At 31.8% G+C, this 51609-nt stretch overlaps 3 protein-coding genes and 1 pseudogene across 6 annotated transcripts; all 4 read left to right on the forward strand.

Annotated features, from left to right (window-relative positions):
* Positions 1 to 2472: 2472 nt before the first annotated feature.
* Positions 2473 to 19749, forward strand: LOC145749526 (thioredoxin-like protein 4A; annotated as a pseudogene). Its single transcript, XR_014283640.1, has 3 exons — positions 2473 to 2601; positions 18897 to 19024; positions 19596 to 19749. The product of XR_014283640.1 is annotated as a thioredoxin-like protein 4A (transcript).
* A 285-nt stretch (positions 19750 to 20034) lies between these two features.
* Positions 20035 to 23643, forward strand: LOC145749663 (3 beta-hydroxysteroid dehydrogenase type 7-like). Its single transcript, XM_082565491.1, has 6 exons — positions 20035 to 20101; positions 20231 to 20334; positions 21964 to 22152; positions 22385 to 22597; positions 22869 to 23012; positions 23560 to 23643. Exons 1-6 carry the CDS (start codon positions 20035 to 20037, stop codon positions 23641 to 23643), a joined length of 801 nt encoding a protein of 266 aa, XP_082421617.1.
* On the forward strand, positions 23501 to 33069 carry LOC145750152 (uncharacterized). Of its 3 annotated transcripts, none has more exons than XM_082566112.1 (5): positions 23501 to 23676; positions 30419 to 30520; positions 31172 to 31693; positions 31925 to 32000; positions 32934 to 33069. In XM_082566112.1, the coding sequence occupies exons 3-5, from the start codon at positions 31262 to 31264 to the stop codon at positions 33014 to 33016; spliced, it is 591 nt and encodes a 196-aa protein (XP_082422238.1). In that variant the 5' UTR covers positions 23501 to 23676; positions 30419 to 30520; positions 31172 to 31261; the 3' UTR covers positions 33017 to 33069. The 3 variants fall into 3 exon arrangements, with proteins under 3 accessions (XP_082422238.1, XP_082422237.1, XP_082422236.1); XM_082566111.1 differs by having other exon boundaries at positions 31244 to 31693; XM_082566110.1 differs by having other exon boundaries at positions 31254 to 31693.
* Positions 33017 to 37714, forward strand: LOC145750150 (uncharacterized). Its single transcript, XM_082566109.1, has 12 exons — positions 33017 to 33315; positions 33402 to 33586; positions 33865 to 33936; positions 34009 to 34206; positions 34770 to 34952; positions 35185 to 35236; positions 35299 to 35444; positions 35635 to 35760; positions 35959 to 36056; positions 36269 to 36457; positions 36529 to 36758; positions 37262 to 37714. Exons 1-12 carry the CDS (start codon positions 33156 to 33158, stop codon positions 37390 to 37392), a joined length of 1770 nt encoding a protein of 589 aa, XP_082422235.1. The 5' UTR covers positions 33017 to 33155; the 3' UTR covers positions 37393 to 37714.
* Positions 37715 to 51609: the final 13895 nt, after the last annotated feature.

Consider the following 51609-nt stretch of genomic DNA (forward strand, 5'->3'; position numbering starts at 1 on the left):
AAATCTCTACAACACAATATTTTAAACCCCCAAAACACGTTATTTTAACCCTCCAAAACACAATATTTTAAACCTTTAAAACACGATATTTTAAACCCCCAAAACACAATATTTTAAACCCCCAAAACACAATATTTTAAACCCCCAAAACACAATATTTTAAACTCCCAAAACACAATATTTTTAACCTCTAAAACACAATATTTTAAACCCCCAAAACACAATATTTTAAACCCCCAAAACACAATATTTTAAACCTCCAAAACACAATATTTTAAACCCCCAAAACACAATATTTTAAACCCCTAAAACACAATATTTTAAACCCTCAAAACACAATATTTTAAACCCCCAAAACACAATATTTTAAACCCCCAAAACACAATATTTTAAATCCCTAAAACACAATATTTTAAACCCCCAAAACACAATATTTTAAACCTCTAAAACACAAAATTTCAAACCCCTAAAACACAATATTTTAAACCCCCAAAACACAATATTTTAAACCCCCAAAACACAATATTTTAAACCTCCAAAACACAATATTTTAAACCCCCAAAACATAATATTTTAAACCCCCAAAACACGATATTTTAAACCCCCAAAACACAATATTTTAAACCCCCAAAACCCAATATTTTAACCCCTAAAGAACGTTATTTTAAATTCCTAAAACACAATATTTTAAACCTATTTATATATATATTTTTTTCAACCTCTAAAACATGATATTAATTCTAGTTTACGATAAAAATATATTTTATTGTTAAATTTTCACTTTTCTTTAATCTGTTAATTGTTTTATTTAGTTTGATATAGTTAACCATTTTTCAGTTATAAAGTAACTGAAGCAACATAAATGTGAGTTTCACCTTACCATAAATAAGAGTGATTTAATATATTTTAAATATTTGTTAAAATTATATTTAAAAATGTTGATAATTTTACTCAATAATTAAATTAGATTTTATCAAAGTTACACTCACTTTTATTTAACTAGGTTGTGGTCCTGAAATCATGAATGCTTTGTTTATTTTGCCTGAAAAAAAAACTTTCTGTGCAAAAAAGTAAATTGTAAGAAAATAGAAAAGTTATTTTGATTATTTGGTCTTTAGTTATTTTTAAGTTATTTTTAAAGTTATTTTGATTATTTGGTCTTTAGTATTTCTGTGTTGTATACAACGTGCTCTTTATCGTATAAGTGCTAATTTTTGTTTTTATTAATTCATTTTACAGTTTTATTTTTAATTATTACTTTCCATTCATTATTTGGTCTTTAGTATTTTTATGTTGTAAACAATGTGCTCAGATAAGTGCTAATTTTAAGCATTTTTATAAATTATTTTGTGGTAAAATTATAATGATTTACTTTTTGTTAAACTGTTTAGCTTATTTAAGTTTAAAATTAATTCCATTGTTAAAAATGCATTTTAATAAGGAAGTGTGCATGTGCTTTACTAATATGTAGTTTTTAGTAAGGATCTTTAGGTTTTAATGTTGTTATTTTCTATATATGTTAAATGTTGGCAGGGAATTTATTATATTATAAAACTTTTGCATAAATGACAATATTAAACATTATTTTACTTGTATCTTATTAACCCATAAAAACATTTCAACTCTTTTATTGCTTTATATATGTTACAATAGCGGCATATAGGGCATGGCTTTAAACTTTTTCTTGTCATGTATTCAACCACTTAAAATAAATTTTAAAGATGTATGTCAATTAGTACAAATAATATTTTAATGAAATTTTGAATCTTTTCTATTACTTGGACCCAGGACATTATTTAACTTGTCACCACTGTTGTTATGTTAACCTAAGTCTTATGTAGTTATTGTAGATGTGCTTTTAAGTGCTTGTATGTTATGCAAATATTAATTCTTCATCGCTTGCCAAACACTTTGTAGAAGCGATTAAAACTCCTAGTTATTCAGCAATATTGTGTTTTATTTGTAACGATGCTTATAAGATCATGTTTAAATATCCAGCAATGTCAATTATTATTTAAAGTACTTTACTGGAACAAGTACAATCTTAACAATTCTTCCTTTTCCACAAAAAGACTTAAGCCCATACTTGGACAAATAACTTAAATTTAAGAAAAGTTGCCCATAAACAACTTGTCTTCCAGTAAGTGTATAGGGTCATCTTTAAAACAAAAATTTTACGGTTTTTTTGACAATCCTATAAATTACCTTTACAAGCCTACACCTACACACTTATTTTTTTTAAATATTTATTCCTTAAAATGTTTTAAGGATAAACGTTTACGCAGTAACAGATGTTTTAACAAATTCGATAAACACAAAACAGCGTAAACTTTTGCTCGTACAAATTTTGGGATTTTTAGGTTTGCGAAAAATTTTACGAAATTGCACAAAATGATAAAAACAGTTTAAAAAGTTGTATTTAAATGATATATTTGGTAGTGGTTGGTGTAGTTGAAAGGTAACATTGTAACCATGTCGTACATGCTTCCCCATCTTACAAACGGCTGGCAAGTCGATCAATCGATCTTAAACGAGCAAGAAAAAGTTGTCGTGATTCGGTTCGGTCACGATTGGGACCCGGCCTGCATGAAAATGGACGAGGTATTTAATGATTTTAAATATAAATAAGGGATCTCTATTAGTTTCGCACGCCCGAATTTATCAAGGCGTTATAACCTAAGTATGGCAATTGTTCAACCAGACATTAAAAATTAGTTGAAATATGTTTTAAGGGTCCTACTAATTACCACACAGGACCGCACAGAACCACACAGGACCCCACAGGACCGCACAGGACCCCACAGGACTGCACAGTAAGTGCCTAATTACCACACAGGACCGGACAGAACCACACAGGACCCCACAGGACCGCACAGGACCCCACAGGACTGCACAGTAAGTGCCTAATTACCACACAGGACCGCACAGAACCACACAGGACCCCACGGGACTGCACAGTAAATGCCTATTTACCCCACAGGACCCGATAGGACTACACAATAAGTGACTATTTACCACACAGGACCGCACAGGATCCCATAGGACTACACAATAAGTGACTATTTACCACACAGGACCGCACAGGATCCCATAGGACTACACAATAAGTGCCTATTTACCACACAGGACCCCCTGACTACACAATAAGTGACTGTTTACCACACAGGACCGCACAGGACCCCCCAGGTCTACACAATAAGTGACTATTTACCACACAGGACCGCACAGGACCCCATAGGACTACACAATAAGTGCCTATTTACCACACAGGACCCCCTGACTACACAATAAGTGCCTATTTACCACACAGGACCGCACAGGACCCCATAGTACTACACAATAAGTGACTATTTACCACACAGGACCGCACAGGACCCCCCAGGTCTACACAATAAGTGACTATTTACCACACAGGACCGCACAGGACCCCATAGTACTACACAATAAGTGACTATTTACCACACAGGACCGCACAGGACCCCATAGGACTACACAATAAGTGCCTATTTACCACACAGGACCGCACAGGACCCCATAGTACTACACAATAAGTGACTATTTACCACACAGGACCGCACAGGACCCCATAGGACTACACAATAAGTGCCTATTTACCACACAGGACCCCCCAGGACCCCCCAGGTCTACACAGTAAGTGCCTATTTACCACACAGGACCGCACAGGACCCCATAGGACTACACAATAAGTGACTATTTACCACACAGGACCGCACAGGACCCCATAGGACTACACAATAAGTGCCTATTTACCACACAGGACCGCACAGGACCCCATAGGACTACACAATAAGTGCCTATTTACCACACAGGACCCCCCAGGACCCCCCAGGTCTACACAGTAAGTGCCTATTTACCACACAGGACCGCACAGGACCCCATAGGACTACACAATAAGTGACTATTTACCACACAGGACCGCACAGGACCCCATAGGACTACACAATAAGTGCCTATTTACCACACAGGACCCCCCAGGACCCCCCAGGTCTACACAGTAAGTGCCTATTTACCACACAGGACCGCACAGGACCCCATAGGACTACACAATAAGTGACTATTTACCACACAGGACCGCACAGGACCCCATAGGACTACACAATAAGTGACTATTTACCACACAGGACCGCACAGGACCCCATAGTACTACACAATAAGTGACTATTTACCACACAGGACCGCACAGGACCCCCTGACTACACAATAAGTGACTATTTACCACACAGGACCGCACAGGACCCCATAGTACTACACAATAAGTGACTATTTACCACACAGGACCGCACAGGACCCCATAGGACTACACAATAAGTGCCTATTTACCACACAGGACCGCACAGGACCCCATAGGACTACACAATAAGTGACTATTTACCACCCAGGACCGCACAGGACCCCCTGACTACACAATAAGTGACTATTTACCACACAGGACCGCACAGGACCCCATAGGACTACACAATAAGTGCCTATTTACCACACAGGACCCCCCTGACTACACAATAAGTGCCTATTTACCACACAGGCCCGCACAGGACCCCATAGTACTACACAATAAGTGCCTATTTACCGCACAGGACCGCACAGGACCCCATAGGACTACACAATAAGTGCCTATTTACCACACAGGACCGCACAGGACCCCATAGGACTACACAATAAGTGACTATTTACCACACAGGACCCCCTGACTACACAATAAGTGCCTATTTATCACACAGGACCGCACAGGACCCCATAGGACTACACAATAAGTGCCTATTTACCACACAGGACCGCACAGGACCCCATAGTACTACACAATAAGTGACTATTTACCACACAGGACCGCACAGGATCTTATAGGACTACACAATAAGTGACTATTTACCACACAGGACCGCACAGGACCCCATAGGACTACACAATAAGTGACTATTTACCGCACAGGACCGCACAGGACCCCATAGTACTACACAATAAGTGACTATTTACCACACAGGACCCCCCTGACTACACAATAAGTGACTATTTACCACACAGGACCGCACAGGACCCCATAGTACTACACAATAAGTGCCTATTTACCACACAGGACCGCACAGGACCCCATAGTACTACACAATAAGTGACTATTTACCGCACAGGACCGCACAGGATCCCATAGTACTACACAATAAGTGCCTATTTACCACACAGGACCCCCCAGGTCTACACAATAAGTCACTTTTTACCACATAGGGCCGCGTAGGACCCCACAGGACCACAAGGTACCCCACAAGATCGCACAGGATAACACGGGAAGTGACTATTTACCACGCAGGACCCCCCAGGTCTACACAATAAGTGACTTTTTACCACATAGGGCCGCGTAGGACCCCACAGGACCACAAGGTACCCCACAAGATCGCACAGGATAACACGGGAAGTGACTATTTACCACGCAGGACGGCGCAACAAGTTTCGATAAAGATCTTGAATTTTTCTGTGACCAAGTCAATTTTGGATTATTTACCGAAAATGGAATATCATTATAGAACTCCTACGACAAATTTAAAATTACCGGGAGTTGTAGGATTATTTAATCGTTTAAAGTCATTGATGTTTATATCTTATTGTGCAAAATACAATATTTTTATGCAACAGTATTGCAAAAAAATTTACTTAAACTTTTGATCAATTTGTTTAAATATTAATTTTATTTTTGTACATTTTTATTTGAGAAGCTTAATTTACTGTTCGCAGATAATTAAAAACCGAAGACGTCCAACTAGGCAGAAAACAATGGTATCAAGCTGTGTAAGAAACCGCTTTTAACAAAATTAAAAAACTGAGTCTTTTTGTTCAAATAAACCTAACAGTTTAATGTATAAAGTGTTTAAATTATTACCAGTTTTATATAAATAAAAACCCTAGGATAGATTAAACAAACAATTTTAAAAAGAAGCACAAAGCTATATTTTAATTACACAATTATAAAAGCTTAGTTTTTTATCACTTTTTTATTGGTAAAATTCTTTTTAAGGGTAATAGTAACTAAAAAAAAGTAAAGTTATTTTGATTAAACGTTAGACAATTTTAAAATAATAAATTTTAGAAATAAATATGAATAAAAATATCAAATGGCCTTGTACAACATGCAAAAAAGAATGCGCAGTAGACAGCATTTTATGCGAAGTGTGTATTGGTTGGAGTCATTTTCAGTGTGAAAATTTAAGTAAAAATGAAGTAGCAGAATTACAAAAACTGAAGGATATACCATTTATTTGTCATCTCTGTATCCAATCGTCCGGTGATGGGGGTTTTGATTTTTGCTTATCTTTGTTACGTCTAAGCGAGGTAAGTAAAGTATATAAAAATTACAAAAAACTAATACAAAAGACATTAATTATACTCGCATATTAAACGAAATGTAACGAAAGCTATCAATAACCGTTAACGTTTAGTTTGATTTAAACAAACAACGTTTTCTATCTGGACGAACATTTGTTTTGTAGAATTTAAAATCTGCTGTTTAATGGCGGGTTAATAGCAAGAATTTATAACTTCTAAATTCAATAAAACAGCAATAATAGGACTTAAACATGTTTACTTTAGTTTAATTGAAAAAAGTTTAAACATTAAACTCCAATTAACGGAATCACGATGTCCGATCATGATATTCAAGGTTAACTTTAGAAATTAAATTTTAATGCAAAAGTTCACTTGGTTAATTAACGAATGAGGCATTAGCAGTATGGTACTTAACTTTTAATATTTGTGATATGGTATTTCTATTAAATACAATTTAAAATGCAAATAAACCAATTACATAAAAAAGCTAATTTTTTTTAAAACTTTTTTAGGCTTCTAAACATGGATTTGAGAACCTAAAAAGATGTGCATTTCGAGAATCTATACTCTTAAAGCATAACTTTTTAAAAGTTGATGAGACCGGAAAATTATTTTCGGAGCTGGAAATAGATTCTTATTCAAATAATCTTTTGAAAGATCATTTACCAGAAAAAGGTAGCACTGTATACTCCCTGGTGACGGAAATTGTCTTTTTAACGCGGCCTTGCTTGCCTTAAACTGTACAACAAATTTGGCTTTGGAATTGAGAGTCCGTACTTGCATAAAGATGCTGTTAAATGAAAATTATTATGTAACACATCCATGTGCAACAGATTTTGACATTGTTTCTCCTGATTACAGCGATGCATGCATTGACTGTTCAAAGAACTGGGCATACTCATCTGCATGGACAATGCTCGCATTAAGCAACGTTTTAAATAGACCAATTGTTAATGTATACCCACCCTGCAACGGTAATGACGACAATGTAATAGACATACTAAACACACGAATTGACGAATATAACTATATAGACGTTGAGCCAATTTGGATAATGTGGACAACAGTTGGTCTCTCTGGCAAATCGATATGGATTCCCAGTCATTTTGTCCCATTAAAAAGAAATGTGGGAACAATACACCACTCGTCACCATACAGTGGAATAATAAGTTTTGAACAATTTTTAAATATTGAAACAACTGAAGCTTCAGCAATAGAAAATCCCAATGTTTTTGTTAATACATCTATGTCTAAAATATTAAATCCAACGCTACAAAGTGCATTTTCGGAGGATCATCACCACTCTCAGTTTCCATCCCAGTTGAGTGCGAAAAACATTACACCAGTTTCTCCACAAAGGTCCAATTCTGAGAATATTCCTCCAAATATTTTAGATGAAAGTTTTAAAAAGCTTTCTGCAATACCAAAAAAGCACGAACTAGAATATCGATTTTTGAATGTTAACGATGTATATAATTTTGTTTTGTCCGGCGAATTGGAATTTCAACATATACCTCCTGGTAACAAATCAAATTGTTATTTTTTATTAAATAATGAAGATAATGCCTTACGGAAAACCAATAAGAAAAAAAATGTGTTTGCTGACGATTGTGGAGTTTGGTCAAGCAAGTTAGGCAAAACTACTAAAACAATCTACGTCGTCAAAGAAAGTGTAATCAAGCTAGTATATTTAAAAAAAAACAAATACTGTGTCGAAAAAACAGTTTCTGGGACTAAAATATACGATCCATTACAACCTCAACCCATAGGCGATGAAATAGTTGAACTACATCGATATTATTGTACCCTAAAAAGAAAACCTAGTTTTAAAAGAAGAATTTCGGTTTTTAATTCAAAAAATTGTGTTTTGAAAAATAAAGCTGTAGTAGAATATCTTGGGGAACACCCAAATACTGTAAGTAGCCATGGAAATCAAGTTAATTCGGGAACGGAATACATTAGAACAAAACCAGCCGTTCTTGAGAAAATCAAAAAAAACATTAAGCATAATATTCCAACCAGAACAATATATGCTACATTGAAAGAACTTGATTCCGTTGATGGGCCACGAGATTTTAAACAAATCCGAAATGTACGTTACAATTTAGATAAAAACACTCCTACTACAAAAACCGTTGCCGATGAAGTGGTACAGGTTTTTTCGATGATGAGTAAAAAAGCACCCTTTCATCAAAGAAATAATCCACAACAATTCAGATAAGCCTCCATCTGTTATTTTATATACAGACGAACAGATGGAATTGCTTAAAAATTTCCTTATTATAAATAATAACAAATATGTTATTGGGATCGACAGAACTTTTAATGTTGCAAAATGCTTCGCCACAGTAACCGTTTTTAAAAATCTAAAGGTACTTAGCAAGGAGACGAAAGAGCACCCAATTTGCGTCGGCCCTTGTTATTTACATTGGGATGGAAAATGCTCTACGTACTGTTCATTTTTTTCACACATCAATTTTAAATTGGAAAGTGCCAACCTTGGATTTGATATCAAGGTCGCAATTGGAAGTGATGACGAAAAAACTTTAACTAAAGCAGTAGACATTTGCTTCCAAAATTCAACACGATATCTCTGCGTGAAACATATTAAAGATAATGTAACATTTTATTTGCAAAACAAAATAGGCGTTGAAGCTAAATTACGAAAAAAAATTGTAAAAAGTATTTTTGGAGTTGAGGGCCTTATTGAATCAGACACTACTACTGAATTTAACAAAAGGGTTGCTAAAATAAAAGAAACAAATAAAAAAATTTCTATTTTTGAAGATTACTTCGAGAAAAATTTGAAAGAACGTTTTCTCAAGTATGTTATTCGTCCCCAGCGTTTTAACCGGGACCGTGGCTGGTGGACCAATAATAATTGCGAAAGCATAAATAACATTATAAAATTAGACATTGACTGGAAACCTCGAACACTACCAGTTTTAATTGATAAACTTCACAGCATTGTCAAAATGCAAATGATTGATTTGCGGGGATGTCTACACAGCATGGGAAATTATATAGTTTGCTAAAACTTTCAAAAATTTGTAAAAAGTACAAACGAGTGGGTAAAAATGACCACTGAACAGAGGAAAGATCATTTATTTAAATTTATTGCGTGCAAAAATTCGGAAAAAAAACAAAAAATAAAATTGGTTAAAGATAAACATTTTAATTTGGTTATTCCTGACATAAAGAAAACAGCCACCAAACCAGGTCAAAGAAAACGCCCAAAATCATGTAAAACCCGGTCATTAAAAAAATTAAAAAAATAACTTATGTTTCGTATTTTTAATACAAAAAAGAAATACAGCCTACTTAATTTGTAAATATGGATGTTTATATTAATTTTACTGTGTATATTGTAAACTTTTTATTTGTTTTGCGTTAATTATTGCCTAACCTTTTCTTTATTAACCTAATCGTTTTTTTATTTTAGTCGTTTTTATTAATTTTAATTTTTAGTAGCCTTATTATTGCCTTGTGTTTGTTAGTTTTTTTTCAACCAATAAATACATCAACAGATAAAAATGTATTGCTTGTTGGATATGGCGTGTATAATTTGGTAATTACGTTGTCCTGTTTAGCAAATAAGTGATTCTGTATGGCTTGTTTGGGAATTACCTTGTCCTATATGGTAAATAATATTGTCCCGTGTGTCCTGTGTGCATTACTTTGTCTTGTGCGTTCCCGCGTGGTAAACAGTCGCTTTTCGAGTGGTCCTGTTGGTATATATGTTATAATTACTTTGTCCTGTGTGGTAAATAGTCACTTATTGTGTAGTCAGGGGGGTCCTGTGTGGTAAATAGGCACTTATTGTGTAGTCCTATGGGGTCCTGTGCGGTCCTGTGTGGTAAATAGTCACTTATTGTGTAGTACTATGGGGTCCTGTGCGGTCCTGTGTGGTAAATAGTCACTTATTGTGTAGTACTATGGGGTCCTGTGCGGTCCTGTGTGGTAAATAGTCACTTATTGTGTAGTCCTATGGGGTCCTGTGCGGTCCTGTGTGGTAAATAGGCACTTACTGTGTAGACCTGGGGGGTCCTGGGGGGTCCTGTGTGGTAAATAGGCACTTATTGTGTAGTACTATGGGGTCCTGTGCGGTCCTGTGTGGTAAATAATCACTTATTGTGTAGTCAGGGGGTCCTGTGTGGTAAATAGTCACTTATTGTGTAGTACTATGGGGTCCTGTGCGGTCCTGTGTGGTAAATAGTCACTTATTGTGTAGTCCTATGGGGTCCTGTGCGGTCCTGTGTGGTAAATAGTCACTTATTGTGTAGTACTATGGGGTCCTGTGCGGTCCTGTGTGGTAAATAGTCACTTATTGTGTAGTCCTATGGGGTCCTGTGCGGTCCTGTGTGGTAAATAGTCACTTATTGTGTAGTACTATGGGGTCCTGTGCGGTCCTGTGTGGTAAATAATCACTTATTGTGTAGTCAGGGGGTCCTGTGCGGTAAATAGGCACTTATTGTGTAGTACTATGGGGTCCTGTGCGGTCCTGTGTGGTAAAAAGTCACTTATTGTGTAGTCCTATGGGGTCCTGTGCGGTCCTGTGTGGTAAATAGTCACTTATTGTGTAGTCCTATGGGGTCCTGTGCGGTCCTGTGTGGTAAATAGGCACTTATTGTGTAGTCAGGGGGTCCTGTGTGGTAAATAGTCACTTATTGTGTAGTCCTATGGGGTCCTGTGCGGTCCTGTGTGGTAAATAGTCACTTATTGTGTAGTACTATGGGGTCCTGTGCGGTCCTGTGTGGTAAATAGTCACTTATTGTGTAGTACTATGGGGTCCTGTGCGGTCCTGTGTGGTAAATAGTCACTTATTGTGTAGTCCTATGGGGTCCTGTGCGGTCCTGTGTGGTAAATAGGCACTTACTGTGTAGACCTGGGGGGTCCTGGGGGGTCCTGTGTGGTAAATAGGCACTTATTGTGTAGTACTATGGGGTCCTGTGCGGTCCTGTGTGGTAAATAGTCACTTATTGTGTAGTCAGGGGGTCCTGTGTGGTAAATAGTCACTTATTGTGTAGTACTATGGGGTCCTGTGCGGTCCTGTGTGGTAAATAGGCACTTATTGTGTAGTCCTATGGGGTCCTGTGCGGTCCTGTGTGGTAAATAGTCACTTATTGTGTAGTACTATGGGGTCCTGTGCGGTCCTGTGTGGTAAATAATCACTTATTGTGTAGTCAGGGGGTCCTGTGCGGTAAATAGGCACTTATTGTGTAGTACTATGGGGTCCTGTGCGGTCCTGTGTGGTAAAAAGTCACTTATTGTGTAGTCCTATGGGGTCCTGTGCGGTCCTGTGTGGTAAATAGTCACTTATTGTGTAGTCCTATGGGGTCCTGTGCGGTCCTGTGTGGTAAATAGGCACTTATTGTGTAGTCAGGGGGTCCTGTGTGGTAAATAGTCACTTATTGTGTAGTCCTATGGGGTCCTGTGCGGTCCTGTGTGGTAAATAGTCACTTATTGTGTAGTACTATGGGGTCCTGTGCGGTCCTGTGTGGTAAATAGTCACTTATTGTGTAGTCAGGGGGTCCTGTGCGGTCCTGTGCGGTAAATAGGCACTTATTGTGTAGTACTATGGGGTCCTGTGCGGTCCTGTGTGGTAAATAGTCACTTATTGTGTAGTCCTATGGGGTCCTGTGTGGTAAATAGTCACTTATTGTGTAGTCCTATGGGGTCCTGTGCGGTCCTGTGTGGTAAATAGGCACTTATTGTGTAGTCAGGGGGTCCTGTGTGGTAAATAGTCACTTATTGTGTAGTCCTATAGGATCCTGTGCGGTCCTGTGTGGTAAATAGTCACTTATTGTGTAGTACTATGGGGTCCTGTGCGGTCCTGTGTTGTAAATAGTCACTTATTGTGTAGTCCTATGGGGTCCTGTGTGGTAAATAGGCACTTATTGTGTAGTCAGGGGGGTCCTGTGCGGTCTTGTGTGGTAAATAGGCACTTATTGTGTAGTCAGGGGGTCCTGTGCGGTCCTGTGTGGTAAATAGGCACTTATTGTGTAGTCAGGGGGTCCTGTGCGGTCCTGTGTGGTAAATAGTCACTTATTGTGTAGTACTATGGGATCCTGTGCGGTCCTGTGTGGTAAATAGGCACTTATTGTGTAGTCAGGGGGTCCTGTGCGGTCCTGTGTGGTAAATAGGCACTTATTGTGTAGTCCTATGGGGTCCTGTGTGGTAAATAGTCACTTATTGTGTAGTCAGGGGGGTCCTGTGTGGTAAATAGGCACTTATTGTGTAGTCCTATGGGGTCCTGTGCGGTCCTGTGTGGTAAATAGTCACTTATTGTGTAGTCAGGGGGTCCTGTGCGGTCCTGTGTGGTAAATAGTCACTTATTGTGTAGTCCTATGGGGTCCTGTGCGGTAAATAGGCACTTATTGTGTAGTCCTATGGGGTCCTGTGCGGTCCTGTGTGGTAAATAGTCACTTATTGTGTAGTACTATGGGGTCCTGTGCGGTCCTGTGTGGTAAATAGTCACTTATTGTGTAGTCAGGGGGTCCTGTGCGGTCCTGTGTGGTAAATAGTCACTTATTGTGTAGTCCTATGGGGTCCTGTGTGGTAAATAGTCACTTATTGTGTAGTACTATGGGGTACTGTGCGGTCCTGTGTGGTAAATAGTCACTTATTGTGTAGTCCTATGGGATCCTGTGCGGTCCTGTGTGGTAAATAGTCACTTATTGTGTAGTCCTATGGGGTCCTGTGCGGTCCTGTGTGGTAAATAGTCACTTATTGTGTAGTCCTATGGGGTCCTGTGCGGTCCTGTGTGGTAAATAGTCACTTATTGTGTAGTCCTATGGGGTCCTGTGCGGTCCTGTGTGGTAAATAGTCACTTATTGTGTAGTACTATGGGGTCCTGTGCGGTCCTGTGTGGTAAATAGGCACTTATTGTGTAGTCCTATGGGGTCCTGTGCGGTCTTGTGTGGTAAATAGGCACTTATTGTGTAGTCCTATGGGGTCCTGTGCGGTCCTGTGTGGTAAATAGTCACTTATTGTGTAGTCCTATGGGGTCCTGTGCGGTCCTGTGTGGTAAATAGTCACTTATTGTGTAGTCCTATGGGGTCCTGTGCGGTCCTGTGTGGTAAATAGTCACTTATTGTGTAGTCCTATGGGGTCCTGTGCGGTCCTGTGTGGTAAATAGGCACTTATTGTGTAGTACTATGGGGTCCTGTGCGGTCCTATGTGGTAAATAGTCACTTATTGTGTAGTCCTATGGGGTCCTGTGCGGTCCTGTGTGGTAAATAGTCACTTATTGTGTAGTCCTATGGGGTCCTGTGCGGTCCTGTGTGGTAAATAGTCACTTATTGTGTAGTCCTATGGGGTCCTGTGCGGTCCTGTGTGGTAAATAGTCACTTATTGTGTAGTCCTATGGGGTCCTGTGCGGTCCTGTGTGGTAAATAGGCACTTATTGTGTAGTACTATGGGGTCCTGTGTGGTAAATAGTCACTTATTGTGTAGTCAGGGGGGTCCTGTGTGGTAAATAGGCACTTATTGTGTAGTCCTATGGGGTCCTGTGCGGTCCTGTGTGGTAAATAGTCACTTATTGTGTAGTCAGGGGGTCCAATGCGGTCCTGTGTGGTAAATAGTCACTTATTGTGTAGTCCTATGGGGTCCTGTGCGGTCCTGTGTGGTAAATAGGCACTTATTGTGTAGTCCTATGGGGTCCTGTGCGGTCCTGTGTGGTAAATAGTCACTTATTGTGTAGTCAGGGGGTCCTGTGCGGTCCTGTGTGGTAAATAGTCACTTATTGTGTAGTACTATGGGGTCCTGTGCGGTCCTGTGTGGTAAATAGGCACTTATTGTGTAGTACTATGGGGTCCTGTGCGGTCCTGTGTGGTAAATAGTCACTTATTGTGTAGTCAGGGGGTCCTGTGCGGTCCTGTGTGGTAAATAGTCACTTATTGTGTAGTACTATGGGGTCCTGTGCGGTCCTGTGTGGTAAATAGGCACTTATTGTGTAGTCAGGGGGTCCTGTGTGGTAAATAGTCACTTATTGTGTAGTCCTATGGGGTCCTGTGCGGTCCTGTGTGGTAAATAGTCACTTATTGTGTAGTCCTATGGGGTCCTGTGCGGTCCTGTGTGGTAAATAGTCACTTATTGTGTAGTACTATGGGGTCCTGTGCGGTCCTGTGTGGTAAATAGTCACTTATTGTGTAGTACTATGGGGTCCTGTGCGGTCCTGTGTGGTAAATAGTCACTTATTGTGTAGTCCTATGGGGTCCTGTGCGGTCCTGTGTGGTAAATAGTCACTTATTGTGTAGTCCTATGGGGTCCTGTGTGGTAAATAGGCACTTATTGTGTAGTCCTATGGGGTCCTGTGCGGTCCTGTGTGGTAAATAGGCACTTATTGTGTAGTCCTATGGGGTCCTGTGCGGTCCTGTGTGGTAAATAGGCACTTATTGTGTAGTCAGGGGGTCCTGTGTGGTAAATAGTCACTTATTGTGTAGTCCTATGGGGTCCTGTGCGGTCCTGTGTGGTAAATAGTCACTTATTGTGTAGTCCTATGGGGTCCTGTGCGGTCCTGTGTGGTAAATAGGCACTTATTGTGTCACTTATTGTGTAGTGCGGTCCAGTCCTATGGGGTCCTGTGTGGTAAATAGTCACTTATTGTGTAGTCCTATGGGGTCCTGTGTGGTAAATAGTCACTTATTGTGTAGTCCTATGGGGTCCTGTGCGGTCCTGTGTGGTAAATAGGCACTTATTGTGTAGTACTATGGGGTCCTGTGCGGTCCTGTGTGGTAAATAGTCACTTATTGTGTAGTCAGGGGGGTCCTGTGTGGTAAATAGGCACTTATTGTGTAGTCCTATGGGGTCCTGTGCGGTCCTGTGTGGTAAATAGTCACTTATTGTGTAGTCAGGGGGTCCTGTGCGGTCCTGTGTGGTAAATAGTCACTTATTGTGTAGTCCTATGGGGTCCTGTGCGGTCCTGTGTGGTAAATAGGCACTTATTGTGTAGTCCTATGGGGTCCTGTGCGGTCCTGTGTGGTAAATAGTCACTTATTGTGTAGTACTATGGGGTCCTGTGCGGTCCTGTGTGGTAAATAGTCACTTATTGTGTAGTCAGGGGGTCCTGTGCGGTCCTGTGTGGTAAATAGTCACTTATTGTGTAGTCCTATGGGGTCCTGTGCAGTCCTGTGTGGTAAATAGTCACTTATTGTGTAGTCCTATGGGGTCCTGTGCGGTCCTGTGTGGTAAATAGGCACTTATTGTGTCACTTATTGTGTAGTGCGGTCCAGTCCTATGGGGTCCTGTGTGGTAAATAGTCACTTATTGTGTAGTCCTATGGGGTCCTGTGCGGTCCTGTGTGGTAAATAGTCACTTATTGTGTAGTCCTATGGGGTCCTGTGCGGTCCTGTGTGGTAAATAGGCACTTATTGTGTAGTACTATGGGGTCCTGTGCGGTCCTGTGTGGTAAATAGTCACTTATTGTGTAGTCAGGGGGGTCCTGTGTGGTAAATAGGCACTTATTGTGTAGTCCTATGGGGTCCTGTGCGGTCCTGTGTGGTAAATAGTCACTTATTGTGTAGTCAGGGGGTCCTGTGCGGTCCTGTGTGGTAAATAGTCACTTATTGTGTAGTCCTATGGGGTCCTGTGCGGTCCTGTGTGGTAAATAGGCACTTATTGTGTAGTCCTATGGGGTCCTGTGCGGTCCTGTGTGGTAAATAGTCACTTATTGTGTAGTACTATGGGGTCCTGTGCGGTCCTGTGTGGTAAATAGTCACTTATTGTGTAGTCAGGGGGTCCTGTGCGGTCCCGTGTGGTAAATAGTCACTTATTGTGTAGTCCTATGGGGTCCTGTGCGGTCCTGTGTGGTAAATAGTCACTTATTGTGTAGTACTATGGGGTCCTGTGCGGTCCTGTGTGGTAAATAGTCACTTATTGTGTAGTACTATGGGGTCCTGTGCGGTCCTGTGTGGTAAATAGTCACTAATTGTGTAGTACTATGGGGTCCTGTGCGGTCCTGTGTGGTAAATAGGCACTTATTGTGTAATCCTATGGGGTCCTGTGCGGTCCTGTGTGGTAAATAGGCACTTATTGTGTAGTCAGGGGGTCCTGTGTGGTAAATAGTCACTTATTGTGTAGTACTATGGGGTCCTGTGCGGTCCTGTGTGGTAAATAGTCACTTATTGTGTAGTCAGGGGGTCCTGTGCGGTCCTGTGTGGTAAATAGGCACTTATTGTGTAGTACTATGGGGTCCTGTGCGGTCCTGTTTGGTAAATAGTCACTTATTGTGTAGTCCTATGGGGTCCTGTGCGGTCCTGTGTGGTAAATAGGCACTTATTGTGTAGTCCTATGGGGTCCTGTGCGGTCCTGTGTGGTAAATAGGCACTTATTGTGTAGTCCTATGGGGTCCTGTGCGGTCCTGTGTGGTAAATAGTCACTTATTGTGTAGTCCTATGGGGTCCTGTGCGGTCCTGTGTGGTAAATAGGCACTTATTGTGTAGTCCTATGGGGTCCTGTGCGGTCCTGTGTGGTAAATAGGCACTTATTGTGTAGTCCTATGGGGTCCTGTGCGGTCCTGTGTGGTAAATAGGCACTTATTGTGTAGTACTATGGGGTCCTGTGCGGTCTTGTGTGGTAAATAGTCACTTATTGTGTAGTCAGGGGGGTCCTGTGCGGTCCTGTGTGGTAAATAGTCACTTATTGTGTAGTCCTATGGGGTCCTGTGCGGTCCTGTGTGGTAAATAGGCACTTATTGTGTAGTCAGGGGGGTCCTGTGCGGTCCTGTGTGGTAAATAGTCACTTATTGTGTAGACCTGGGGGTCCTGTGCGGTCCTGTGTGGTAAATAGGCACTTATTGTGTAGTACTATGGGGTCCTGTGTGGTAAATAGTCACTTATTGTGTAGTCAGGGGGGTCCTGTGTGGTAAATAGGCACTTATTGTATAGTCCTATGGGGTCCTGTGCGGTCCTGTGTGGTAAATAGTCACTTATTGTGTAGTCAGGGGGTCCTGTGCGGTCCTGTGTGGTAAATAGTCACTTATTGTGTAGTACTATGGGGTCCTGGCGGTCCTGTGTGGTAAATAGTCACTTATTGTGTAGTACTATGGGGTCCTGTGCGGTCCTGTGTGGTAAATAGTCACTTATTGTGTAGTCCTATGGGATCCTGTGCGGTCCTGTGTGGTAAATAGGCACTTATTGTGTAGTCCTATGGGGTCCTGTGCGGTCCTGTGTGGTAAATAGTCACTTATTGTGTAGTCCTATGGGGTCCTGTGCGGTCCTGTGTGGTAAATAGGCACTTATTGTGTAGTACTATGGGGTCCTGTGCGGTCCTGTGTGGTAAATAGTCACTTATTGTGTAGTCAGGGGGGTCCTGTGCGGTCCTGTGTGGTAAATAGTCACTTATTGTGTAGTCCTATGGGGTCCTGTGCGGTCCTGTGTGGTAAATAGGCACTTATTGTGTAGTACTATGGGGTCCTGTGTGGTAAATAGGTACTTATTGTGTAGTACTATGGGGTCCTGTGCGGTCCTGTGTGGTAAATAGGCACTTATTGTGTAGTACTATGGGGTCCTGTGCGGTCCTGTGTGGTAAATAGGCACTTATTGTGTAGTACTATGGGGTCCTGTGCGGTCCTGTGTGGTAAATAGGCACTTATTGTGTAGTACTATGGGGTCCTGTGCGGTCCTGTGTGGTAAATAGGCACTTATTGTGTAGTCCTATGGGGTCCTGTGCGGTCCTGTGTGGTAAATAGGCACTTATTGTGTAGTCAGGGGGTCCTGTTTGGTAAATAGGCACTTATTGTGTAGTCAGGGGGGTCCTGTGTGGTAAATAGGCACTTATTGTGTAGTACTATGGGGTCCTGTGTGGTAAATAGGCACTTATTGTGTAGTACTATGGGGTCCTGTGCGGTCCTGTGTGGTAAATAGGCACTTATTGTGTAGTACTATGGGGTCCTGTGCGGTCCTGTGTGGTAAATAGGCACTTATTGTGTAGTCAGGGGGGTCCTGTGTGGTAATTAGTAGGACCGTATGTTTTAATGAGTATAACTTAGTCCGCTTTACGAGTCAGATGTGTTAATGGGTAAACTTAATATGTGAGGGTTAGAGTAAGGGTTTAATTTATGCAACCTTTTTGTTTAATTACATGTGCCGAATTTTGGTTACACACCCTGTTTATGTAGGGCGTGCGAAACTAATAGAGATCCTAAATAAGTTCAATAATGTTTAAGTTTTGTTACGGCGTCGAATTTTAATATTTTCACGAATTAAGAAAAGATATTTTAGACAAAATTTTAGGTAAACTAGGCATAAGTTTAATATTTTTTCCTGATAAAGTGGATTTGTGTTATTTTCTTAAACTTTTTAAAAATATATTTTTTACATTTAAAGAAAGTTTAATTAAAATTAATTTATTAAAGAAAATTAAGTTTCTATAGAATAATATGCTGTGTAGTGTTAAGGTCCCATAATTTTAAAACAGATTTAAAATAACAAAATGTTTTATTGATAAAATTAAGTTTTTTTGATCATTCTGCGAATTATTTAATTTGGACGTTTATACAACACAAATATTTTGTTTTAAAATTCTGTATGTGACATTTTAATAAATCAACAATTTTTTATGTTTAGACCTTGTAAAGTATAGCTGACAAAGTGAAGAACTTTACTGTTGTTTACTTGGTTGACATTACTGAGGTGCCAGACTTCAACGAAATGTACGAATTATACGACCCCTGCACAACTATGTTCTTCTACAGGTTGTTGTTCACATTAAGAATGTAATTTTGTGGGCACAATAATTAAGCATTAGAAAGACTAACCTCAGTTTGCGGTTTGATTCTTATTGGTTCAGTGAGCTAGCAATAAGGTATAGTGGTCAGAACACTTGGCTACACTACATAAGGTTCTGGGTTCAATCCCAACTGCTCGTATGTTGTTGCGCCTTGAGTAAGGTGCTATAAACGGTATAAACTCCTGTTGAGCCAGCACTTAATCAGCAGCATAATTATCAGGCAATTATAATCTACAATATTTCAAACTGCCACAGGCAACTCTAGACTAAGTCGGAGTAACTGATGTTACTCTATGTTTAAGTCGTGCTTTAGACTTTTCCACATCGAGGATAAAGATATATACAAAAAAAAAATATCCCGAACTACCAAAGACAACTAAAGACTGGGTCGGGGTAACTGATGTTGCTCATAGTTTTGGTCATGAAGTCAATCTTCCCATATCAAGAACAAATAAATACATGAAAGTTTAACAATCAAATATTAAAATTAGGTTTAAAATATTTACAAATTATTAACTGAATAAAATTGTTTTCAGGAACAAGCACATAATGATCGATCTTGGGACGGGAAACAACAACAAGATTAACTGGCCGATGGAGGATAAACAAGAAATGATTGACATTCTAGAGACAATATTTAGGAGGGCAAGAAAGGGGACGGGGTTGGTGGTTTCCCCAAAGGATTACTAAACAAAATATCAATATTAACGAGTAGGAATATTCTAAAATTTATTGGTTTGTTGTCAGTTTAAAAAAATAAAATTTATTTAAAACACAAAATTTTAATAATTTAATTTTATGCGTGGTATTAAGTATTTATATTCGATATTTTTTATCAAATTTTAATTTTTTTTTTCAATTTCGATTTGATTTACTTTTTTAGATGCCAACATGAAAGTTTAATGGATTAAGTGTGACGTCATAGATTGTAGTAGTCTCATGTCAGTCGTACAAGGATGTCATGTGGTTTTGCATATGGCCAGTGTCATCGATTACAAGGAATTAGTTCCTTGCCAAAAATTATGGAAAATAAATGTTGGAGGTAGGCATTGTGATGTCATAAATTACGTCGTTGTTATATTAGAATTTGACAACATAGTTTATTTATTCTAGAGCTTAAATGGTGCAGATTACTACAGCCTATTCTTTAATATATTATGACGTCATATAGGAACAATGAACATGCTGGAGGCTTGTTGTGCAAACAATGTCGGTTATTGTCTCTACACGAGCTCAATCGAGGCTTTCGGACCAAATTGCAATATGGAACCACTAGTGGGTGTGTAGGAAAGCGCTTAGCATCTCCATCAATTCCAATGCCAAGGCTTTCCTAGCCTCAAACCAGGCTTGATGCTGGTTCGCGACGAACGACAAGAAAACCTGTTTGGCTTTGGACAATCACACACATGTAGGCCACTGGGGTACCCAAAACAAAACGTTTCCAACCAAAATTAGCTGATATCGATGAGATAAACAAAAGAAATACGTAAGAAACCCCTTCTCGCAGGTACAATAATAACTTTCGTTCAGCGAACCGAAACAGTGCAAACTCGCTGCCATCCCGTGCGGTTTAAACACCGTACAAAAGACTTTTTGATATGAAAAAACTCATAGAGACTTTATTTTATGTATATTTAAATATATACAGGTTATAAAGGGGACAAACAAATTAACCCCTTTATTCAAGGACAAGTCTAACGCCCATAAGGCAGTTAGACGCTCTAAATTTAATCGTTATTATATTGAACATGGTCCAATTGTATATTTTTAACGTGCCCTTGTAAAACATTGTCGCTATTTGTTATGTAGAGCCAGTGGAAGCTGTGCCTAATTTCCTGTTCAGTCGTACTGTATTATTCTATAAATTTCATAGAATAAGGGTTAATTGTGTAACCCTTTTGATGTAAAAATGTGGATTGACAGTTGTCCGTTTTTGTGTTTTTCCTGCGCGATTTTATTTTCTGACAGTTAGTATATTTTTTTGGTTCCTAAAACACACACCTATTTTTACTTCAAGTTTTAATTTAGAATTAGTTAACAGTTATATACCATTATAAAGGATGTAGTCGATATACGAAAGACGTTTTTTTGTGTGTAATGTACTCGTAATTATGTTTATCGCTATGTATGTAACTTAGAAACCAGATTTTTGTAGTGAGTACGTGTAATACCGTTTTGTATATGTGTAATGTAACTTTCGGGATAATTATGTGATGAACGTGCTTGATTAATAAATAGATGTTGTCTGTAGATTCGGTTTGCTATTTTTGACCATTTCTAACGGGTCTTAAACCCTATTTTAGACATTAGAGACTTATACTTTATACGTTATTGCCATATTATTTGGATAAGAGCACCCTTAGGAGTCGATACTTTTTATGATTAGTTTTTTCTTGACCTCAGTCCCTACAGGTGCTAGTGAAGACACTATTTACTGTTACTCTTCTGTGACGTCATACAGAAGTACAAAGAAACCGCGAAGGAGCTTGTGCTGGAGTGGAACGAAAAAAAAGATGAAAAATGGAAACATTTTAGGTAAAGTCACATTATTTTTATTTTTTTTTATGTCTTTATCCTCGATGCGGGAAAGTCGAACAAGTGTCCCAAACATAGAGTAACAATAGTTAGTTTAACCCAGTCTCAAGTTGCCTGTGGTAGTTTGAGATATTATAAATAATAATTGTCCAATAATTATGCTGCTGATTAAGTGCTGGCTCAACAGAAATTTATATTGTTTATAACACCTTACTCAAGGGCGCTACAGCATGAGAGTAAGGGGGATTGAATCCACGACCTTATGGTGGTGTACCAAGTGTTCTTACTACTACACCACGCTGTCGGTCTACTCAGCATATAATTGTCTGCTTTTGTTCTTTTTATTATTGACAGCATAATATTGTGTAGAAACTGGTCACATGTGCACTTCGAGGTTCTCATATTTATGGCGAAGATGACAACTTTACCAAATCGATTCTTTTGCGCCACCTTGCGACTAAAGTGATCAAGTCTCTTATTCCACCAGAGGCGCTACAAACTCGAATGTACGTTGGAAACGTGGCTTGGTGTCACGTGATCGCGGCCACGAAAATGCAGGTAAACAAAACTTAGTTGTTCACTGCTTTAATATTGGGTTGGTGTGCAAAAGGTCTCTGGTTTGAGCACCATCACTGCCATTTATAGCTCCGGTTGTAACAGATATGTCTCTGCATGTTCTTATTGAAAGATTAGGTTTTAAGTTTAGTGAAAAATATTGGTTAATATTTTGGGTATACGAAAAAGTTCTAAGAAATTAACTTGTACTCTTACTATGACTTATATTGTACAGGAGTCCCCTTCTTTGGTTGGGGAAAACACCTACTTTCTGTGTGACGAAACCCCAGAATTATCTTACCTGAGATTAAACTTGAAATTTTACGAACGTTCGGGGTTCACTATCCACATGAGGGAGCCGGTGTTGCCGTTTTTGTTGTTTATCCTCATTTCAATGTTGGTTGTTTGGTGTTGTCAGGTGCTGGGTTGGTTTGGGATCAAAAAAGAGGTAAATATTTAGTTTATTGAGTAGTTTTTAGCTGGGTTACTGTCATAAAGGTTTTACTGAAAAACTTATGCGCAAAAACACCATTTTACCGAAAACTTTAACCCGAATTTTGGTTAAATGTCATGGTGTAAAACTTATCTCTTTGAAATAAACCTCATACATATTTGGATAATACTTTGGTTACGAGGGTCAGTATGTTAAGTTATTGCAAGTGTTAAACATTTATTTCATGTATAATACTTTTAATGATAAACCACTTTGTGATTTTCAGCCCAATATTACACCAAACATGGCCAAGTTGTCCTGCACAAGATTCACCGTCTCCAATCAAAAGTTTGTGGAACATTTTGGCTACAAACCAAATTATAGTTGGCCTGAATCGTTGAATATAATGAAGGAATATGTGAACAAGATTGTAAATGAAGTAGAAAATAATAACTTGAAAAAAATAGATTAATTTATATATATGTGATTCAATTTTGTTGGAATGTTTGTATTAGAATTTTTGTTGTGAAATAAAATAAAGACAACGTGCATTAAACTTTTTTAGTCGAGGATAAATTATATAAATATGTTTTGCCAGTTATGACGTCGGTCGTAAATACGTCATCCACTCTCTGTATTTAAACAACTGACGCACGTGCCGCGTTATTTAAAGTTGGAGGTTTTGGTTCGAAGCTTGTTTGTGTGTAAGTTCGTGGTTAGTGGCTTTACTTTAGTGCAATTTGAAGCAGTTATCCTTAATAGCAGATTAGAAAGCATTTCATTAAGCTTATATTGCTAAAGATTTATTGAATTAGAATATTTTGGCATTTTTGAAAATTTAATATTCGTTTAACATGATTTTTTTAAATAAATGGTTAAATTTGTTGTATTTTATTTAATTTTTATGTTTTAGCATAAAGTGAAGAGTGTAGGGTATTTTTATGTGCAAATCTAATATGAGTAATTTTTGGATTCAGTTTTCCAAACTTGATCTGTGGGTCAGCTGGAAGAATATTGTTTGTGTGGAGTTTTTAGACATTCGAATTTTTATTGCTTCTTGATGGTGGTGTGAATATTCTTTGCCGATATTTCAAGTAAAATAACATAAACATTTATAAAAATATGTTGCTAATTATTAAATTAAAAACAGTATTTCGTAAACTTCAAAAAATTGTAATGCAAGACACTTCGGCCCAAACAGCTCGGACCGTAAATTTTTGGCTAAAACAGCGGGGCAGAAGTCCGTCAAAAAAATATTTTTCGCGTAGTAACAGACGATATTGTAGACGATTTTTTAAACTAAAAGATGCAAAAAAACATTTTCTTAAACAAAATTTGTTTAAAAACATGTTGTTATTTAGTTACCGTGTTAATTTACACTCAAAAACTTGAAATAAAATGTATAGAGTTAGGCAACAATGCGAAACGTAAGTTGTCGATTGATCGTATTTCGCAAAAATGCCCTTATTCAATGCAATAATTTAAGCTAACGGAGCATAAATTGATATTTTTCTATTTATTATTGATCAAAAATATGTTGTCGTCCAATTTCGGTGTTAAATTTTAAAATTTTAGGCGCTTTTAAGCGACACTCGCACATTCTCGCATTTTCGGGCAACATCAAAGCATTTCTGCCGAAAACGTTGCTATGAGCAGGTGTTATAACGCGAAATTCTTTAAATTAAGTCAGAAGGTCGTTCAGTACATTCTGACTTAATCTCACTGATTCAGTATAGTTAACAAAAACACGCCAATTTAAATTAAATTTTTTACAAGTTTTAAGGGATATAGTTAAATAGTAAACACGCAAAAAAAACAATTTATATTTGCAAATTATTTAGTGCAAACATTTTTATACTTAATTTTTATAAAAAATTGTTTTAAATAACAACATTTAAAAAATGATTAAAACTTGCATTGCTTTTGTCACTTTAAAGTGTGCTACTTTAAATCGTTTTTTTTTAATAATTTTGCGTTATTAATTTAAAAAGTTAACATAGGAAATAAACAACAATAATGTTTTGCTAATTTTGTAGCGATAAATAGTTATATGATTATTTATTTTATTTAAATATTGGTCTTAAAACACGAAATACGAGACTCGCTGTTTCTCTTCTTTTTATCGCTTGAAAGCGTTCGACATTTCCTTGTTTTAGTTTATACTTTGATATAACTTGACACGGGCAAATAACTATTAACATATTTATACACATTATTTAGTAAATAAATTATAAATTTATGTTTTATTTCATTTAAATATTGTTCAGAAAAGCGGCTTTATTCCACAAAGTACGTTATGGTATTACGCATTTGCTTCTGAAAACCACTTGCTTTTAAACTAACTTTTTTATAGGATTTAGTTTGCGTAATTGTAAAATTGACGCAGAAAATGAAAGACAACATATTTTTTCACATTATTTATTAAAAAATTTATCGATTCAATGCTTATTTTATTTCAAATACAAAAGACAACTTTCCATGAATACGCGAGAACAAAATATTTCGCGGTAATTGAAATGCGAACGCCCCGCTGTTTTAAAAAAATCTTCGGGCTGATCAAAATGTCTGGTTACCAACAATTTTATTTACACTTATTTGCTTGTAAGTGGCCAAGATTGAAGAGTTTTAATATTTTTGTTGCATTTTTTTGGTAAAATGGTGTTTGAAATATTTTTATGTTAAAATTTTAAAATAACATAAATTATTTATAAGTATTTTGTTAAAGATTATGGGTTAATCTTTACTTAAGTTTATGTTGATCCATTCTTAAACTACAGAAATTTTTGCCTTGTAGACAATCTTGTAGGCCGCTATATCAATGGGTAATTCGTACTTGGGGTTTTTTAAATAAATTGTGAATATTGGTGGTCGCTAGCTACTATGTGCACTGGCGTCGATCCTGGGGGTGCAGGGGGTCCATTTACCCCCATTTATAATTTTAATAAGTGCTGAATATATGTGGCACCCCGAGGTTGTTTGCAAATTTTGCATTTTTTGCGTATAATTGATAGTTATATAAGCGATTTTTTTTTTGATATGTTGCCAAAAAACGGCATATTCTGCGTGCCACGTTGTAGATTGTCTAAAACTGGCATTATTGTGAAACAAATACGGATTGTCCAGTGCCTTATTTTACGTAATAATTGTACTTCAGTTGGTTAAAGACTAATGTTGTCTGCTATCTTTGCGAATATTAAATTTAACACTGTTTAGAGTTAAGTTTAATGAGCAATTTAAAACGGAATATTTTAGCGAAGATTTTACTATTTTTTGGCACCCCTAAATATATTTATTTATTTTTGGATTGACGCCCATGACTATGTGTATATATTTTTCTTTAAACAAATAGACATTAGATGTATGCAAAACTTAATATATTTAAAAACACGGTTTTAAACATTTGTAGTAATGGAAATAAAATTTATATATATACAACAAAAATTGCGTTTCTGATAAATTTTTATCAGTTGCTTTTTAAGTTACTGTTGTCGGCGTCGCACTGTACATAAAGTATAAGTGGTAGCTTTGATGTTATAGCAATGTTTATTAGTTGATTTATTCTTTTAAAGTCTTTGTAACTAGAGCAAGCATAGTGGTTGGTCTTTATAATTTATAATTAGGGTAACGTCTGTATTTTGTTACTTTACTAAAGAGAAGTGACATAACTAACTAACTATATTTCTGCTCATGGGAAAAATAAACAATTTATTGACATAAAGCTAATAACACAATATGTTTTCAATTACAATATTAATTTAACTGTTTTAGTAAATTATAAAATGATTTTTAAATGATCAGATTGTAAGTTCGTCTAAGTTTTGTTGGTTATTTATTTCATGTTTAAATTACAAAAGTTTGTTGAAGCTTGTAAAAGGCTTAATATAAAGTCATTTTAGTTGGCATAGCTAAATGTGTTTTTAAAATATTGCTAAAAAATTTCCCTCATGTCTGGCTTAGTATAAACCACCCCTAATCTGGAGAAAAATTTTTTTATACAAAAAGTTTATACAAATGGCTTAAATATTTCTACACAAATGGCTCGAATAGTGCAGACATGCTTTGTGTAGTTGTGTTAAAATTGTAGTAATTTATTCTTCAAGTTTGGCCTAATTACTAAAGCCGGCAGCATAAACCAAGTTTCAATCTGGCACCAAAAGTAATTTTAACAAGAGGGTTGGAATGGCTAAAACTATGCTACAAGCTTCAAGCTTGGGTAGTTTTTATAATATTGTAGTCATTTACTTTTCATGCCTGACTTATTTACTTAAGCCAGCAGTAAATACAAAGTTTAAGAGAGTTTTATTCGAAGTAATTCATATTTTTGTTATTATTTACGTTTTTTTAAAATTCACATATAAGTTTTATTCGTATTTCGAATTGGTCTTTTAATATCACTTATGTTTTGCCTACGTTACTGTTTGACTTTAAAAAACAGCCACACCAACCAATTGCAGCATAAAAAACACAAGGTGTTTATTTTTTGATTTTATAAATAATTTGTGTGCCACCTTGTATAAGAGCAGTGGCCTTGGTTAAAAGTTTTTGTTGTATAAAATAACATCCTTGTTTTGGGTATATAGAGGCGATATTTCTTTTTTTGTAAATATCTTTATCCTTGATGTGGGAAGGTCAAATGCATGACCATTTGTTACCCCAATCTAGTCTCAACTTGGATGTGGTAGTTTGGAATAATATAGATTTATAATTGCCCGATAATTATGCTGGTGATTAACAGATTAAGTGCTGGCTCAGCAGAAGTTCATACAGTTTATAGCGTTGAACTAGATAATGCTATAAATAGTAAAAAGTGGTTATAGATTTTCTTATTGTAAAAAGATGGATTAGTCTTTGCCTATCATTAACTTAAGCTGTTAAATCAAAGTTATGTGGATCTGTTTATATAACTTTAATTATACATACACGCTTTGTAGCATTTTAGTTAAATTTTATAAAAAAAATGAAGTGTAAATATTAAAAAATATAAAAATTTATGTTGTCTACTTAAGACTCTAACAAAGTAAAATAAATTGTTTTTTTATTTTTTTTATGCTTAAATATAAATTGGCAATCTGAAATTATTAGTTATATAAAAAAAATTTTAAATTTGTTGTTACTTGTAAGCCCATTAACCAAAAAGTAATTAACTTTAAAATATGTTTATTGTTAGCATTCAATAATCAAGTAGTGAGCTTGGTGCCTGGCAGTGGCGGCTCGTGGGTTAAATAAATGGGGGGGCTAATTTTAGAAAATCACAACACCGCTAAGGGGGGTCTGGATCCCTCAGAAATATTGTAAATTATTCGCTGTAAACACGCTATTTTTACATTTAATAGTTAATTATTTAAAGTATAGGCCCTTTTACACGGCGTACGCTTCGTAACGTCGTTCACACGTACGAAAGTTACGCAAGTTTTGTGTTAGGAGCAAAATTTACGCAAGATTTGGTAAGCGGTATACTTTTATTAAATATTTTTTATAGAAATTTAAAAAAGAAATTCCTAAAACTCGTAAAGTTACGTAACACAACGCTACGTTACCTGTCGTGTAAACAGGCGTTAAGTTAAAAATTTTCTTTATAATAAAAAACGTATTTTGTATATTTTTAAGTTCCGATTCTAAAAGAGCGTGAATTGACACAATAAAAAGCAAAGTAGCATAATAGATTTCTTTTATTATAAGCGTTTATTAAATTTAAAACTAAAAACGTGGGAAAAATAATGGTGCAAGTTATGTAACAACTGACAATCCATTCAAAAAAAAAATATAAAAAACAATTTATTGATCTTCTTTTTTATCTTGTCAGCTCTTCTATAAAATAACATGATATATCATTAAGTATTGAAATAAAGACACAACAGATTAAGTTTTTGTTAATAATCTATTTAACTTATTTCTTTTTTTTTTGAATTAATATATTTTAAAAGTATATCAGACTTAGCTGTATGCTAAATAATTACCTAGAAAGTAAGTCTTATAGTTAAAATTAAAAAATTATTTCGAGTTTTTTCAAATAGTATTAATAAAACCATAAATAATATCATATATCACAAATCTTTCCCACATTCTCCACATACTTAAATCTCCACCAACCCCTCTCCTTCCTCTTTTTCCTAGTTATTCTTCCTTTTTTCATTCTCTTTCCTGTACAATTACAACATCACCCTGTGTATATGTTGTTGTCCTACTCTTATTGTTTAAGTGTTTGTGTAATGTACATAACTATTCATAAATAGCCTATGTTTGCAATAAAAATAGGCTATTTATCTAATGGGCTATTCAAAAAGTATTTATTTTTACATAACTTACTTTAACTTTGAAAGCAATTTTTCCACCCATTGCACATGTTTTATCATGTAAGATCATTGGCCTTGGGATATAACAAAAACTGTTTAACAAAATAACCATTTACGATAAATCTAAAAGGAACTGCAAATTGTATTAATATTAGTCGATTTATCTGGTTGAGCTGCAATAAAATCAACCTTACTTTTGTTAGTGTATTCCACCCAACACGGTTTTAATATTAAACAGACAGACAGAGAAGTGCACTTAATGACTGTTGCACTTACTAAATGCTCCGTAAAAATAATGTCAAACTAAGTTATTAGCTGCAAATAACCAAAATATTTCTCGATTACAAAAGTTTGCTGTTTAATTAACTCCTTGCATATCAAAATATGCACATTACAAAATGTCAGCGGTTTGATAAAGTTACTTAGAATGTGGCTTTTACTTTCAACTTTTTCATTGTGAGTTTCAACAGTTATCTGTCATCCTAATCTATGACTGAATATTTACAGTCACTAGTAAACTATGTACATTGCATGTTTTATTTCATTGGCAAACTTTATTTATGCTCTTTTGACAAGCAGGCAAACAGGCAAGCTGCTCTTGAGTCTTCATGTCAGGCAGTAAATCCATTATGATTATCTTTAAAAACTTGCCTTAATCGAAATTAAAAGCATTAATTAACATACAACTCTTTAAAAAGAATGCAAAAACTGATTTAAACTTGCTATTTTAGCTTTAGCGAGGCTTATGAGCGACCTGTTCATCATAAATACAATGTGAGAATATACCCGAGCGAACGATTAGTATTTCAATTTTTTTAACTTAAAAATATTATTTAAGGCCTTAAAACTTCATTAAACAATAATGCAAAACCCAGTTTACACCTATTTTATTTTATCTTTGTTTAATAGTTAAACAAAAACGATAAAATTTGTTAATATACAACGTTTGAAATTGCCAAAATATTTGGCAACTCTGTGGTGGTCTTAGCTCCACATTTCGATCAAAGTTCTCAACATTTTTCCAAATTTCGGAATTCTGACAGCAAAAACGGCGTTATGATATTTTGTATTTGGCAGCCCGTGGGGCTAATTTTGGTTTAGCTCTCACATGTTCCACGCTACGTTTTTCGAAAATTTTTGCGTATTTCGTGGCAAAAATAGGCGCTATTTTTTAATATTTTAAATAATTTTAGCGAAAAACAGTGCAGAAAAAATAAACATTATTTAAAAAAATAAATATCAATTAAAAAAATAAAATATAAATTAAAAAATAAAACCATTAAAAAAAGTTGGTGGTTTTAGCCCCATTAGCTCCAGACACGAGCCGCCAATGGTGCCTGGTATCTATTTGTAATATTGACTTAATTGTTAAAGGTTTATAAATGTTAAGGATTGTGTTTGTCTTTTAAAAAAAAACAGAAATTAGTTTGCTGGCAATAATTTAAAGTGTTTTTGTTACAAAATTTTTTTTCACTTTTGTGCTAATAGAAAGAGTGCAGTTATTTGTGAGATTAACGTATTTTGATATTTTATTTTTATTTAGGTTTCAGCACCAATCACTTTTCTGTGTTAACAAATATTTTCTGTGACTACGTGAATTTGGAAAACAGCCACATCATCTAAATTGCAACATAGACAACACAAGGTTAATATTTTTTATTGTTGTTAATGGTTTTGTCTTTGTTTTAGTAAAACAGAAGCTTTAAAAAAATGGAAATATTTTTTTTTGTCCCTAGCAATTTATTTTTTAGAGGAAGATTAAACCCCAATTTTAAATTAAACAAAAACTTGTAACTTTAGCCATACATACACGATGGCATTATAATAACACTAAAACCAACCAAGCATATTCGTTAATGTTTTGCTCTAGTCTAAAAGTTATTCTAACATGAGTTGATGACTATGTTTTAGTATAACTTGTATATTAAACTTTTATAATTTTAGCGCATTAATAAAGTTATAAAAAGTTAATTAATGAATATTAAATTAATGCAACGATTTTGTGCAGTAGAAGATTATTACTAAAGCATTATATTAAAAGATTATTATTAAGGCATTATATATTAACAATTTTCAAAACCCGAATATAAAATTGCAACTACTAAAATATTTAAATTTTGCTGGAACTATGTAAGTTAAAAGCATTAAATGTATTTGCAACACTTTGTAAAAAATTGTTCCAAAAAATAATTTTGTAATCATTTATTTTCATATTTTAGTTTTGTTCTATTTGCAGTAATTATTCAACAATTTTAAATTAGTTAACCAAAATATAAATTTTGTGTTTATTTTTAAGGTAATCTGCTTAATAAATTTCTAAACACTATCTTGTTATTGAATGAATTTTTGTGCTTTCTAACTTTCAAAGTTGTTCGAAGTTTTTATTATGGAGGAAACTGAATCGAATGATCCAGTGTTGCCAAACAATAATGATCCAGAGTTTCCAAACAATAATGATTCAGAGTTGCCAGCCAATAATAACCCAGAGTTGCCAAACAATAGTGATCTAGAGTTGCCAGACAATAATGATCCAGAGTTGCCAGACAATAATGATCCAGAGTTGCCAAACAATAGTGATCTAGAGTTGCCAGACAATAATGATCTAGAGTTGCCAGACAATAATGATCCAGAGTTGCCAGACAATAATGATCCAGAGTTGCCAAACAGTAGTGATCTAGAGTTGCCAGACAATAATGATCTAGAGTTGCCAGACAATAATGATCCAGAGTTGCCAGACAATAATGATCCAGAGTTGCCAGACAATAATGATCCAGAGTTTTCAGACAATAATGATCCAGAATCGAATTTAAATACTCAGGTATTTTATTTAGTTAAACCTAAATAAAGGTTTTAATTAAAAATTTCCCAAACCATCTAATAGTACAAGGTTACTAAATATATTTAAAAAAAGGGTTAAAGGGGAACGAATTTAAAACTTTATGACTGTTATAAGAATATTAATCCTTAAATTTTATTATTTTAAGTGTTTGGATAAGGTTGTGTTACTATAGTGATGTTACATTTATTAAAATTAAAATAAATTTTACAGAACTTGCAAGCAGGACCAGTTAGTTTAAATATTTCTGGCGGCGATTTTGCTGAAATTTCAAGGAATTTGCCTCCAAGTGAGTTTTTTTAATTTTATATGATTGGGTTTGCCTGACAATAGAAACCAGGGCCGACATTATGAAACTTGTTAGGTTAACGATCTTGTTATTATTGGCAAGTGAGAAAATGGGTATTACGAAACAAAAAATATCATATTTTAAGAACAAGATCGGGCAAAATTTAGCGAGTAGAATTTACTATTCATTAACTTAGCAAGAAGTATTTTGTCTTGGTTATCACTTTACATCTAAGATATATTTTTAAGTTTATAAATATACTGTCACTTATTAATATAAATTGTTACATATACAATTGGTGTTATTAATGCTTAACATATAATGCCATGAAACTTTAAACTGAACAATCTGCCAAACTCAATTTAATTTAGCATTTAAACATAAAGGATTCGAAGGAAAACATTATTTCGAAATAGATGATATAACCAAACTGTTTAATCTTTAGTCATGGTTTTCTTGTGTGGGTTTTAGTTTTTTTTAAGTATATATATAAAATAACTATATTTTGTTTTGTAAATAAATGTTTTTTTTAAACATTTATCAGAGAATCGAATTACCATACAAATGGACTATTGCTGGGCTATCCACTATAGCCTTAACTTTTCATTATAATATGACAATATAAAAGCACCCCTGTGGATAAAATTTTAACATCACCGCTTTGATGTAGCCCCGAGATATCCAGTAAAAATGTAAGAATTGTCCCCTTTGCGTAGCACGAAATTCTTTTTTGTACTCTCTCATTTTTAACAAACTAGGTGGTTGCGTATTACCAATTAACGAGCAAGATAGCTCGTTAAATTAACCTAACGAGTTTCATAATGCTGTTCCAGGCCAGGTCTTAGTTTATTTATAGACTTAACAAAACATTATTCTATGCAACATATTAGCAATGCAAATTTTATTAATAATATTAAATTAATTTTATTATAGATGCTGTGATAAACTTTAATAACCCACAAGTCAACATAATTCGTGATTTTCATCAAAACGAGATCACTCAAAACATCACTTAGCATTTTTTTTTGTTGGAATCTTTAAATTATATTCATAATATATTTATGTGTTAAAAAATGTTCAGGTTAACAAAATAATTTTAAATTTATTTAGAAATTTGTGTTTCTGATAAGAGACTGGGCAAATGCAGATGCTGAAATGGGGTCAGAGGGTGGGCAAAAATACTTGAATGAAAATTTTGACATAATTTTAAAAGATGTTAAGAACCATTTCACTGATTTGTCTTGTTTTTTTTTGCCCTGTCCTGGAGATTATGTGAGCGCACAAGGACAGAAACAAACTTCAATATCATTTATCGGTGTGTAAAAAACCATAACACAGTTTAAGAAAACGCTGATATATGCCAAATTAAATATATATTTTATTTGTTTTGTAAATGTTTAGATATTGAGCGTACCTTTTTGAAATATGTTGATAAGTTGCAAAACAGTTTATTCCATCCTGACAAAATTGTTGTAAAACAAAACAATGGTAATGATGTTACGGGGCTTGATCTTATTAACCTGATAACTTCTTATTTTGAAATGTTTCAAAGTGGTAAAATACCAGGGGTAGAATTAATGCTGCAGGTAAATATTTCATCACACAATTTTCTTTTATAAATTTAAGAAATATACTTACATATTTATTTCTAGATTTTAATACAACTGATAAATAATTCTGTTTTGATTTTCAGTCATTTAGACAAACTTACTTTTACAAGTCTATTTCACTTATAGATATCAAAAAGTAAAATAGTCTTATATAAGTAAGTTTGCTAGCTGTAAAAAGTATAATCACGTTTGTGTAATTTGTTTTTATTGTGCTGAAAATATTTAACAATTTAGTTATGTTGTTTTATGTACAGGCAAATCAACAATTGGCGTTTATATCTCTTATCCAAAATTTGTTAAATTTTTATGTTGACAATATGAAATCGGTTGGTATTATTTTTTTATATTTTTAAATAAATTCAGTAAAGTTTAGATTAAAAATGTAATTTGTTTTACAGAAATGCACAAAATATGTGGAGAACATCAATGATATTAATGAGAATTGCAAAACAAATACCTTTTTTCATTTTAACAAATTAGTTAAAAATAAAGAAGAAAAATTTGTTCAACCATTAAGAGAGTATTTGGAAAATCTCTTAGATCAACAATTTAAACTGTTAGTGGAGGAAAATGAACGGCTAAGCATAAGTTCAAAGGTGTGCACGAAATCGTTAATGCATTAATTATTAATTAAAAAAGTTAATTTTTTTGTTAAAATTTAACTTTTAAGTTAACTTTAAAATTCGTTATCAGACATGTTAACTTTTTGTTGAATTGTGCTTGCGTTAACATAAATCCGTTAATTTAATATTTTACGAATAAACTCATGGTAATATAGGAAAATAAATGTTTATTATAGCCGTTTATTGGGTTTAAATTTCACAATTTTTAAACAATGTGTGTAACTGGCTGCTGTTATTTGGACATTTTTTCAGTTTTAAAAACGTCTCTTAAACTTACTTCGTATAGTTGGTAATAACAACTAAGTTAAAATCTTTTTTTTTTAAAAAGCGTCATTTCTTAGTTTGTTTTATTTAAATTTTAACTTTAAGGGTTATCTCTAGCGGTTAACAAATCAATGTTAACAAAGTTAATGTATTGTGTAACGAAATACCATTTAACGAAGTTGCTTTTTTGTTAACTGTGCCCACCTATGCATAGGTTAGTCTTTGTTTAATGACATTGATTACCTAAACTTATAAATAATTTCTTTTTTTAGAATTCTAATGTTATTAGAAAAGATAAAGAAGTGGACAGTTCACAAGCTAAAGCTGATGTGATTTTATCCCAGTTGGAAAATTCAGGACCAGGGAGTGCCAACCTAGCTGACAATAAAACCTTATATGATGATGAAATTAGTGAAGAAATATTAAAATTTAAACTTAACAAAGAAACAGACGAAGTCATTTTATGTTTTATTAAGAATTAAGCTTTTTTATTTAAATTTATATATTGTTTAAGATTTCCTAATGCACAATATTGTTTTAACAACTATAAATTTATTCTTGTGTTGTGTTTTAGAAACCAACTGAAAAAAGAAATCAAATCTATTTTACTGTTTATATTAAATAGCCTTTATATTAAGAGTTATTCTCCTTAATGAGTGATTTTAATTAAAAAATTCTTGTATTTAGGAAAAAGAATTAAGTTTATTGGATCAGAAAACAAATCAAAATAAGACATCGAGTGAGTTATTGCCTTTATTTTACTTCTTTGTCTTGTTATAACAATATTTTTATATTTTAAAGACACTGCAAGCCAAGTGATTGGTGTTAAAGGAGGTAGAGTTGAAGTATCGGGATGTTACATTGATATTCCTGAAGGTGCACTTACTGAGGATGTTCAAATTACTGTCCATGTTGTTTGTTGTAATGATATTACTCCCCCCACCAAGGTATTTACCTATTCAAGCTTGTTTTACTAATATACCCAGCCTGTAAAACTGATTTTTATTACATTATAATTATATGTTTTACTTAAACAATCATGTTAAGATAGTAACACTAATAAACAACATATACTTTTTATGTTTGTACCAAAAACATATACTATGTGGGTTTAAATAAATAACTGTTGATATTTAGGAAAACCCAACATATTTGTTGACACCACAATTTGAATGCTTGCCACATGGAATAAAGTTTAAGAAACCAGTCAAGATATCTCTTTCCACCCCATTTTACTCAACTACAGGAACCTGTGCTGTTACGGTAATTTATTGTTTTTTTTCTTATAAAGTTAAGTTTTTTCAGTTTACATCACCATTGTTTTTCTGCGTCTTTTAATAACACCACTACCTGGCCAAAAAAGGTTGTCGAGCTTGCAAGGATAAATAAACTATTGGGAACTTTTGCATATTTTATTTTACCTTTTTCTATATCTATTTGTTTATAATTTTCCTGTTTTAGCCACAATTTAGTCATGACGCAAAAATTTGGGAAGATCTTGCTGATGTTATTTTGGGAGACTCTGGCACAATTCAGTTTCAAGTTGATCATTTAACTAGGTTAATATTTTAACTGATATTACCTCTATTGCTAATTGTGTTTAAGTTATACAGGTTCAGTAACTATTATGCTGTTGCTATGTCATATATTTTTTAAGGTTTTAACTTATAACAGTATGGTGACCATTGGTTTGTTACTATAGCACATCAAATTTAATTAAATTGTAACGCAATAACAACTTATAAACACTTTACATGTATAACATTTTAAGGTTTCGAAGTAAAATAAACTGGCTGTTTGGAAGGAATCAATATAGAAGAAATCCTAAATTTAAAAATATTTTTCATTGTTACCATGAAAAGGAAAAGTCAAATTTAACTTTAAATATAGTAGTTTTTAACCTGCAACACTTACTTAAAATACAAGAAACTCAATGTTTCATGCCAATAGTTTCTTTAAGGTAAGTTATACAGTTTATTGTAATTTTTGAAACGAATAAGTTTTTGCTTGATTGTTCTTATATATGTACAGAATGAATGACAAAGTAGAAGTCAAGATTGAGCACCAATATTTTGAAACAGTTTCCAAGACCTACAGTCATGTGCAGTTTAAATCTGATGCAATCGAAATAATCCCTAAACCAGGATTTGAGGATAAAATTCCCTCAAATCAAATATTTTCTTACAAGATTACAAATCTTTCAACCGACAAATTTGAAGATGGAACGTTTGAATTTCCAAGACTCACAGAACCAGATTTGGGTAAATAAATGTTTGAATATATAGTGAAAAAATTATTACAATTAATATTCATTAAAAATAGAATTAAAGTTTGTTCTTAGTAGTTTAATAAATTAAAACTTTAACAGTGGCGCTAAAGGTCGTACAACTTGAATTTAAATTAATGTATGTTGTGGTATAAGAATATATTTTATCAATTTTGGTTTTGTTTTCGGTCTTGAAATCTTGGTTTAAAATTTTGTAATTAAAATATGATTGAAAATGGGTTATGTTAATGCACTAGTAGATTATGATATCACAATAAAATAACACAGCGTTTCAAAATATTTTTGAATGTGTAATAAGGTAAAATTTTTTAGGTTTATATGTATTATTCTCCTATAATTTTGTCTATTTTTTTGCATAACATTTTGTGTGTTTTAATTTAAAAAAATCAGAACACAAATTAAATGTTGAATGTAATGGTCAAAATTAATACTTTGCCTAAAAAAAGAAAAACAATTTTGTTGCTTTAAATATTTTAGGGGGTCCTAGAGTTCAAGTAAATATGAGTCACAACCAGTTTACCAATTCCAACTTGTTGGCTAAAAAAGTAGAAACAACCAATATGCCTCAAGGTTCCTGTGTACAGACTGACCATGATAAAAAAATGTGAAAAAAAAATAATGTTAAAGCAGTTATTTGTTTATTTTTATATTTTTTTATATTTTGCTGTATATCTACTAGATTTTTATTGTTTTTTTTACTGCATTTTTTGTGAAATTTATGCATTTAATTTTATGCATTTGCTTTTTTTTGAATTTTGTTTAAATAATCCATCATCGTTTTAGTACATTTTATTGTTTTAGTTGTTTTTTTGCAAATTTGTATATATGTTGTTTATCTAGCATTAAAATTCTGTGCTTGGTAATAAGTGCGAGTTTTTATTAAAAATTTATGTCTGAATATTCACTAAATGTGCCACAATTCTTCAATATTTTTTTGTGCTTATTAAAATTTATATTTTAATCAAAAAAATATTTTGTGAGTTTTGGTTTTTAGGGAGTATTTTTAATTATACTTTTAAGCACTTGTTTTGTTCAAGTAAATTTTGTATGACTTTTTTATACGCTACTGTTTGCCATATATTTTAAAAATCGCCGGCAGCGTGGTGTAGTGGTAAGAACACTTGCTACACCACACATGAGGTCGTGGGTTCAATTCCCACTGATCTCATGCTGTAGCGCCCTTGAGTAAGTCGCTATAAACGGTATAAACTCCTGCTGAGCCAGCACTTAATCAGCGGCATAATTACCGGGCAATTATAGTCTCTATAATATCCCAAACTGCCACAGGCAACTCGAGACTGGGTCGGAGTAACTTATGTTACTCTATGTTTAAGTCGCGCATTCGACTTTCCCACATCGAGGATAAAGATATAGACAAAAAAAAAAAAAAAAATCAATTTTGTGTTTTAAGAAAATTTAAATGACTTACCTTATAAACGTATAACAAATAATCAAGGTATCAAAATGAAACTACATTTTTTTGTATTTCGTGTAAAAAATCATGCTAAGCAATTTAAAAAAAAACTTAAAAATATCACCCTTTTTCATAAAAATTGTATTATTTTTTTTTTGTCTTACAACAATTAAATACATAATATTTGATTTATTTATTTAGTTAATAATCTTAATAAAGTAATGTTTATGCATAATTTTTTTACTAATAGAGATTAATTTTAAAAATGATCAAATGATTTTGAACCATATTTTATTTATCAAATAAATCTAGTTATTTTTATTTTTATTCGTACTAATCCGAATTTTGAAATCGAATAACTTTTGATTTTGTGTATATAAATTTTTAAAATTTTAGAATGTTGTTTATTATCATATTGTGTTTCAATCCTCCTATTTTGATAATTTAAGTATTATTAATTAGTAATTAATAGGTGTTTGTTTATTAAAATTTAGAGATCGTTATTAAGTTTTCAAATTTTGGTCAGTTATATATCATAATATTAATAACTCGAAAATGGATTAAAAATTTAATTTTTGTTTGTTTATTATATTTAAATTCTTGTTTGTTTATTAAAAATAAAAGTTTGATATTAGGCATTTAAAATTTAATATAGTGTATTTTATAATATTTGTAATTAAAATACATGTATAAAAAATAATTTTTGGTTGTTTATTTTATTTAAATGCTTATTTATTTATTAAAAATCAAAAATTAATTTTTAGAATTTAAAATTTAGTAAAATGAATATCCTGATATTAACAACATAAACTGGGTTGAAAAATTAATTTTATTTGTATAATATATTTAAATGCTTGTTTGTTTATTAAAAATCAAAGATATGTAATATTCTTAGTTAAGGTGTATGCATATTTTTTTTTATTTATAAAAATTTATGCTAAACACAATCAAATAATTTCGAACCATATTTTATTTATCAAATAAATCTAGTTATTGTTTTTATTCTTTCTAGTCAGAATTTTGAAAGACGATAACTTTTGTTCTTCAAAACTAAAAGTTCTAAATTTTTAGTATGTTTGTTATTATCCTAACGAATCGCAAACCTTCTATTTACGACATTTAATTATCACTAATTACTAATTAATAGGTGTTTGTTTATTAAAATTTAAAGGTTGTTATTAATTTTTAAAATCTTGGTCAATTGTATATTATGATATTACCAACTCAAAAATAAATTAAAATTTTAATTTTTATCACTAATTACTTAATAATAGGTGTTTGTTTATTAAAATTTAAAGGTTGTTATTAATTTTTTAAATTTTTGTCAATTGTATATCATGATATTAGTAACTCAAAAACGAATTTAATTTTTGTCACTAATTACTAATTAATAGGTGTTTGTTTATTTAAATTTAAAGATTGTTATTAGGTTTTTAAATTTTGGTCGGTTTTATCTTATAATATTTATAATTCGAAAATAAATTAAAAAATAATTCTTGTTTGTTTTTTATATTTAAATGCTGGTTTGTTCATTAAAAATTAAAGTTCGACATTAAGCATTAAAAATTTGGTATGATGTATTTTATAATATAAGTAATTAAAAAAAAACATATTAGAAAAATAATTTTCGTTTATTTATCATATTTAAATGCTTGTTTATTTAATAAAAATCAATTTTAAAAATTTAAAATTTACTATAATTTATATCCTAATATCACCAACTTAAAACTGGGTTAAATATTAGTTTTTGTTTGTATCATATATATAAATGCTTGTTTGTTTATTAAAAATCAAAGGTTTGTAATATTCTTAGTTAATGTTTATGCATATCTTTTTTTATTTATAAAAATTTATGTTAAAAATAATCAAATATTTTCGAACCATATTTTATTTATCAAATAAATCTAGTCTTTTTATTATTACAAGTGCTTACTTAAGCTATGTATACAATTTTGCATCATTGCAAGGTCGTGGCAGTTAGCTCAGTGCGAAAGGCCCACAACTCTCAGTACTGAGTTCCGAGGTTTGGTTCCCAACTTAGACTCCTCAAAATAATCAACTTACCAATTTTTTATTTTTTGCGTACATAGGGCCGGTCATATGATCACGTGACCTAGCACACTAGTAAAAAAGTTTTAAAAAATTTTTTTTTTTTTTGAATCAAAAGATAACTATACGCACTGTTCTAACAGCCGTGCTTGCAAAATTTTTTTAGCAAACATTAATATTTCCGAGAGTTATGACAAATTTATGACATTGATTTTTAAATTTTTTTAGAATTGTTTTGGTATAACTAATGCTCAATGTAAAGAAATTTTCGAAAATAATTAAAAGAACAAAAAAACATTTTTTTATTTCGCGTACATTGAATTGTTCGCGCGACCTTTTGACCTAATTAAACCCAAAATAAAAATTACCTCAAACTTTTGTTTTACTGAAAATTTTCGCGAAATGTTTTATCTTGAATGTTAGTTAGGCCAATGCGCGTCTAATAAAATACAAAATTTTAGGTTTTAAGATTTCATAAATTTTTAATAAAAGTTTCATAACTTTTATGAATTTTAAAAATTACGAAAAATATTTTGTAAAGACGTTAATTGAACCTGTGCGGTTCTAACACAACAATTATTTTTCGATTTAAAATTTTTAATTTTTTTTCAAAAAATTTGTATGCAATATCATTGGCCAAAAATATCACGTGACCTAATTAAACCCAAAATAAAAATTACCTCAAACTTTTGTTTTACTGAAAATTTTCGTGAAATGTTTTATCTTGAATGTTAGTTAGGCCAATGCGCGCCTAATTAAATATAAAATTTCAGATTTTGAGATTTCATAAATTTTTAATAAAAGTTTCATAACTTTTATGAATATTAATATTTTCGAAAAATATTTTGTAAACACGGTAATTGGACCCGTGCAGTTCTAACAGAACAATTATTTTTTGATTTAAAATTTTTTATTTTTTTTTAAAAAATTTGTATGCAATATCATTGGCCAAAAATATCACGTGACCTAATGAAAACCAAAATAAAAATTACCTCAAACTTTTGTTTTACTGAAAATTTTCGCGAAATGTTTTATCTTGAATGTTAGTTAAGCCAATGCGCGTCTAATAAAATACGAAATTTTAGGTTTTAAGATTTCATAAATTTTAAATAAAAGTTTCATAACTTTTATGAATATTAATATTTTCAAAAAATATTTTGTAAACACGGTAATTGGACCTGTGCGGTTCTAACACAACAATTATTTTTCGATTTAAAATTTTTTATTTTTTTTCAAAAAATTTGTATGCAATATCATTGGCCAAAAATATCACGTGACCTAATTAAACCCAAAATAAAAATTACCTCAAACTTTTGTTTTACTAAAAATTTTCGCGAAATGTTTTATCTTGAATGTTAGTTAGGCCAATGCGCGTCTAATAAAATACAAAATTTTAGGTTTTGAGATTTCATAAATTTTTAATAAAGTCATAACTTTTATGAATATTAATATTTTTGAAAAATATTATGTAAACACGGTAATTGGACCTGTGCGGTTCTAACACAACAATTATTTTTCGATTTAAAATTTTTTATTTTTTTTCAAAAAATTTGTATGCAATATCATGGGCCAAAAATATCACGTGACCTAATTAAACCCAAAATAAAAATTATCTCAATCTTTTGTTCTACTCGAAATTTTTGCAAAATGTTTTATCTTGAATGTTAGTTAGGCCAATGCGCGCCTAATTAAATATAAAATTTCAGATTTTGAGATTTCATGAATTTTTAATAAAAGTTTCATAACTTTTATGAATATTAATATTTTTGAAAAATATTTCGTAAACACGGTAATTGGACCTGTGCGGTTCTAACACAACAATTATTTTTCGATTTAAAATTTGTTATTTTTTAAAAAAAATATGTATGCAATATCTATCATTGGCCAAAAATATCACGTGACCTAATTAAACCCAAAATAAAAATGACCTCAAACTTTTGTTTTACTGAAAATTTTTGCGAAATGTTTTATCTTGAATGTTAGTTAGGCCAATGCGCGTCTAATAAAATACGAAATTTTAGGTTTTGAGATTTCATAAATTTTTAATAAAAGTTTCATAACTTTTATGAATATTAATATTTTCGAAAAATATTTTGTAAACACGGTAATTGGACCTGTGCGATTCTAACACAACAATTATTTTTCGATTTAAAATTTTTAATTTTTTTAATTTGTATGCAATATCATTGGCCAAAAATATCACGTGACCTAATTAAACCAAAAATAAAAATTACCTCAAACTTTTGTTTTACTAAAAATTTTCGCGAAATGTTTTATCTTAAATGTTAGTTAGGCCAATGCGCGTCTAATAAAATACAAAATTTCAGGTTTTGAGATTTCATAAATTTTTAATAAAAGTTTCATAACTTTTATGAATATTAATATTTTTGAAAAATATTTCGTAAACACGGTAATTGGACCTGTGCGGTTCTAACACAACAATTATTTTTCGATTTAAAATTTGTTATTTTTTAAAAAAAATATGTATGCAATATCTATCATTGGCCAAAAATATCACGTGACCTAATTAAACCCAAAATAAAAATGACCTCAAACTTTTGTTTTACTGAAAATTTTCGCGAAATGTTTTATCTTGAATGTTAGTTAGGCCAATGCGCGTCTAATAAAATACGAAATTTTAGGTTTTGAGATTTCATAAATTTTTAATAAAAGTTTCATAACTTTTATGAATATTAATATTTTCGAAAAATATTTTGTAAACACGGTAATTGGACCTGTGCGATTCTAACACAACAATTATTTTTCGATTTAAAATTTTTAATTTTTTTAATTTTGTATGCAATATCATTGGCCAAAAATATCACGTGACCTAATTAAACCAAAAATAAAAATTACCTCAAACTTTTGTTTTACTAAAAATTTTCGCGAAATGTTTTATCTTAAATGTTAGTTAGGCCAATGCGCGTCTAATAAAATACAAAATTTCAGGTTTTGAGATTTCATAAATTTTTAATAAAAGTTTCATAACTTTTATGAATATTAATATTTTCAAAAAATGTTTTGTAAACACGGTAATTGGACCTGTGCGGTTCTAACACAACAATTATTTTTCGATTTAAAATTTGTTATTTTTTTTCAAGAAATTTGTATGCAATATCATTGGCCAAAAATATCACGTGACCTAATTAAACTCAAAATAAAAATTATCTCTAACTTTTGTTCTACTTAAAATTTTTGCAAAATGTTTTATCTTGAATGTTAGTTAGGCCAATGCGCGTCTAATAAAATACAAAATTTCAGGTTTTGAGATTTTATAAATTTTTAATAAAAGTTTCATAACTTTTATGAATATTAATATTTTTGAAAAATATTTCGTAAACACGGTAATTGGACCTGTGCGGTTCTAACACAACAATTATTTTTCGATTTAAAATTTGTTATTTTTTAAAAAAAATATGTATGCAATATCTATCATTGGCCAAAAATATCACGTGACCTAATTAAACCCAAAATAAAAATGACCTCAAACTTTTGTTTTACTGAAAATTTTCGCGAAATGTTTTATCTTGAATGTTAGTTAGGCCAATGCGCGTCTAATAAAATACGAAATTTTAGGTTTTGAGATTTCATAAATTTTTAATAAAAGTTTCATAACTTTTATGAATATTAATATTTTCGAAAAATATTTTGTAAACACGGTAATTGGACCTGTGCGATTCTAACACAACAATTATTTTTCGATTTAAAATTTTTAATTTTTTTAATTTTGTATGCAATATCATTGGCCAAAAATATCACGTGACCTAATTAAACCCAAAATAAAAATTACCTCAAACTTTTGTTCTACTCGAAATTTTTGCAAAATGTTTTATCTTGAATGTTAGTTAGGCCAATGCGCGCCTAATTAAATATAAAATTTCAGATTTTGAGATTTCATAAATTTTTAATAAAAGTTTCATAACTTTTATGAATATTAATATTTTCGAAAAATATTTTGTAAACACGGTAATTGGACCTGTGCGGTTCTAACACAACAATTATTTTTCGATTTAAAATTTTTAATTTTTTTTCAAAAAATTTGTATGCAATAAATATCATTGGCCAAAAATATCACGTGACCTAATTAAACCCAAAATAAAAATTACCTCAAACTTTTGTTTTACTAAAAATTTTCGCGAAATGTTTTATCTTGAATGTTAGTTAGGCCAATGCGCGCCTAATTAAATATAAAATTTCAGATTTTGAGATTTCATAAATTTTTAATAAAAGTTTCATAACTTTTATGAATATTAATATTTTCGAAAAATATTTTGTAAACACGGTAATTGGACCTGTGCGGTTCTAACACAACAATTATTTTTCGATTTAAAATTTGTTATTTTAAAAAAAAAATATGTATGCAATATCATTGGCCAAAAATATCACGTGACCTAATTAAACCCAAAATAAAAATTACCTCAAACTTTTGTTTTACTAAAAATTTTCGCGAAATGTTTTATCTTGAATGTTAGTTAGGCCAATGCGCGCCTAATTAAATATAAAATTTCAGATTTTGAGATTTCATAAATTTTTAATAAAAGTTTCATAACTTTTATGAATATTAATATTTTCGAAAAATATTTCGTAAACACGGTAATTGGACCTGTGCGGTTCTAACACAACAATTATTTTTCGATTTAAAATTTGTTATTTTAAAAAAAAAATATGTATGCAATATCATTGGCCAAAATATCACGTGACCTAATTAAACCCAAAATAAAAATTATCTCAAACTTTTGTTCTACTCGAAATTTTTGCAAAATGTTTTATCTTGAATGTTAGTTAGGCCAATGCGCGCCTAATTAAATATAAAATTTCAGATTTTGAGATTTCATAAATTTTTAATAAAAGTTTCATAACTTTTATGAATATTAATATTTTCGAAAAATATTTTGTAAACACGGTAATTGGACCTGTGCGGTTCTAACACAACAATTATTTTTCGATTTAAAATTTTTAATTTTTTTTCAAAAAATTTGTATGCAATAAATATCATTGGCCAAAAATATCACGTGACCTAATTAAACCCAAAATAAAAATTACCTCAAACTTTTGTTTTACTAAAAATTTTCGCGAAATGTTTTATCTTGAATGTTAGTTAGGCCAATGCGCGCCTAATTAAATATAAAATTTCAGATTTTGAGATTTCATAAATTTTTAATAAAAGTTTCATAACTTTTATGAATATTAATATTTTCGAAAAATATTTTGTAAACACGGTAATTGGACCTGTGCGGTTCTAACACAACAATTATTTTTCGATTTAAAATTTTTAATTTTTTTTCAAAAAATTTGTATGCAATAAATATCATTGGCCAAAAATATCACGTGACCTAATTAAACCCAAAATAAAAATTACCTCAAACTTTTGTTTTACTAAAAATTTTCGCGAAATGTTTTATCTTGAATGTTAGTTAGGCCAATGCGCGCCTAATTAAATATAAAACTTCAGATTTTGAGATTTCATAAATTTTTAATAAAAGTTTCATAACTTTTATGAATATTAATATTTTCGAAAAATATTTCGTAAACACGGTAATTGGACCTGTGCGGTTCTAACACAACAATTATTTTTCGATTTAAAATTTGTTATTTTAAAAAAAAAATATGTATGCAATATCATTGGCCAAAATATCACGTGACCTAATTAAACCCAAAATAAAAATGACCTCAAACTTTTGTTTTACTGAAAATTTTCGCGAAATGTTTTATCTTGAATGTTAATTAGGCCAATGCGCGTCTAATAAAATACGAAATTTTAGGTTTTGAGATTTCATAAATTTTTAATAAAAGTGTCATAACTTTTATGAATATTAATATTTTCGAAAAATATTATGTAAACACGGTAATTGAACCTGTGCAGTTCTAACACAATTATTTTTCGATTTAAAATTTTTTATTTTTTAAAAAAAATTTGTATGCAATATCATTGGCCAAAAATATCACGTGACCTAATTAAACCCAAAATAAAAATTATCTCAAACTTTTGTTCTACTCGAAATTTTTGCAAAATGTTTTATCTTGAATGTTAGTTAGGCCAATGCGCGCCTAATTAAATATAAAATTTCAGATTTTGAGATTTCATAAATTTTTAATAAAAGTTTCATAACTTTTATGAATATTAATATTTTCGAAAAATATTTTGTAAACACGGTAATTGGACCTGTGCGGTTCTAACACAACAATTATTTTTCGATTTAAAATTTTTAATTTTTTTTCAAAAAATTTGTATGCAATAAATATCATTGGCCAAAAATATCACGTGACCTAATTAAACCCAAAATAAAAATTACCTCAAACTTTTGTTTTACTAAAAATTTTCGCGAAATGTTTTATCTTGAATGTTAGTTAGGCCAATGCGCGCCTAATTAAATATAAAATTTCAGATTTTGAGATTTCATAAATTTTTAATAAAAGTTTCATAACTTTTATGAATATTAATATTTTCGAAAAATATTTTGTAAACACGGTAATTGGACCTGTGCGGTTCTAACACAACAATTATTTTTCGATTTAAAATTTTTAATTTTTTTTCAAAAAATTTGTATGCAATAAATATCATTTGCCAAAAATATCACGTGACCTAATTAAACCCAAAATAAAAATTACCTCAAACTTTTGTTTTACTAAAAATTTTCGCGAAATGTTTTATCTTGAATGTTAGTTAGGCCAATGCGCGCCTAATTAAATATAAAATTTCAGATTTTGAGATTTCATAAATTTTTAATAAAAGTTTCATAACTTTTATGAATATTAATATTTTCGAAAAATATTTCGTAAACACGGTAATTGGACCTGTGCGGTTCTAACACAACAATTATTTTTCGATTTAAAATTTGTTATTTTTTAAAAAAAATATGTATGCAATATCATTGGCCAAAAATATCACGTGACCTAATTAAACCCAAAATAAAAATGACCTCAACCTTTTGTTTTACTGAAAATTTTCGCGAAATGTTTTATCTTGAATGTTAATTAGGCCAGTGCGCGTCTAATAAAATACGAAATTTTAGGTTTTGAGATTTCATAAATTTTTAATAAAAGTGTCATAACTTTTATGAATATTAATATTTTCGAAAAATATTATGTAAACACGGTAATTGGACCTGTGCGGTTCTAACACAACAATTATTTTTCGATTTAAATTTTTTTATTTTTTTCAAAAAATTTGTATGCAATATCATTGGCCAAAATTATCACGTGACCTAATTAAACCCAAAATAAAAATTATCTCAAACTTTTGTTCTACTCGAAATTTTTGCAAAACGTTTTCTCTTGAATGTTAGTTAGGTCAATGCGCGCCTAATTAAATATAAAATTTCAGATTTTGAGATTTCATAAATTTTTAATAAAAGTTTCATAACTTTTATGAATATTAATATTTTCGAAAAATATTTTGTAAACACGGTAATTGGACCTGTGCGGTTCTAACACAACAATTATTTTTCGATTTAAAATTTTTTATTTTTTTTCAAAAAATTTGTATGCAATAAATATCATTGGCCAAAAATATCACGTGACCTAATTAAACCCAAAATAAAAATTACCTCAAACTTTTGTTTTACTAAAAATTTTCGCGAAATGTTTTATCTTGAATGTTAATTAGGCCAATGCGCGACTAATAAAATACAAAATTTTAGGTTTTGAGATTTCATAAATTTTTAATAAAAGTTTCATAACTTTTATGAATATTAATATTTTCGAAAAATATTTTGTTAACATGGTAATTGGACCTGTGCGGTTCTAACACAACAATTATTTTTCGATTTAAATATATTTTTTTTTTTTCAAAAAATTTGTATGCAATATCATTGGGCAAAAATATCACGTGACCTAATTAAACCCAAAATAAAAATTACCTCAAACTTTTGTTTTACTAAAAATTTTCGCGAAATGTTTTATCTTGAATGTTAGTTAGGCCAATGCGCGTCTAATAAAATACAAAATTTTAGGTTTCGAGATTTCATAAATTTTTAATAAAAGTTTCATAACTTTTATGAATATTAATATTTTTGAAAAATATTATGTAAACACGGTAATTGGACCTGTGCGGTTATAACACAACAATTATTTTTAGATTTAAAATTTTATATTTTTTTTCAAAAAATTTGTATGCAATATCATTGGCCAAAATTATCACGTGACCTAATGAAAACCAAAATAAAAATTACTTCAAACTTTTGTTTTACTAAAAATTTTTGCGAAATGTTTTATTTTGAATGTTAGTTAAGCCAATGCGCGTCTAATAAAATACGAAATTTTAGGTTTTGAGATTTCATAAATTTTTAATAAAAGTTTCATAACTTTTATGAATATTAATATTTTCAAAAAATATTTTGTAAACACGGTAATTGGACCTGTGCGGTTCTAACACAACAATTATTTTTCGATTTAAAATTTGTTATTTTTTTAAAAAAAATTTGTATGCAATATATCATTGGCCAAAAATATCACGTGACCTAATTAAACCCAAAATAAAAATTACCTCAAACTTTTGTTTTACTGAAAATTTTCGCGAAATGTTTTATCTTGAATGTTAGTTAGGCCAATGCGCGTCTAATAAAATACAAAATTTTAGGTTTTGAGATTTCATAAATTTTTAATAAAAGTTTCATAACTATTATGAATATTAATATTTTCGAAAAATATTTTGTAAACACGGTAATTGGACCTGTGCGATTCTAACACAACAATTATTTTTCGATTTAAAATTTTTAATTTTTTTTAAAAAATTTGTATGCAATATCATTGGCCAAAAATATCACGTGACCTAATTAAACCCAAAATAAAAATTACCTCAAACTTTTGTTTTACCGAAAATTTTCGCGAAATGTTTTATCTTGATTGTTAGTTAAGCCAATGCGCGTCTAATAAAATATAAAATTTTAGGTTTTGAGATTTCATAAATTTTTAATAAAAGTTTCATAACTTTTATGAATATTAATATTTTCGAAAAATATTTTGTAAACACGGTAATTGGACCTGTGCGGTTCTAACACAACAATTAATTTTCGATTTAAAATTTTTATTTTTTTCAAAAAATTTGTATGCAATATCATTGGCCAAAAATATCACGTGACCTAATTAAACCCAAAATAAAAATTATCTCAAACTTTTGTTTTACTAAAAATTTTCGCGAAATGTTTTATCTTGAATGTTAGTTAGGCCAATGCGCGTCTAATAAAATACAAAATTTTACGTTTTGAGATTTCATAAATTTTTAATAAAAGTTTCATAACTTTTATGAATATTAATATTTTCGAAAAATATTTTGTGAACACGGTAATTGGACCTGTGCGGTTCTAACACAACAATTATTTTTTGATTTAAAATTTTTTATTTTTTTCAAAAAATTTGTATGCAATATCATTGGCCAAAAATATCACGTGACCTAATTAAACCCAAAATAAAAATTACCTCAAACTTTTGTTTTACTGAAAATTTTCGCGAAATGTTTTATCTTGAATGTTAGTTAGGCCAATGCGCGTCTAATAAAATACAAAATTTTAGGTTTTGAGATTTCATAAATTTTTAATAAAAGTTTCATAACTATTATGAATATTAATATTTTCAAAAAATATTTTGTAAACACGGTAATTGGACCTGTGCGATTCTAACACAACAATTATTTTTCGATTTAAAATTTTTAATTTTTTTTCAAAAAATTTGTATGCAATATCATTGGCCAAAAATATCACGTGACCTAATTAAACCAAAATAAAAATTATCTCAAACTTTTGTTTTACTCAAAATTTTCGCGAAATGTTTTATCTTGAATGTTAGTTAGGCCAATGCGCGTCTAATAAAATATAAAATTTTAGGTTTTGAGATTTCATAAATTTTTAATAAAAGTTTCATAACTTTTATGAATATTAATATTTTCGAAAAATATTTTGTAAACACGGTAATTGGACCTGTGCGGTTTTAACACAACAATTAATTTTCGATTTAAAATTTTATTTTTTTCAAAAAATTTGTATGCAATATCATTGGCCAAAAATATCACGTGACCTAATTAAACCCAAAATAAAAATTATCTCAAACTTTTGTTTTACTAAAAATTTTCGCGAAATGTTTTATCTTGAATGTTAGTTAGGCCACTGCGCGTCTAATAAAATACAAAATTTTAGGTTTTGAGATTTCATAAATTTTTAATAAAAGTTTCATAACTATTATGAATATTAATATTTTCAAAAAATATTTTGTAAACACGGTAATTGGACCTGTGCGATTCCAACACAACAATTATTTTTGGATTTAAAATTTTTAATTTTTTTTCAAAAAATTTGTATGCAATATCATTGGCCAAAAATATCACGTGACCTAATTAAACCCAAAATAAAAATTATCTCAAACTTTTGTTTTACTAAAAATTTTCGCGAAATGTTTTATCTTGAATGTTAGTTAGGCCAATGCGCGTCTAATAAAATACAAAATTTCAGGTTTTGAGATTTCATAAATTTTTAATAAAAGTTTCATAACTTTTATGAATATTAATATTTTCGAAAAATATTTCGTAAACACGGTAATTGGACCTGTGCGGTTCTAACACAACAATTATTTTTCGATTTAAAATTTTTTATTTTTTTTCAAAAAATTTGTATGCAATATCATTGGCCAAAAATATCACGTGACCTAATTAAACCCAAAATAAAAATTACCTCAAACTTTTGTTTTACTGAAAATTTTTGCGAAATGTTTTATCTTGAATGTTAGTTAGGCCAATGCGCGTCTAATAAACTACAAAATTTTAGGTTTTGAGATTTCATAAATTTTTAATAAAAGTTTCATAACTTTTATGAATATTAATATTTTCGAAAAATATTTTGTAAACACGGTAATTGGACCTGTGCGATTCTAACACAACAATTATTTTTCGATTTTAAATTTTTTATTTTTTTAAATTTATATCATTGGCCAAAAATATCACGTGACCTAATTAAACCCAAAATAAAAATTACCTCAAACTTTTGTTTTACCGAAAATTTTCGCGAAATGTTTTATCTTGATTGTTAGTTAAGCCAATGCGCGTCTAATAAAATATAAAATTTTAGGTTTTGAGATTTCATAAATTTTTAATAAAAGTTTCATAACTTTTATGAATATTAATATTTTCGAAAAATATTTTGTAAACACGGTAATTGGACCTGTGCGGTTCTAACACAACAATTAATTTTCGATTTAAAATTTTTATTTTTTTCAAAAAATTTGTATGCAATATCATTGGCCAAAAATATCACGTGACCTAATTAAACCCAAAATAAAAATTATCTCAAACTTTTGTTTTACTAAAAATTTTCGCGAAATGTTTTATCTTGAATGTTAGTTAGGCCAATGCGCGTCTAATAAAATACAAAATTTT

Source organism: Corella eumyota, chromosome 4, assembly GCF_963082875.1.
Source record: "Corella eumyota chromosome 4, kaCorEumy4.1, whole genome shotgun sequence".
In the NCBI taxonomy this organism is placed as follows: Eukaryota; Metazoa; Chordata; class Ascidiacea; order Phlebobranchia; family Corellidae; genus Corella; species Corella eumyota.

Coding starts and splice junctions, on each gene's coding strand:
- LOC145749663 (XM_082565491.1), top strand. CDS start 20,035: ATGGCCAGTGTCATCGATTACAAGGAATTAGTTCCTTGCCAAAAATTA. Junction 20,102..20,230: donor ATGGAAAATAAATGTTGGAG/GTAGGCATTGTG, acceptor GACGTCATATAG/GAACAATGAACATGCTGGAG. Junction 20,335..21,963: donor ATTGCAATATGGAACCACTA/GTGGGTGTGTAG, acceptor AATATTGTGTAG/AAACTGGTCACATGTGCACT.
- LOC145750152 (XM_082566112.1), top strand. CDS start 31,262: ATGGAGGAAACTGAATCGAATGATCCAGTGTTGCCAAACAATAATGAT. Junction 31,694..31,924: donor AATCGAATTTAAATACTCAG/GTATTTTATTTA, acceptor TAAATTTTACAG/AACTTGCAAGCAGGACCAGT. Junction 32,001..32,933: donor TTCAAGGAATTTGCCTCCAA/GTGAGTTTTTTT, acceptor ATTTTATTATAG/ATGCTGTGATAAACTTTAAT.
- LOC145750150 (XM_082566109.1), top strand. CDS start 33,156: ATGGGGTCAGAGGGTGGGCAAAAATACTTGAATGAAAATTTTGACATA. Junction 34,953..35,184: donor TTAACAAAGAAACAGACGAA/GTCATTTTATGT, acceptor TCTTGTATTTAG/GAAAAAGAATTAAGTTTATT. Junction 36,057..36,268: donor CAAGTTGATCATTTAACTAG/GTTAATATTTTA, acceptor TAACATTTTAAG/GTTTCGAAGTAAAATAAACT.